Below are 72,089 nucleotides of genomic sequence, written 5' to 3'. Positions count from 1 at the left end.
TTTTATTTTTGATATTTTGGTTTATTATTTTATGTAATGTTAGAAAATTTTTTGTAATCTTAGATTATTATTTTTATTATTATTATTTTTTTAAGTAATGTTAGCTTTTTTATTTTAATTGTTTGGAACTTAGTATTTTTTAATTTAGGTAATTGGGGTTAATTTAGGGGGTGTTAGGTTAGAGGGTGTTAAGTTAGGCGGTTTAGTAATTTAATTAGTTATTTTCGTTGCGGGGGTTGGCAGATTAGGGGTTAATAGTTTTAATAGGTATTTTGCGATATGGGTGAATGACGGATAAGGGGTTAATAGTTTATAATAGGTAAGGTATATTGCGTTGTTGGGTGATGGCGGTTTAGGGTTTAATCACTTTATTAGGTATAAAGCATTGTGGGGGGTTGGCGGATTATGGGTTAATAGGTTAATTAGATGTTTTGCGATGTGGAGGTTGGCGGATTAGTGGTTAATATAGTTTATTAGTTAATGCGGCGGGGGTTGGTGGTTGACATCGATAGATATTGCGCATGCGTACGTTGTTAGTTATTTTCAGTAGGTAGATAGATATTGCGCATGCATTAGGTGTTAGTTACTATTTTCAGGGGGTTACGGTGCTCACATACTCAGCACAAGTCTTGCTGCGTCTGCCACATATGTAATCTTGCCCTATGTTGGATAAACTTTACTTTAACCTTGTCTAATTTTTTAAACTGAAAAATAACTGTAGATTTAAATGAATATAGGATAAATTGTTAGGAATTGTTCTTTTGTCTGCATTTATTTTTGTGTACCCCAAGAGAAGAACTGTGATTCATACATCTTCATTAGGTGTATAACAAAAGTGGGTCTCTCTTGCTTTTGAGAGTAATGGCTATAAAGAGTATTTGATCACTAAGTGTAGTTTGATAAATTACTAAATTCTTTGGATCAAGTTTTTGGAGGCTAACTGGCTTTAAAAAATAGGTAAAGCAAAAGGCTGGAGATAGAGAAAGACAGAGACAGAGAGAGAGAGACAGAGAGAAAGATAGACATAGACAGAGAGAGAGAGAGACAGAGAGAGAGAGAGACAGAGAGAGAAAGACACACAGAGAGAGAGAGAGAGAGAGAGAGAGAGAGACAGATAGAGACAGACACAGAGAGAGACAGAGAGAGACAGAGAAAGAGAGAGAGAGACAGAGAGAAAGAGAGACAGAGACAGAGAGACAAACAGAGAGAGAGAGGAGAGAGACAGAGAGAGAGACAGAGAGAGAGAGAGAAAGAGTGAGAGATACACAGAGAGAGAGAGAGAGAGACAGAGAGAAAGAGAGAGAGACACAGAGAGAGAGAGAGAGAGACAACGAGAGAGACAGAGAGAAAGAGAGAGACAGAGAGAGAGAGAGAGAGAGAGAGAAAGAGAGAGACACACAGAGAGAGAGAGACAGACAGAATTTGTTTGGATGTGCAGATGGGCAACACAATAATCTATCATGTAACCCAAGATAGTATTTATACAAAAATCAGGAGATCCTAGAACATCACTGTCTCTCTTTCTCTTTCTCCTTTTCTCTCTCTCTCTCTTTCTCTCTTTCTCTCTCTCTCTCTCTCTCTCTCTCTCTCTCTCTCTTTCTCTCTCTGTCTCTCTCTCTTTTCTCTCTCTCTATTCATCCCTTTCTCTGTGTCTGTCTCTCTCATTTTCTCTTTCTCTCTCTCTTTCCCTCTCTGTCTCCTTCTGTTTCTCCATGTCTCTCTGTCTCTCTGTCTCTCTCTGTTTTTCTCTCTCTCTGTGTCTCTCTCTGTCTCTTAAGATGATTTTCTTCCCCTGAGAGAACCTCTTTAAACTGGGCTGGAGCCGTAGATTGTGGGTGATTGATATTCATATGAGGTTTTCAATGCCTCATAATTTTGCTTCTAAAATCCTTTGGAAATACAGACACCCTCATGCAGGCTCAATTCTGCTCAAGGTAGCTTTAAAGTATATTAGGGACTTTAGTATGCAGCAACAGGGAGCCACAGCCTTTCATTCTTTTTAGAACTCCTCAGCACAATATGTTTCACTTGTTTAAAATAGCTGCAAATTCTGTAGCAGTGCACAAAGGCACAACACATGATTAATGTGATGCTGTGAATTAATACGTAGCTGTAACATAAATTATAGCATCTAAACATATTAAAATGTATTTTTTTAACAAGACTTTCTTTCACATTGAACCTTGTGCACAATTAGTATAGCCACAATGGTTTCATATAGCGGAAAACAAAGATGGAGGCAAAATAATATAGGTACCTCTTGAGGAACATTATGTAGTCAACATTTAGTTGCTATATATTCTTTATAGCTTTGCCCAGTCTTCATATAGAGAAATTTCTAACAGCGTTGCATTCTTTGCTTACTTGTATATACTCCCCTTGATTTACACCAACTCTTAAAGGTGCTGTAAACAATATATTTTCCTGCAATGTTTTTACTGCTCCATCCCAACCTTGTGTATTTTTCTGAAAGTTATATTTCTGAAACTTTGGGTGCTTTTGTACAGATTGCACCAACCAGCCACCTTTTTAGAGTGTTTTTACTTCTTGAAATGTGAAATAGGATGCTCTATCACCTGCTTCATAGACTATAATGCAAGAGATTGATGGCACTAGAACACCACAGTCCTAAGGAGGTGCGCTCGTGTAGATGGACGGTGGATCGAAAATGAGGCAGGCCGCACTCTTGACAAAAAGATAAGGTAGTCAGATAAATCCTAATGGGGAAACATAAAGAGGCGCCAAATAGGGTAATATTGTCTTGGTTAACCACTGCCTTTGTGATTGGTCTGCCCCGCCACGTGATTTGGAGTACAACGCTCCAGCCGCTTGTGCGAGTCTTACGGGCGACTCTGTTGGTCCCATATTGCCCGGCTAGGCACTCGCGTTGTGCCGCAACATTTTGTGAGTAGCCACCCTGAAGGGTTCTTCTATACGCCTTCTACTGTTTGGTTAACCAAGACAATATTACCCTATGTGGCGCCTTTTTATGTTTCCCCATTAGGATTTATCTGGATAATGGAAGTGTGCTTCTGGATGCAGAGGTTTGCAAGCACAGTTGGGAGCACACTTCCATTATAATCTTTGTGGCAGGTGGTATTATATCTGACTGTCCCACCCACCGTTTTTTCAAGAAGAAAAAAAGATTCTGGAACGGGGGCTGGGTGAGGCCTCTAATAAAGTACCCTCAAGGGTGCAAAAATATCACTTTAAGAACAATTCATGAGGTAAGATGAAGACATGGATGAAGAAAATCCTCGGTGCTAGATGAAAGATGAGATAGAAGGGAAGCTTAAAGGGACAGTAAACACTTTGAGAATATAAAGTCATTGATTATCCATAGTATACTTTCACTGTTTAGTTTGCCCCCTTTTTCTGTAAATTAAACCTGAACATTGATTGAATTTTCAAGGCCTGAAAAATGGGGTAGCACATGGCAGGCTCAACAGGCCTAATTTTGCCACATATTTGTCCCTATTTTGTAACGTGTTATCTTATCTTTTATGCTGAAGTCAAACAATGGAGATTTTTTATTGTTAAGGAAGTGGCTCCTCCAAATACGGAAAGTAGTGAGTGGATTTTGACCACTTGATTGAAAAAAATGTTTTATTTGCTAATAATTTTAAGATTCTGCTGATATGTGAATCTATTGGCACACTGAAGAAAAAAAATGTAATTGCATGGTGTTTACTGTCCATTTAAAGAACTGTCATTGTTACTGAGTACATCTTTATTGGAGGTAGTTGTTTAAGATCATGAGTGTCACGTTTGTGCTGGGTTCAGTTGTTTGAAACTTGTTTTGTGAGGTTATCTGTCTTTGAGTTCTGTTTAGATTTTAGCATGTCTACTGCTTAGGTTTTTTAACAGAAATAAAGATTGACTAGAACGGAACGCCTTCCTGGAAATGGGAATTATTAATGGTACACACTTAACAGGAACGGGACACAGAAGACACTGTATAGTGACAGCACTCGGCTGGGACTTGGTAGGCTTTTTCTCTGTGACAGGATACCAGACAGGTCATAGTGCTGTGACAGGATACTAGGCAGGCTCTGTGGCAGTGACAGGATATGTTGGCTAGGTTCTGTGGCAGGGTACCAGGCAGGATCTGTGGCTGTGACAGGATACCAGAATAGTACTTTAGTTGTGACAGGATACCAGGCTGGTACTTTAGATGTGACAGGATTCAAGCAGGAACGTTAGCTGAGGCAGGATACAGGCTATTAATTGACTGTGACAGGGTACATACAAACACTAAACAGGAAACAGTTTTTGCACCCAACAGTCTGTGAACTCCAGCTGGGTTGGACAAAGGCCCATGCTGGGCTAGAGGATGGCCCACGCCATGGGTTAAACTGTGGTCCCAAGCTGGGTATAGGAAAAGGTGCACAGCAGCGAGGTCAGACAGGCCAAGGTCAGTAACTTCCAGCTGAACCAGTACAGAAACAGGCAGACATTAGGCAAGTTAAACTCCAGACAAAAGTTCAAAATACCGGGGAGGAAAAAGCACCAAGGAACACAACAAAAGGGAGGTTCAAAAGCAGAAAAGTTTGGGAAATCAAGGTCAAAAGCCAGAAGATCAGTCAGCAAGCAGGTTTAGAAGACTTCAGAGGCAAAAACAGGAATTGGCTCTATATTAGAGAAATTAATACACATCTCAGCAGCTTTAAATAGTACTGGCTGATTAGAGAACTGTCTGCAGGTGGATCAGAGAGCCAGTCAGTGCAGACAGCAGGAGCCTGAAAATATTGGACTCAGTCTAAGCCCTTCAGTGGCTCAGAGGAACACCACATACCCAGGATCCTAGAGACCTGAGTTCAATACTGGGCATGGGCATGACAATGAGAAAACTCAATATTCTCTTCAGTATTTAAACCTCAAAGTCTGCACTGCATGATAATGTCCTCTGGTGGAAACTATTTTACAGTCTTTGGGTATAAAGTGGAGAAGATCCCATACTATAAGAGTAAATATTCATAAATATTTTTGAGTGTTTTGATTTTTACTGTTTAACATTATAGAAGCATTTCAGATCAAGAGATGCAGACTAAAGCTTTCAAATGATTTATTTGGTCAAAAGGACTATAATATGCAATATTTTGGGAAGAACTAGTAGAAAAATAACTACATTCATGAAAAAATACCATTGTAAATATTTACAGGTTTCAGCTGGATCATGGGCTAGACTAAAGTGAATGACAGCTAATTATATTGTATCCTGTTTTGACCTTTCCTTGCCTCCTAGATGCTACCTTGATACCTTTTTAGTATGACAAACGCACATGCTCAGATTATATACTGTAACATGATTTTTAAACAGACGACAGTTGATTCACCTGTAGATTGCCATGATTAGATGGTGCACTAAACACTCAAGACTCTAACCGAGTACACATGGGCTTTAGCCCCTATCTCCCTTTTTAACAAAGTCCCAGATGCAATTGTTGTTTATCATATGTGCTTACACAATGTGCTGAACACTTTTGAAATATGCATTGTTACACAATTATATGCATTAACAATCATTTCAAATACTTATAATTAGTGAGTCAATAGCTAATGTAAGTCAGTACTGAATTATTGTAGACAATTTCTTTTACATTTCTTAATGTTTATTTTTCCTTGTTGCCTCTTCAAAAACCTATTAAATACAGTACAATTTCATAATCAACAAATGCATAATTGCAAGACAATGCAATGACACCATCAAAGTTTCTAAAAGTAGAAGAGGGCCTCTGTGAGAATGTCCACGTTATATCAGACGCTCCAAATTACAGTCCGATGCCAACATTGATCAAAGGTAGCGTGATAATTATTTACGTCAATTCGGACGTTATAAGCTGCGGTGATTGATAAATTAGAAGCAAGTCTAGGCATGGATAATTGAATTTATTAAGCTGCGTAGTTGAAGGTGTTATTTTTTTGCTCACATGATAGTGAATGAGACATTCAGCGTGACATGTATAAAAGTAAGCACAAGTACATTGCATTTTATATTTTGTTTGTGTTATAACGCTTATCTGTAGGCAAATTATGGCAGTTTCTGGACGCAATTCAAAGCTACTTCCATTTTCCCTACTTCTATCATGTGACAGCCATCAGCATATACTGCAAACTCTTGCACATGCTCAGTAGGAGCTGGTGCTTCAGAAAGACTGCATATAAAAATATTGTGAACATTTTTATTCTGGAAGTAAATTTGATTTTTTTTTCTAAATTGCATGCTTTTTCTAAATCATGGAAACTAAATTTTAACTTTAGTATCCTTTTAAATAAACATATATTTCATTAAATAGAATACTGGTATTTCATTATTATTAACTGTGTTCTGGTGTCCCCATTTCTTATTTCATTACATAATTTTACATTTATGCTGCAGATTTTTTTTTTGCCTTGAATTGGAAACACAGCCTTAAAATCCAATCATTGTCTTGAAATGAAAGAATACGTATCAAGCAGCTCTCTACTTTATTCTTAAATGAAGATAAATTCTATAGCTAACAATTTTATATTTCACATTTTATTATAAATCATTCATAAGAAGAAATCATTTTGGTCTTGGAAGCTTAAAAGGTCATTGGCATCAGCAGCAAATCATATTAATGTGCTTTTAAATGTACAAGCGTTTTCTAGGAGATTTAAAATCGGCTAGATTTTTTTCAGCTCCTGATGGCTGTGGTCTTCAATATACAAGATGGCTTGTAAAAAGGACTGAATACGGAAATACTGCCATGAAATTTATAATACAACAACAAGAAAAATTTGCTGACCAACAACATTTTTTTTTTAATTAAAGGTACCTTTAGTTAAAAAGTTTATCGTAAATTAAAAAGAGCACTAAATATGTTAAAAAAAATGTGTATGATAAAAAATTAAGCTAAAGCTAATGAAAATGATCACTAAACTACCAGAAAGTGCATGACTTTATAAAATGCATCCCTAAGGACATATTATCAGTTGGCTAATAGAAACAACTGAATGGCTATGATTACATCTGATGCCGAAATGCGTAAGCCAGCCAACGTGGTATGCGCTGTAAATTTTGTGAGCCCTCCATTGTTTTTTTCTGGTTTATTTGAATGATTTTTATTACATTTTTATTTTTTTGTTTCCTGTAATGTAAACTCCTATAGCTAATTCCAGCCTAACCCATTCTGTATAAATTTATAAAAATTTGCATGCATCTTTTTCTAAAAAAGTAATGCATCCCTATCTTTATTTTATTAAGGAAAATAACCATATACTGTTTTTTTTTTATTCATTGAAATACATTTTTTTTTGAGATGTAAAATTTAGGAGCCTACATGGATAGAGAGACAGACAGACTGACCATGCAAGATTATGTGCTCTATTTATCATTTCACAAATGCGCAATATTCCCAGCTAGAGAACCTGTCTAGCCCTGTTTGCAGCTTTTTTTTGTCCAACCCCCAGCCCGTCTCTTGCCTGCCACAACAATGAGAGAATTTAAGGTAAAGAAGCAGTGAGTCTGCATCTCAAGGGCTGAATCTGCTGCCTAATAGATGGAGATGTGGATATGTATCAGCTTAATTATGTATATATAGGTCCCTGAAAAGTTGTTTTTTATTTTAGCAGTAATAAAAACCTTGTTAAAATAGTGAATGTATGACTTTGTTTAATTGTTTAAACAGAAACAAATCTCTGATGAGGAAATTGCATGCAAAGAACTTATTAACATATACTCCTAGCATCCATCATGGACCTCTCTATAAAATGTTTTTATAAAAGTGCAATAAGAATTGCTAAGCATTCAAACAGTGCACGGGACAGAGTGTCCTCCTGCTGAACTCAGCTTCAAGTCTCCCTAAAAGTTTTTTTTTTCTTTTAAAAGTAATGTAACATAATATGCTACATTTAAAGAGTTTAAGCAAAAGCAGTTCTCTTTTGAAAATACCATTGCTAGGAAGATAGTTTATTTACTAATATCTCCTACATCTATGATGCATCAAATAACCTATGACATGGAGATCTGATTTATTTTTATTTATATATTTTTTTACTTGAAATAGATTTAGTGCTATAAAGAATATATTTTCATTGCTATGATACCACTGACCTGGACAAACAAACATTACTAACTGGAAAAAAAGTATTGCTTCTCACAAATAAAGGGTCTTGTACCCTTCCATGTGTTGAGGGTAGATGAAAGAAGGGTTACCCAACCACTACATGGTGCTTTACCACATGCATATTGTTCTACCAAGAAATCATTGTTGTCATGGTTGTCACCTAATAGTCGCCTGGTCATAAAGAGGTATCTACTCTTTCAAAGGTGACATTAATTGACCAATTTTAGAGCTCATTTAGGGGATTCTATGATCAATTTTAGAGCCCAGAACACCCTAAAACACACCTAGTAAACAGCTTACAGCAATCACTTGTTCACTAGATGAGCATGAGGCACCTCAATTGAGAAAGTTTTTTCTAATTTTCATGTAGGGCAGGGGTGTCCAAACTTTGCTCTCCAGAGGTTTTGGAACTACATTTCCGATGATGCTCAGCCAGCATTTTATCTAGCTGAGCATCATGGGAAATGTAGTTCCAAAACCTATGGAGAGCAAAGTTTGGACACCCCTGATGTAGGGGTATTTGTTGTGTATGCCTAGATCCTATGAAAGTCACTATTGATAACAACATAAACAGATAGTAGCTATCAATAGTGCAGGTCAGCTTCTACTTCTCATGTAAAATAGTAACATAGTAGATGAGGTTGAAAAATAAAAAGAAGTCCATTGAGTTGAACCTATACAATCTTAATATACTTACAATGAAAGCTCCAGTTGAGCTTAAATTAAAAAGCAGCCCATTTAACATAGTCAATCATACCCCTGTATTCTGTTTCTTGCCAGAAATGTATCTAAACAATTTTTACATTTATCTATGGTATTGGAATAAACTACCTCCTTAGGTAATGAGTTCCTCAATTTGATTGTTCTTACAGTGAAATTTTTTTTACATTGCTGGAGATTAAATCTCCATTCCTCCACCATTAAATTGTGACCTCTTGTCACAAACGATTTTCTTGGAATAAACAGAACTTCCACCATCTCTGCATATGGGCCTTGGATATATTTATATAAAGTAATCATATAACCTCTCAAGCGTCTTTTTTCTAGGGGAAACAGATCCAGTTTAGCTAGCCTCTCCTCATAGTTTAAATTCTCCATTACCCTTATTAGTTTTGTGTCCCTTCTCATAACTCTGCAATGTCTTTTTTCAAGATTGGTCCCCAGAACGGCACTCCATACTTAAGGTGAGATCTTACCAGTGATTTATATAGTGGTAGTCGTATTATGTTTTCCTCCCTTGCATCAATGCCTCTTTTAATATATGCTAGTATCTTATTAGCCATAGAAGCCACTGCCTTGAATTGTGCACCCATATTTAGCTTGTTATCTATTACTACTCCCAAATCCCTTTTCTCCTCTGTTTTGTTAAATCTAATCCCATTTAAATAATAGGTTGCCTACTTATTTTTACTTCCAAAATGTAGAACTTTGCATTTTCCTGTATTAAATCTTAATTTCCATTTACCTGGCAATTCTTCTAATTTTTGTAGATCCCCTTGTAAAGCAATTTCACCCAGCACTGACCCAATGGACTTACACAACTTTGTATCATCAGCAAAAATAGAGATGTTGCTATTTAATCCATGCTCCAAGTCATTAATAAAAATATTAAAAAGAAGAGGCCCAGTACCGATCCCTGGGGGACTCCACTGATTACCTTTGTCCAATCTAAGTATGATCCATTTACTACTACTTGTTGCTAACTGTCTTTTATCCAGTTATTTATCCATGAGCTAACATTTTTAGATAGTCCAAGTCCCTTAATTTTGTACATTAATCTCCCATGTGGCACTGTTTCAAACGCCTTTGCAAAATCTAAGTATATCACATCAACTGATTCACCTTTATCTATATTTTACTTACTTCCTCATATAATCTAATTAGAGTAGTTTGACATGATATATTTCTCATAAAACCATGCTAATTGGAACTCATAATCTTGTTTATACGAATATACTCATCAATATAATTTATTATAAACCATTTCAGTAGAGGTTTGGCTGTAACAGTGCTTAATTCCAATAAAACCCTTGGGTGTATTCCATCTGGGCCTGGAGTTTTATTTACCTTAATATTATCCAGTTTATTACTAATGTTCAAAGTATCTCCCATTGGTTCCTCTGTTGTGTATACTGAAGAAAATAACTGTTTTAGTACCTCAGCCTTCTCCCTGTCACTGTTAATCATGCTAATCTTCACACATTTTAAGGTACTTAAAAAAAAAAACTTTTAGGGTTTAATTTATAATCCTTTGCAATTAATCTTTCATTTCAATTTTTTCTTAAATTTATATTTTTTATGGGTATCTTACATTTTATTAACAGGGAAGTGTTTTTCTAAAACATGTTTGAAACTTTACCTGATGAAGATGAAAAGCTTGGAAAAGAGTAGTCCTTCTTTCAAGTGGTCAGCATTCGGAAATAGCAAAATCCAAAGTGCTTTGGAATATGTACTTACATTTTGTCTCCATGCAAAGCATTAGAGTAGTTAATGGTGTTTGAGACTACTGGAAAACTACACATTAACTTATCATAACAAAGTTTACAAAATGAGTGTGGTTGCTTCAATATTAACCATTTAACTGCTGAGCCATTTCCACACCTATGCTGAGCTGTTTTGAAGTTTTTAGATGCTGCTCAAATTTAACCCCACTGTAAGTCATTTTTCTGTGAGAAACCAAAACATATTATATATTGTTTTATTGAACATACTCAGCATATTCAAACTATACCATTATATATATATATATATATATATATATATATATAAATATATATAATGAAACGTAAAAACTCTACAGCAAAAGGTGTTTGAAAAATTTGTATTATAAATATGAATTTCAAAAGATGTATATTAATAAAGAAGGATGATAAAAATAGTGTGCATGTGTGTGTTTTCATAAACTATATAGGCCGGCATTGGCTCAGGCGAAACTGCCCGGGCAGCATATCGCAGTAATATGCTGCCTGTATTTAACATTGCACAAGCGTTTGCTTATGCAATGCCACCCCCTGCTCATGCTAACCCAGTTGAGGGTTTTTAATTACACTGGGGCGAACATACCTGGGGTGATATAATCTGCCAGCTAATACCTGGCATACTGGTTAGAAGGCTGCAGCCTGATGACCGCTAATTCCTAACTTTTGGCTGCAGGCTTGCTTATGTGAGCCTGCAGCAATGGGTCCCCAAATAAATGATAAATGGGTCCATAGTCTCTATAGTTTATATACTTTTGGGTATATGTATATACTGCACATAGGGGCTCTGCCACCACACCGAGACTGCGTCTCCTCTCCTTCTTCACAAGCCCCTTTCACTCCTGACATTAGTTGGTATCAGAGCAGCAACCCTTTCTTTACTGGACCTCCGCAAACACCCCTCCACTCTATTCTTAGAGCTCCACTGAGGTACACAGAAAAATCATATTCAAATCACTTATATTTCAGACTAGATTATTTTCATCTCCACTCAGTCCTGGCTACAGACACAAACTCAAATCAATGTGTTTCACCATACTATAAGGTTTTGTCAAGCTGGGGCTGTCGCTTCTTCTCTCATTTAAAGAAAAACTTTTGTTTCAGTTTACTGGTTAAAAGCAATAAGTAATTATCAATGCCTATTTTTTGCCAGTATGCAAAGTCAGTTAGGCTATTATAATACACATCAGTAAATCATAATCTATAAAAGCATTAAATGATATAATATAAAAATACTAAATTATATCAAATCTTTATCCCTAAAAGTATAGCACCTTCTTTTTTTTCAGACTACATAAAAAAAAATCTATTTAAGAGAGAAAGTACTAGGTTAGGGCTGTAAGTGCTAGGTATGTGCAAATGTTTTTATTCATTTGCTTGTATAAAAATAACACAAACATATTTAAATCCATCAGCACCTAAAAATGGTATTGCTTTAATTATAATTTTCATGTTTGCAAGACTCTTAGTTGCTCAAAGTTTTCCCATTTTGATTAATCATTTTTTATTCCATATCTGACCACTTGAAATTGCAGGTATAAGTAGAGAAAAAAATATAAATTTTCTAGGGGAAAATCATTATGGATTAAATTTAAATGCCCTATCATGCCAAATTGAGCTACCAGACAATAATTCCCTTTAATACCCGATCCACCCCCTTACTATAAAATAAACACGCAAAGACAGTGAATTGGGAAGAGACCATTTTCATTTATAAGGCAAAACAACAATAACAGCTGAACTTTTAAATTAATTGTGGTGGCAGCAAAATGAGTTCTAAATGAAAACCTTTACTCAGACAATCAGAAGCCCAGTTGCCCAGACTCATGGCTATCACACTTCAAGACATTCTTCTAGTGGTGGTTATTGTTTGTCGCTCACATGGGCGGAAGACCACAAGCCCATACCTGAGGATACCACTTCTCCTCTACATCAGACAGTCACTCCTTCCACTCTCTCCATACCTAGACTATGAGGCCTACTTATCAAGCTGTCAACTTACTTGCATTCGATGGCACCAATACGCTCGCCTGACATCGCCTAACATTGCGGCCGCGGACCTGAATACGCTCTCTATATTTATATAAAAAGCTGTCAAAAAGCCACGCACCAAGTACTGGGCGATGAGCAGCGGACTGTTGTTAACTAACAGTCATCGATCTCGCTGCTATTCAGCTTTTTCCCAGCTTTATTTATATACTGTCACTAAACACTGCCACTATACTAAAATGTTTAACCCCTATCCCGCCGCTCCCGGACCCCGCTGCAACTAAATAAAGTTATTAACCCCTTTCCCGCTGCTCCCCGACACCGCCTCAACTAACTAAATTAACCTATTAACCCCTAAACCTAACAACCTGCTAACTTTATATTAAATATTAACTCATCTCTATCTTATAATAAATTAAAACTTACCTTTAGATTTAAATTAAACTATATTAAACTAATAATTAACCTACCCTAACTGTTATACTAAAATTACATTAAACTACAAATTAAATTACATATATTATATACCTAACCCTACTCAAATAATTTAAATCTACTGTTAAATATTACAAAGTTACAAAAAACTAAAAACTAAGTTACACAAAATAACAAACACTAAGTTACAAAAAAAATAAAGAATGTTACACAAAATAAAAAATAAATTATCAAATATTTAAACTAATTACACCTAATCTAAGAGCTCTATGAAAAAGAAAAAGGCCCCCAAAATAAAAAAAAACCCTAGCCTACAATAAACTACCAATGGCCCTTAAAAGGGCCTTTTGCGGGGCATTGCCCCAAAGAAATCAACTCTTTTACCTGTAAAAGAAATACAAATACCCCCCTAACAGTAAAACCCACCACCCACACAACCAAACCCCCCAAATAAAAACGTAATCTAAAAAACCTAAACTCCCCATTGTCCTGAAAAGGGCATTTGTATGGGCATAGCCCTTAAAAGGGCATTTACCTCTTTTTCACCCCAAACCCTAAGGTAAAATTAAAACCCACCCAATAAACCCTTAAAAAACCTAACACTAACCCCCGAAGATCCACTTACAGTTCCTGAAGAGCCGACATTCATCCTCAACGAAGCGGCAGAAGTCTTCATCCAAGCGGGCTGAAGTCCTCATCGAAGCCAGCAGAAGTCTTCATCCAGACAGCATCTTCTAACTTCATCCATCCAGCGCGGAGCAACTCCATCTTCAAGACATCCGGCGCGGAGCATCCTCTTCTTCCAACGTCTTCTTCAACAATGAATGTTCCTTTAAATGACGTCATCCAAGATGGCGTCCCTTAGATTCCGATTGGCTGATAGATTTCTATCAGCCAATCAGAATTAAGGTTGAAAAAATCCTATTGGCTGTTGCAATCAGCCAATAGGATTGAGCTTTCATCCTATTGGCTGATTGGAATAGCCAATAGAATGCAAGCTCAATCCAATTGGCTGATTGCAACAGCCAATAGGATGAAAGCTCAATCCTATTGGCTGATTGCAACAGCCAATAGGATTTTTTCAACCATAATTCTGAACTGATGTCTAGAGCACATTAAATAAGTAAATGTACCTTGTAATGTGCTCTAGAGGTCAGTTTTTGTTTCAAGGAGCTAGGACCAGCCTGAGCTGAGATACTGAAGTTTCCGCAAACATTTGTATAACAAACATTTGTTGTTGGTTAAACCATGTAATATAAAATTTAAAGACTGGTAGTTTTGTAATACCAATTCATAGAGATAATCACTTTAAAAATATAAAAAATAAAAATGGTCAAGCTATGTTGGACAACTTGAGATGGATCAACACTCTACCTTACACTGCATTTAAGCTTTAATAGATACATTTTTTGAGGACCAAATATAAGTTTTTACATATATGGAATGCAAATCTTTAACAATAAGATATTTTTTTTTAAATGCCCTCTGGAAGCTTTGTAGAACAAAATACAAATATCCTGCATTTCAACTAAGTAGGCAAAACATCTCTCAGTATAAAAGTACAACAAATATGTAAACATGTAGTGGAAATAGAACTGGAAAAGAGGTATGAGGTTCTTATCTCATAATGCAGTGATGATGAATAGTGGAGTAGATAAATATTATGACAGTGTATCATAAATCCAGTATTTCGGAGGAGTCTGTTTCAGAATTATTACATATTTCAATCTCCAATTTCTCATTTCCTGTGAGATTCTAAGATGGCCTGATAGAATGAGAGCTAGTAAATCCAGCTTCAGAAAAGGTGCATTAGTGTTGATTTCTGATAGGATAAATTTGTGGTGATTCATCATTGCCTTAAAGACTTATTTAGTTTATCCACCACAGCTCACACTTATGCTTTTTACATTTTTTTTTTATCTCAGAGGTATATTCATTATTTAATCTACATAATATTATTTCTTTACTTTGCTAAGCATGGATATGTATTAGTCAGTTATATATTTTTATTGTAATGTTCTAGGGACGTGATTCTAAATTAAATATTGCCAGCAGAACTGATTTTTAAATCCACATCTTTTTAAAATCTATTCCAACACATGCATAACACATTTCAGTCTTTTTTCAATATTTATTTGTAATCACCTACATTGACTTGAATCTTGAAAGGACATTGAGCAGTAAAATGTTCTTTCAGTTAATGTGTTCCCATTTGAAATAACTGCCTTTGCCTCTTGAAATTGTCACTTATACAGAAAATATAATTGCAGCAGTATTTGACTGTAGAAAGTTTACGTAAACAAGAGGCACGTGCAGCAATCAACAATCAGTGGGGAGAAAGACCAGCCCAATTGAAAGGATGTTTCTGTATCTACTGGACTACAATAAACTTGTATCAGCTGCTTGCCTGAATACTTTGTTTCAAACAAAATACCAGCCATGCTGTAAAAAAATAAACTGTGTGGCAACCCTATTGTTCGCTGTGGTCTACTTGTGCCAAACCAAAATTAAGTGAATCCAAGTATACAGTGAATTCTGCATTGCACGTAAAGACAAAAAAGAAAGTGTTTTTTTTTTTTAATTGACACTAATGTTGTGGTGTATTATACACATGCAACACTCATTTACAGAACATGTATATAAAACTAAGGTAAAATTATTAAAAGGCATACCAATCTAATGGTCAGCTCTTAAAAGGATATAGAATTTCATTTCATTCAAATGAAACAATGTTGCATTATATAAACATGATTTGTTTCTGTAAATATTGTGCATGTTCTACACTGAGACAGGAAGTCAAAATCTATCCTAAGTAAGCTGCATATTTACTGAATCTGAATCTGCTACATACTACACTGTAAATGCTTAAATCAGCACACAAACTCATTTAAAGGGACACTAAACCCAAATTTTAAGCAACTTTCTAATTTACTCCTATTACCAATTTTTCTTCATTCTCTTGCTATCTTTATTTAAAAAGCAGGAATGTGGTGCATAGAAGCCAGTCCATATTTGGTTGAGAACCTGGGTTATGCTTGCTTATTTGTGGGTAAATGTAAGCCTCTAATAAGCAAGCACTATCCATGGTGCTGAACCTAAAATGGGCTGGCTGCTAACATTTACATTCTTGCTTTTAAAATAAAGTTAGCAAGATAACGAAGAAAAAATGATAAGAATAAATTAGAAAGTTGCTTAAAATGTCCTGCTCTATCTGAATCATAAAAGAAAAAAATTGGGTTTAGTATCCCTTTAAGTCACTCTATATTGTGGTTAGCAAATTTTAAACTTTTATGTTTCAAGGATTTCTATGCATTCTGAGTAGTTTTTTTTCCCTTATATTTACATTTTTTTTATTATTATACGCTTTCATGATTTGAATAAAACATAATTTTTTTTTATATCTTTATGTAGTATCCAACAGTATAATTAGTTAAAGCAAATTCAAACAATATGTCAGAAACATTATGGCCCCTAGTTATCAAGCCGTCAACCTCAAATACGCTGGAATTCTGCAGCGTATTTGAGGCGAGAGTGATTCGCCTTAGTTATCAAGGCCTACACACCGGCAAAAGTAGAATCTGGTGACGTAATCATCGATCCGCCGGACTAAGTCCGACACAGATCGATTCTTACATCACTCCAGTTGTTCTGAACGCAAGTTCGGCACAATCTGACTACTTTTGGGAGTTATCAAAATCCCAGCAGGTACGCTCGGCACTTTTCCGGCCCAGCGTACCTGGTTTTCAAACTGCCGCCCTGGAGGTGGCGGATCCCATAGGAATCAATGGGAGTCAGACCATAGCGAAAGTTCAAGTTCGCTGCTGCCTGACATCCCATTCATTCCTATGGGAAGTGTGTACACCTAACACCCTAACATGTACCCCGAGTCTAAGCACCCCTAATCTGCCCCCCTACACCCCCGCCACCTATATTAAACATTTTAACCCTTAAACCGCCGCTCCCGGACCCCGCCGCAACTCTAAGAAATCTGTTAACCCCTAAACCGCCGCTCCCAGCCCCCGCCGCCACCTACATAATACCTATATTAAACTTATTAACCCCTAATCTGCCCCCCTACACTGTCGCCACCTATAATATTTTTATTAACCCCTATCCTGCTCCCCCTATACCACTGCAACCTATAATAAAATTATTAACCCCTAAAGCTAAGTCTAACCCTAACACTAACACCCCCCTAAATTAAATCTAATTTAAATCTAACGAAATAAATTAACTCTTATTAACTAAATTATTCCTATTTAAAGCTAAATACTTACCTGTAAAATAAACCCTAAACTAGCTACAATATAACTAATAGTTACATTGTAGCTATTTTAGGATTTAATTTTATTTTACAGGCAACATTCAATTTATTTTAACTAGGTAGAATAGCTATTAAATAGTTATTAACTATTTAATAGCTACCTAGCTAAAATAAAGAGAAATTTACCTGTAAAATAAAAACTAACCTAAGTTACAATTACACATAACACTACACTATCATTAACTAAATTATTCCTATTTAAAACTAAATACTTACCTGTAAAATAAGCCCTAAGATAGCTACAATGTAATTAATAATTACATTGTAGCTATTTTAGGGTTTATATTTATTTTACAGGTAACTTTGTATTTATTTTAACTAGGTACAATAGCTATTAAATAGTTAAAAACTATTTAATAACTACCTAGCTAAAAGAAATACAAAATTACCATTAAAATAAATCCTAACCTAAGTTACAATTAAACCTAACACTACACTATCATTAAATAAATTAAATACAAATACCTACAAATACATACAAATAAATACACTAACTAAAGTACAAAAAATAAAAATAGAACTAAGTTACAAAAAATAAAAAAAATATTTACAAACATTATAAAAATATTACAAGAATTTTAAGCTAATTACACCTACTCTAAGCCCCCTAATAAAATAACAAAGCCCCCCAAAATAAAAAAAATTCCCTACCCTATTCTACATTTAAAAGATACCAGCTCTATTACCTTACCAGCCCTTAAAAGGGCCTTTTGCGGGGCATGCCCCAAAGAAAACAGCTCTTTTGCCTGTAAAATAAAAATACAACCCCCCAACATTAAAACCCACCACCCACACACCCCTAATCTAACCCAAACCCCCCTTAAATAAACCTAACACTAAGCCCATGAAGATCTTCCTACCTTATCTTCACCATGACAGGTTCACTGATCGCTCCAGGCTCCGAAATCTTCATCCAAGCCCAAGAGGGGGCTGGCGATCCATAATCCGGCTGAAATCTTCTATCAAGCGTCGGCTGAAGAGGTCCAGAAGAGGCTCCAAAGTCTTCATCCTATCCGGGAAGAAGAGGAGATCCGGACCGGCAACCATCTTGATCCAAGCGGCATCTTCTATCTTCATCCGATGAGGAATGGCTCCATCTTGAAGACCTCCAGCGCGGATCAATCTTCTTCTTCAGACGTCCAACTGAAGAATGAAGGTTCCTTTAAGGGACGTCATCCAAGATGGCGTCCCTCGAATTCCGATTGGCTGATAGGATTCTATCAGCCAATCGGAATTAAGGTAGGAAAATTCTGATTGGCTGATGGAATCAGCCAATGAGAATCAAGTTCAATCCGATTGGCTGATCCAATCAGCCAATCAGATTGAGCTTGCATTCTATTGGCTGATCGGAACAGCCAATAGAATGTGAGCTCAATCTGATTGGCTGATCGGATCAGCCAATCGGATTGAACTTGATTCTGATTGGCTGATTCCATCAGCCAATCAGAATTTTCCTACCTTAATTCCGATTGGCTGATAGAATCCTATCAGCCAATCGGAATTCGACGGACGCCATCTTGGATGACGTCATTTAAAGGAACCGTCATTCGGCGAGTAGGCGTCGGTAGAAGAGGTTGGATCCGCGTCGGCTGGAAGATGATGGCTCCGGAAGAAAGAAGATTACAATTAAACCTAACACTACACTATCATTAAATAAATTAAATACAAATACCTACAAATACATACAAATAAATACACTAACTAAAGTACAAAAAATAAAAATAGAACTAAGTTACAAAAAATAAAAAAATAATTTACAAACATTATAAAAATATTACAACAATTTTAAGCTAATTACACCTACTCTAAGCCCCCTAATAAAATAACAAAGCCCCCCAAAATAAAAAAAAATCCCTACCCTATTCTACATTTAAAAGATACCTCTATTACCTTACCAGCCCTTAAAAGGGCCTTTTGCGGGGCATGCCCCAAAGAAAACAGCTCTTTTGCCTGTAAAATAAAAATACAACCCCCCAACATTAAAACCCACCACCCACACACCCCTAATCTAACCCAAACCCCCCTTAAATAAACCTAACACTACCCCCATGAAGATCTTCCTACCTTGAGTCATCTTCACTCAGCCGAGCCGAATTCTTCATCCAATCCGGGCGATGTCTTCATCCAAGTGGGGGCTGAAGAGGTCCATCATCCGGCTGAAGTCTTCATCCAAGCTGGGGCTGAAGAGGTCTTCCATCCGGCTGAAGTCTTCTATCAAGCAGCATCTTCAATCTTCTTTCTTCCGGCTCCATCTTTATCCCGCCGACGCGGAACATCCTTCCTCCATGACGAACTCCCAACGAATGAAGGTTCCTTTAAATGACGTCATCCAAGATGGCGTCCCTCGAATTCCGATTGGCTGATAGGATTCTATCAGCCCATCGGAATTAAGGTAGGAATAATCTGATTGACTGATGGAATCAGCCAATCAGATTCAAGTTCAATCCGATTGGCTGATCCAATCAGCCAATCAGATTGAGCTCGCATTCTATTGGCTGTTCCGATCAGATTGAACTTGAATCTGATTGGCTGATTCCATCAGCCAATCAGATTATTCCTACCTTAATTCCGATTGGCTGATAGAATACTATCAGCCAATCGGAATTCAAGGGACACCATCTTGGATGACGTAATTTAAAGGAGCCTTCATTCATCGGGAGTTCATCGTGGAGGAAGGATGTTCCGCGTCGGCGGGATGAAGATGGAGCCGGAAGAAAGAAGATTGAAGATGCCGCTTGATAGAAGACTTCAGCCGGATGGAAGACCTCTTCAGCCCCCGCTTAGATGAAGACTTCAGCCGGATGATGGACCTCTTCAGCCCCTGCTTGGACGAAGACTTCAGCCGGATGATGGACCTCTTCAACCCCTGCTTGGATGAAGACATCGCCCGGATTGGATGAAGAATTCGGCTCGGCTGAGTGAAGACGACTCAAGGTAGGAAGATCTTCAGGGGGTAGTGTTAGGTTTTTTTAAGGGGGGTTTGGGTTAGATTAGGGGTGTGTGGGTGGTGGGTTTTAATGTTGGGGGGGTTGTATTTTTATTTTACAGGCAAAAGAACTGTTTTCTTTGGGGCATGCCCCGCAAAAGGCCCTTTTAAGGGCTGGTAAGGTAATAGAGCTGGTATCTTTTAAATGTAGAATAGGGTAGGGAATTTTTTTTATTTTGGGGGCTTTGTTATTTTATTAGGGGGCTTACAGTAGGTGTAATTAGCTTAAAATTGTAATATTTTTATAATGTTTGTAAATTATTTTTTTAATTTTTGTAACTTAGTTCATTTTTATTTTTTGTACTTTAGTTAGTGTATTTATTTGTATTTATTTGTAGGTATTTGTATTTAATTTATTTAATTTATTTAATGATAGTGTAGTGTTAGGTTTAATTGTAACTTAGGTTAGGATTTATTTTAATGGTAATTTTGTATTTCTTTTAGCTAGGTAGTTATTCAATAGTTAATAACTATTTAATAGCTATTGTACCTAGTTAAAATAAATACAAAGTTACCTGTAAAATAAATATAAACCCTAAAATAGCTACAATGTAATTATTAATTACATTGTAGCTATCTTAGGGCTTATTTTACAGGTAAGTATTTAGTTTTAAATAGGAATAATTTAGTTAATGATAGTGTAGTGTTATGTGTAATTGTAACTTAGGTTAGTTTTTATTTTACAGGTACATTTCTCTTTATTTTAAATAGGTAGCTATTAAATAATTATTAACTATTTAATAGCTATTGTACCTAGTTAAAATAAATTGAAAGTGGCCTGTTAAATAAAAATGAATCCTAAGATAGCTACAATATAATTATTATTTATATTGTAGCTATATTAGGGTTTATTTTAAAGGTAAGTATTTAGTTTTAAATAGGATTATTTAGTTAATAAGAGAAATATTATTTAGATTTATTTAATTAATATTTAAGTTAGGGGGGTGTTAGGGTTAGTGTTAGACTTAGGTTTAGGGGTTAATAATTTTATTACAGTGGCGGCGGTGTAGGGGGGGCAGGATAGGGGTTATAAATTTATTAAAGGTGTATTAAATAAATTAAATACAAATACCTACAAATACATACAAATAAATACACTAACTAAAGTACAAAAAATAAAAATAGAACTAAGTTACAAAAAATAAAAAAATAATTTACAAACATTATAAAAATATTACAACAATTTTAAGCTAATTACACCTACTCTAAGCCCCCTAATAAAATAACAAAGCCCCCCAAAATAAAAAAAAATCCCTACCCTATTCTACATTTAAAAGATACCTCTATTACCTTACCAGCCCTTAAAAGGGCCTTTTGCGGGGCATGCCCCAAAGAAAACAGCTCTTTTGCCTGTAAAATAAAAATACAACCCCCCAACATTAAAACCCACCACCCACACACCCCTAATCTAACCCAAACCCCCCTTAAATAAACCTAACACTACCCCCATGAAGATCTTCCTACCTTGAGTCATCTTCACTCAGCCGAGCCGAATTCTTCATCCAATCCGGGCGATGTCTTCATCCAAGTGGGGGCTGAAGAGGTCCATCATCCGCCTGAAGTCTTCATCCAAGCTGGGGCTGAAGAGGTCTTCCATCCGGCTGAAGTCTTCTATCAAGCAGCATCTTCAATCTTCTTTCTTCCGGCTCCATCTTTATCCCGCCGACGCGGAACATCCTTCCTCCATGACGAACTCCCAACGAATGAAGGTTCCTTTAAATGACGTCATCCAAGATGGCGTCCCTCGAATTCCGATTGGCTGATAGGATTCTATCAGCCCATCGGAATTAAGGTAGGAATAATCTGATTGACTGATGGAATCAGCCAATCAGATTCAAGTTCAATCCGATTGGCTGATCCAATCAGCCAATCAGATTGAGCTCGCATTCTATTGGCTGTTCCGATCAGATTGAACTTGAATCTGATTGGCTGATTCCATCAGCCAATCAGATTATTCCTACCTTAATTCCGATTGGCTGATAGAATACTATCAGCCAATCGGAATTCAAGGGACACCATCTTGGATGACGTAATTTAAAGGAGCCTTCATTCGTCGGGAGTTCATCGTGGAGGAAGGATGTTCCGCGTCGGCGGGATGAAGATGGAGCCGGAAGAAAGAAGATTGAAGATGCCGCTTGATAGAAGACTTCAGCCGGATGGAAGACCTCTTCAGCCCCCGCTTAGATGAAGACTTCAGCCGGATGATGGACCTCTTCAGCCCCTGCTTGGACGAAGACTTCAGCCGGATGATGGACCTCTTCAACCCCTGCTTGGATGAAGACATCGCCCGGATTGGATGAAGAATTCGGCTCGGCTGAGTGAAGACGACTCAAGGTAGGAAGATCTTCAGGGGGTAGTGTTAGGTTTTTTTAAGGGGGGTTTGGGTTAGATTAGGGGTGTGTGGGTGGTGGGTTTTAATGTTGGGGGGGTTGTATTTTTATTTTACAGGCAAAAGAACTGTTTTCTTTGGGGCATGCCCCGCAAAAGGCCCTTTTAAGGGCTGGTAAGGTAATAGAGCTGGTATCTTTTAAATGTAGAATAGGGTAGGGAATTTTTTTTATTTTGGGGGCTTTGTTATTTTATTAGGGGGCTTACAGTAGGTGTAATTAGCTTAAAATTGTAATATTTTTATAATGTTTGCAAATTATTTTTTTAATTTTTGTAACTTAGTTCATTTTTATTTTTTGTACTTTAGTTAGTGTATTTATTTGTATTTATTTGTAGGTATTTGTATTTAATTTATTTAATTTATTTAATGATAGTGTAGTGTTAGGTTTAATTGTAACTTAGGTTAGGATTTATTTTAATGGTAATTTTGTATTTCTTTTAGCTAGGTAGTTATTCAATAGTTAATAACTATTTAATAGCTATTGTACCTAGTTAAAATAAATACAAAGTTACCTGTAAAATAAATATAAACCCTAAAATAGCTACAATGTAATTATTAATTACATTGTAGCTATCTTAGGGCTTATTTTACAGGTAAGTATTTAGTTTTAAATAGGAATAATTTAGTTAATGATAGTGTAGTGTTATGTGTAATTGTAACTTAGGTTAGTTTTTATTTTACAGGTACATTTCTCTTTATTTTAAATAGGTAGCTATTAAATAATTATTAACTATTTAATAGCTATTGTACCTAGTTAAAATAAATTGAAAGTTGCCTGTTAAATAAAAATGAATCCTAAGATAGCTACAATATAATTATTATTTATATTGTAGCTATATTAGGGTTTATTTTAAAGGTAAGTATTTAGTTTTAAATAGGATTATTTAGTTAATAAGAGAAATATTATTTAGATTTATTTAATTAATATTTAAGTTAGGGGGGTGTTAGGGTTAGTGTTAGACTTAGGTTTAGGGGTTAATAATTTTATTACAGTGGCGGCGGTGTAGGGGGGGCAGGATAGGGGTTATAAATTTATTAAAGGTGGTGACGGTGTAGGGGGGGCAGATTAGGGGTTAATAAGTTTAATATAGGTTGCGGCGGGGTCCGGGAGCGGCGGTTTAGGGGTTAAACTATTTATTTAGTTGCGGCGAGGTCCGGGAGCGGCAGGATAGGGGTTAATAACTTTATTATAGGTGGCGGCGGTATAGGGGGGGCATGATAGGGGTTACTAGGTATAATGTAGGTGGCGGCCGTGTCTGGGAGCGGCGTTTTAGGGGTTAATACATTTATAAGAGTTGCGGCGGGGTCTAGGAGCAGTGGTTTAGGGGTTTATAACTTTATTTAGTTGCGGGGGGCTCCGGGGGCGCCGGTATAGGGGGTAGAACAGTGTAGTTAGTGTGGGTGCTTAGTGACAGGCTAGCAATAAAGCTGTCAAAAAGCCGAAGAGCAGCGAGATCGGATGAGTGATAACTCTCACAGTCCGCTGCTCATCGCCCCGTACTTGGTGCGTGGCTTTTTGACAGATTTATTGATAACTTAGGCGAAATTTTTCAGGTCCGCGGCGGCGATGGTAGGTGAGCTTAGGCGGGCGTATTGGGCCGGCGATGGCAGGTAAGTAGACGGCTTGATAACTAGGCCTCTATATATCATCCTTGTCTTTCTTGAACTATTATTCAGGTCATCAGGTATAATCAAAGAAAAGAAAAGAGAAAAAGAAAAAAGTGCCATCAGACTTCTTATTGCACTGTTGGAGTTTTTCGATTTATTTGAACGGTCGGGGTGACCAAGACCATAACTCAAAACAAAGCGGACGAGGCCACAAAAAAAAAAAGGGGAAGTGAAAAGAAGGGGATAAGGATAAGAAAGAAGAGGAAGGGAGTAAAGGAATGAACACCATGATAACAGATTTTATATAGGGAGATAATGAATTACCATGCTCCTAGAAGGACTCATTCAGATAAATGGATATATTAAATAATCAATTTCATTAATTGGAAAAGTTTTAATAAATAATGACTTCAGGAAAAAAGTTACTTACATCTCGGACATCATGTATTTTTGTATCCAACTGTTCCAGTATGCATTGTTTTTTCATGCAGTTCTTGATCTCCGGGATACTGGGGGGTCGAAGTTTCTTTCCATTTTTTTAAAATTAAATATCTAGCAGCTAAAATGGCCATATTAATAATTTTTTCCTTGCAAGGAAAGTTTTTTCCCTCTGTCCCAAGGAATACTATATGCGCAAGTGAAAGAACTAGAGGGGAGATCCCCAATACTTTATTCAACCAATACTCTAATTGAAACCAGAAACATCTGATTTTTGGGCAATCCCATATCATGGGCCCGATCCGATATGCAGCGTCGCCCGCAAAAGCCGGCGCCGCCAGACTTTGCGCAATTTTGGTATTACATATACGGCGTAGCATACAAGTTACGCGCGTATATTTCACCCTTCGGCCGTATTTTTTTTACCCATAGACTAACATAGAACTACACGCAATTTGGTATCCAATATACAGCGTAAGGACTTATGAGCGCAGATTTCAGAAAATCTACTCCATTCTCATCTCGCCACAAATTGCAGGCGCAGGAACCCTTGCACTGACTAAAAAACCAACGTAACTCACTGGAAGCCTTAACAAACACATACATTTAAGCAGCATCTCAAGGTTAAAGGGACAGTATACTATGATATTGCTTTTTTAAAGTTTATTTGTGTATTTGAAATAGTTTGAAGCCACAACATAATCAAATGGATTGAGCTTGTAGGTACTTTATCACATTGTGGACATATACTTGCTTATTTAATTTCAATTGTATTACCTTCATCTCTTTAGAACCCACTGGAGTGTAATTTATTCTAATGCTAACACAGCTTGGCACTGATGCCAAAAAATATAAAGGGACAGTCAAGTCCAAAGAAAACCTTCTTATTTTAAATAGGGCATGTTATTTCAAACTACTTTCAGATTTAATTCTAACACTTGCTTTGTTCTCTTGGTATTCTTAGTTGAAAGCAAAACCTAGGATGGCTCATATGATCATTTCTAACACCTTCTTGAAGGCTGCCTCTTTGCAATTGTGTCAAACCAATCACAGACACCACAACCTCTCACCTGCAGACTTAAAACACCTGATAATGCCCACCCTATACTATATATACCAATGTGTCAATTTATATTGGATGTGAGATACACTGATTTACATCTTAGAAGTGAATATTACTATATGTACCCTTCAGAAACAACTATTGTGGATGTGAGTTATAGTACAAGAATATGTCATAAACAGGATAATATTACCTTTTTTGGGCCATTTCCACACAGGCCTTATTATATGTTTGAATAATATTAGTGTACTAAAACACACCTCACGTGGATGTGGATGACAATTATATGGTAAATAACAGAGGACAAGATTTATGGTGAACTATAAGAATATTTATTTATTTTTTGCCTTTTTTTTGAGCTGAGGTGGCTGTAGTGGATTGCCTTGTTCTCCTGGTTTGAGAAGATTCTTCTGTTTCTGCTGGTGTGCTGGCCACAGATGATAGGCTGGAGGCAGTGTCCTGCTTGTGTGTAAAGTGCTCAACCAACACATCCAAGAGTTGATTTTGTTCTCTCCATCTATTGTCCATTTGCATCTGCATATCAGACAGAATTCGCATCATCTGGGATTGGTTATGAACACTTGCACTTAATGATGCTGCTATGTCCCTCTGTAGCTCTATGCTACGTTGTTGTCTCCTTTGTTGGCTCCTGAAGAACCTCTCTTGGCCTCTTTATATATTCTCCGTGCTTGTTATGAGCCTCCTCTGGAGTGCAATGTATTCCTCACCCAGGGGTGAATACAATGCATCCACAGGCTCTTGAGCAGCAGGGCTTCTAGGTGCTTGAGGTGCAGGTTCAGCTGCATCTGCTGCTGCTTGAGGTGCAGATTCAGCTACTTCTGCTGCTTGAGGTGCAGGTTCAGCTACATCTGCTGCTGCTTGAGGTGCAGGTTCAGCTACATCTGGTGGTGCTTGAGGTGCAGGTTCAGCTGCATCTGCTGCTGCTTGAGTACTTTCAGCTATATGTTCTTCTGCAGATGGTGGAGCTCTTCCAAGTGAAGAGGATGGTGGTGCTCTCCCAAGTGAAGAGTATGGTGGAGCTCTCAGGGTGGATTGATAGTCCCACTGATAACCAGTGTGTGACCACTAAGCCTGTCCAGTTGGCACTTCATGTCAATGATGGAGAAAATGTGTTCTTTAAGTGACACTATGGTTACACAATTTACTTTAGCCTGATGTAGTCACTGAACCTGCTTTCTTGAGCTAAAAGTATTGTGATGGCTATAGTGTCCATTTACTGAAAACTCTACATGTGGCTTGTGGCCTGTGTTACTCTGAGACATGTTAGTATTGCACTATTCCACCTCATATCATGAATTGCATTGTGTTAAGTAGCATTAATATCAAATATAATTGTAGATGTATTTGTTAGTAGGCCAAATACCATGCTCCTCATTGTGTACATGAATTTGTGATATTAAAGGATGTTATATCTCAAAAACATATAATTCTGGTGTGTGGGATGTTACTCACCAGCATGATGTGCTGTGGTTGCAGCCCCTGAATCACGAGCCCATGGAAGTCCACAGACTGCTGTGATACTCAGGGACCTGCGTATCATCTCCTGCCAGGTGTTGTATTCTGTGTCCAGGGGTGGACCACCACCTTTTCCCCTCTGGTGCATGGCTTCCTGCCCCATCTTTTCTTTCACCCGCCTCTTAGAGTCATTCCACTGCTTTTTAAGGCCCTCAACAGTCCTCCTCTGCGGGGCCACACTGTTGACGGCATCCTCTACCACCAACCATGCCGTTTTATGCCTTTTGGCAACACCTTTGCCCTTCTCCTGGCCAAAGAGGGCACTGGGATTGTCCATGATGGCCTGGACTAGGGCAACATTCTCATCGAATGAGAAGTTTGGAAATCTCATCCTCCCATCCTCTGTGGACACCTGGCTTGCTCCCTGCGATGTCCCTGGTGTGGCTTCCTCCCTATCCTCTCCCTCCTCCCCCCTTCTGTCCCCATGTGCACCCTCTGTCCCTCTTCTGGATGTACCTGGTCTCTGGGGCTCTCAGGCATCTCCCCTCACATCATCCCTTCTAGCTCTCCCTCTCCCCACTCCACTTACTCCCTGACGGGGACCCCACTGCTCCTCCTGTCCTCTACAATACTCCTCTCCCTGCCACTCCTCTCCCCTACTCCCCTCCGCCCTACCTCTCCCTGCCATCCTCACACTACACACACTAACACACTCACACTCATTCCCAGTTCAATCACACACAATCACAACCAATCACTCAGCCTATCACACTGTAAAATTGAAATAAAATGTGTGAGGTGTTAGAAAAAAAAAGTGTTGTGTATTTTGTAAGTCACTTGCGATGACAAAAATGTGTATTTGCTCACTTTTCGGAAGATCGCCAGTTTGTCCTACTTACGCCAGTTTAGCATCTAACTGCGCAGTATATGTAATACCCCGATGTGCGAGGTGAAATTACAGGTGGCGTGGGTTCCCTCGCTTGCGCCGAAAACTACGCCGTATATCGGATCGCGCCCCATGTGTTTAAGATTGGCAGATGTCAGTAAGCATTTTGGGCACTTGTTAAAATGAGGGTTCCCACACTTAAGCACCTTATCGGGCGTGTAGTATGTCATATAGAGCAGATTAGTATGGGATTCTCTCCATGTAGTGGAAAGAGTCATTCGTGCATCTTCCATAATGGATGATTGTATACAGCTATCTTCTACTAGCCCTGGTGCTATGACTGATGTCCATTTAGACAAAAAATTTCTTAGAATAGTGGGACCTTTACAAGAGATAAGACGTTGGTAACAATTAGAAATAGACATGCCAATTTCTAACTAAAACCAGACAATTCTCCAGGACCCCCCATGCCCAATTATATCCAGAAGCATTTATTAACTTACTGCCATAGTATCTGGCCTGTAGGTAAGCATAGAAATCTTTCTGAGGGAGTTTGAATTCCCTTCTAAGGGAGGCAGAGGTTTTAATACATTTTCCTTCGATGTCTATTAAGTGGGTGACCTTGTCTAGGCCTAAATTATGCCACCTTTGGAATAGCGCTGATTGTACCCCTGCATGAAATTGGGGGTTCCCCTTCAGCTTTAGATATTTGGAGACCCTTCCATCAAGTTCCAAAAGTTTGCAAATCTTCCTCCAAGCCTGAATTGGATTGACAATAGACCTGCATTTTTTTTAATTTCATCTGGAATTTCCCTATTGTCAGTGTGTATTAACGCTGTAATAAGAAATGGGAAAATTATGTTGTTCTCCAATTCATTATAATTATTCATTATAATCTCTTGAAAATATCCAGTCAGTTACTATTCGTGCCAGAAAAACATAATTGTATAGCTGAAGATCAGGCAAAGCGCAGCCTCCAAATTTTCTGGGTAAAGACAATTTTGCCAGTGATATTCTAGCATTTTCTATCCTGCCAGATACATTTTCTCAAAGGTATATTTTTCCAAGACTCTTTTGTCTGCTTTATCCATAATAATTCAGACTTGGAAGTATTTACCTTGTATCCTGAGAATGAACCGAATTGGTCAATGATTGATAACAGCCTTGGTATATTAGTCTGGGTGTTCCTAGTATTGATAAGAATATCATCAGCATATAAAGCTATCTTAAGCTCTTTCCTACCTATTATGATACCTTCCATTTGTTGCCTAACTAAGATAGCCAACGGTTCGATGGCAATATCAAAGAGGAGAGGAGAGAGGGGGCACCCCTGCCTGGTACCTCTGCCTAGACTTATATCTATAGATTCTCTGCCATCAACTACCAATCTCCTGTGGGCCTTACTGTATAAGTTTTCAATGAATTTAAGAAACTTACCTTTGAAGTCAAATTGAAAAAGAGTATAAAAAAGATGGTCATAATGAACTGAGTCGAATGCTTTTTCCTGATTGAGATAATTGCCATATCAGAAGTATCCTCCCTCTCGGCCATATTTTTCAATCGTTTTAAAATAGTCGATAATGAGAAAAAGTTCTCGTATTTTAGCTGAAGAATTTCTGTGAGTCAGAAATCCAGCTTGGTTTTTATGAATAATGGTAGGGAGAAGAGTTTGTAGTCTACGGGACAAAATCAAGGTCAATAATTTATAATCTGTGTTCAACAGAGCTATTGGTCTATAGGACTCTTTCTTAGCTGGATCTTTCCCAGGTTTTAAAATAAGGGTAGTGAAAGAGGCTGCGAAATTGGGAGAAGCTGGGTTACCAGCAATATACATATCATTAAAAAGGGTAACTAAGTGTGGAGCAATAGAAGAAGATAGTATTTTGTAAAATTCATTAGACAGGGCATTGGGTCCTGCAGCTTTATTTAGGGGCAAATCCTGCATGCTTTTAATAACTTCTGCTTCAGTGATGGGCGAGTTTAGGATTGCATTTGAATCAGATGTTAAATTCGGATAAGAAATCTTTTTCCAGAAGTCCCCTCGCTCTAACTTATTTGACGATTTTAAGGAATAAAGAGTTTGTAATCTGAAAAAATATTTAAGATGTCTTCTGACTTTGAAAAAGTCTTGCCCTCATTTTGAAGGGATTCTATTAGTGCTGGGCCTTTTTCTTGGTTAACTAAGTTGGCAAGAAGTTTTCCTGCTTTTCTACCGTACCTGAGAAGTTTAGCTTGAAATTTTAACTCTTGCTGAGTGGATCTATTAATGAGGAAAGTATCGCTTTCCTTTTTAGCTCGTGTATATCTAGCCTATTTTCTGGTATTTTCTTTAACAGATAAAAATTATATGCATTGGATAATGATTTCAAGATTTCTTTCTCCCTCATTTTATATTTCCTGGTTCTATTAACATTATATGACAGAATTCCCCTTCTCATTGCTGCCTTTGCGGCTTCCCAGAAAATTGAAGGATGATTTATGTATTCCTAGTTAAATTGAACATATTCCTAAAATTTCAGTTTCAAACAAGTTTTAAAATCAAAATCTGAAACTAGATATTTAGGAAAATAGAACAGAGATGGATCCCTTGATTGTATTTCAATGGTAATTGGAGCGTGATCAGAGATAGCAATCGGGAGTATACCCAATACAATATCTAATTTATATAATCTTTCATCCAAAAGAAATAAATCAATTCTGGAAAGGGTTTTATGAGCCTTGGAAAGACAAGTATATTCTCTGATATCTGGGTTTTGGGATCTCCATATATCTCTTACACTTAAGTTTCGAAATAGCTTGGCAAAGGTTTTTGGTTCTAAATTGTCTATTTTAGTTCTTAAAGAGAGGGGATTGTGCCTCAATCTATCTAGGGGGTACTGCAGTGCCACATTAAAGTCTCCTTCTATTATCAAAAAGCCCTCCATATTAGAAAGTGTTTTAGCCTGCAATGCTTCCCAAAAAACAGAATTAAGAACATTTGGCGTGTATATATTACACAGTGTATATAGTGTTTTGGCAAATTTATTTTTTAATATTAGAAATCTCCCCTCTGGGTCTGTATCTACATGCAAGATTTCATAAATTATCTTTTTCCCAATCAGTATTGCAACACCCCCTTTCCTTTCTACACAGGGAGAGAAAACAACTTCCTTGACCCAAAAGCATTTTAGTTTGGCTACTTTGTCTGCTTTCAGATGAGTTTCCTGGATAAAGGCGATATCTATGTTTATTTTCTTTAAGTGGGATATTATTGTCTTCCTTTTGATAGGGGATGTGATACCACCTATGTTCCAGGAGACCATTTTACAGCCCCTTACTGTATCCGTTTCTTAAAAGAAAAAAGATCATAGAGAAAGTAGGGGGAGTCCCCAAGATCCGAGAAATGCCATATGCTGTGTAAGAAGAGACCCACCACCTTGTAACCAGTAATAGGTAAATAAGATGAGACAAGGTAAAACAGGGGAAAAAACAACACAACAAAACGACAATAGAATAAAAAAATACATTCCCTCTCCCCCAAGCCGCACTCCCGAGTGCCCACCCCATTTCCCATACCCAGCCCCTGCTGTCCGTAGACCATCTAAGGCCTCAGGGACAACCCTTACAAGAACTGGCATATAGAAAGCCTTAGTAATGATATGCTGAATTAATAGGTACTAATTGCAGTCCCTATCTTATCCCGGGGAAAGCATATGAATAATACATTTTTCTGCATCCCTAGCTGACTCAAAAAAATGTGTGTGATTGTCAATTATTATTTTCAGTCTTGCTGGATAGATTAAGGTGGCTCAATGACCCTGATTAATTAGTTTGGTGCAAATTGGAGCCAGTTTCCTCCTCTTAGCTGATGTCTCAGCTGAGAAATCTTGAAAAAGCTTGTTTTAGCATCACCAAGAAATATAGGTTGATTTTTTTAAAAAAAATTGTAATAGTAAAAGTTTATCTTGGTAATTTAGTACTTTGGCGATGATTGGCCTAGGTCTGGGATTCTCTTTCTAGGTTGTTTGCCATCCTAGTCTGTGGGCTCTTTCTAAGACTCTTTGTGGTTGGGATTGTGGAATTTGTAAGAGCTGTGGTATTATAACTGTTTGTAGCTTGCTGAGATCTTTGTATTGTTTTTCTTCGGGGACCCCTATCACTCTAAATTATTCCGCCTAGCGCGGTTCTCTAAGTCTTCCAGCTTGTTAGAATTTATCATTTCTATCTTTGTATTATGGCCTCCCGTGATGTCTTCAAGGTCAGAAATTCTTTGTTCTGCCTCAGACAGTCTGTTAGAAAACTGGCGTATTTCAGTTGTTAGTGACAAAATGTCTTGCTTTATCTCGTTCTTGAGAACATCAAATTTAGGAGTCAAGGCTTTGGATATGCTTGTAACTAATGATTGTAAGTCTATTGGTTCATTCATCTGCGATGGGTTGGTACTGATGGAGTGTATGTCTGCCGAGGTTTCCAAGGTGACCTTTTTTGTCTCTTTGCCTAGCTTCCATAACTGAGGGAGACGTTTTGGCGTGTGCAGTAAAAGATTTGTCCATGTGTCAGTGATTATATGGTAAAGATGGGGAGTAGCAAGTACCCCAAGTGATGGAGTGGAAGCCCGGGGGAAAAAATGAGGGGGAGAGCCCCACTGGTGAATCGTGCAGGAGAAAAGTGGGGGAAGTGGGTGGCCAGGGAAAAACAAAAAGAAGGGAGGGGGGAGAAAGGAGTGAGTGAATTACGATACGTGCTAATTACGTGCTTAAAATTGTGTTAGAAACCGAAGCCGTGAAGAATATTCTTGGTGATAGCCGAAAATTCTGAACAGGGAGATTGGCAATTTATTCTATTTTGGTGACAATATGTCAGGAATGGTTTTTATTTATTAAATACCCCTGTCTCTTTCCTCTTATTCTGTACCTCCCTGGTTAGACTATCCTTAGCATAGTGTTATTATTGTATTGATGAACTTAATAGGGTTTTAGTAATTAATACATTTTTACCTAAAGGTTACTAGTTAAGTGGAATGATCTCTGTTTGGGCCTTTGTTTTATGCGTGACCCAGCTGTATTAGTAAGTTAAATAGTTCAATTTTAACTAAGCTAAGAGGACATACAAGAAATATGTAAAACAAGGTTAGCCCTACAGCACAACCACTTCTAGAATTAGCAGTAACCCCGCTATCGCTGACCCCTGCATATTATTATTAACCCCTAATCTGCCGCTCCATACACCGCCGCAACCTACATTATCCCTATGTACCCCTAATCTGCTGCCCATAACACCGCCGACCCCTATATTATATTTATTAACCCCTAATCTGCCCCCCACAACGTCGCCTCCACCTACCTACAATTATTAACCCCTAATCTGCCAAACGGACTTCACCGCTACTATAATAAATGTATTAACCCCTAATCCTCCTCACTAACCCTATAATAAATAGTATTAACCCCTAATCTGCCCTCCCTAACATCGCCGACATCTAACTTCAAGTATTAACCCCTAATCTGCCGACCGGACCTCACCGCTACTCTAATACATTTTTTAACCCCTAAAGCTAAGTCTAACCCTAACCCTAACACCCCCCTAAGTTAAATATAATTTAAATCTAACGAAATAAATTAACTCTTATTAAATAAATTATTCCTATTTAAAGCTAAATACTTACCTGTAAAATAAACCCTAATGTAGCTACAATATAAATTATAATTATATTGTAGCTATTTTAGGATTAATATTTATTTTACAGGCAACTTTGTATTTATTTTAACCAGGTACAATAGCTATTAAATAGTTAAGAACTATTTAATAGCTACCTAGTTAAAATAATTACAAAATTACCTGGAAAATAAATCCTAACCTAAGTTACAATTAAACCTAACACTACACTAGCAATAAATTAATTAAATTAAATACCTACAATTATCTACAATTAAACCTAACACTACACTATCAATAAATTAATTAAATACAATACCTACAAATAAATACAATTAAATAAACTAACTAAAGTACAAAAAATAAAAAAGAACTAAGTTACAGAAAATAAAAAAATATTTACAAACATTAGAAAAATATTACAACAATTTTAAACTAATTACACCTACTCTAAGCCCCCTAATAAAATAACAAAGCCCCCCAAAATAAAAAAATGCCCTACCCTATTCTAAAATTAAAATAGAAAAGCTATTTTACCTTACCAGCCCTTAAAAGGGCCATTTGCGGGGCATGCCCCAAAGAATTCAGCTCTTTTGCCTGGAGAAAAAAAACATACAATACCCCCCCCAACATTACAACCCACCACCCACATACCCCTAATCTAACCCAAACCCCCCTTAAATAAACCTAACACTAAGCCCCTGAAGATCTTCCTACCTTATCTTCACCACACCGGGTATCACACCGATCCGTCCTGGCTCCGATGTCTTGATCCAAGCCCAAGCGGGGGGCTGAAGACATCCATCTTCCGGCTGAAGTCTTGATCCAAGCGGGCAGAAGAGGACATCCGGACCGGCAAACATCTTCATCCAAGCCGCATCTTCTATGTTCTTCCACCCGATGATGACCGGCTCCATCTTGAAGACCTCCAGCGCGGATCCATCCTCTTCTTCCGACGACTAGACGACGAATGAAGGTTCCTTTAAGGGACGTCATCCAAGATGGCGTCCCTCGAATTCCGATTGGCTGATAGGATAGGATCAGCCAATCGGAATTAAGGTAGGAAAATTCTGATTGGCTGATGGAATCAGCCAATCAGATTCAAGTTCAATCCAATTGGCTGATCCGATCAGCCAATCAGATTGAGCTTGCATTCTATTGGCTGTTCCGATCAGCCAATAGAATGTGAGCTCAATCTGATTGGCTGATCCGGATGTCCTCTTCTGCCCGATTGGATCAAGACTTCAGCCGGAGGATGGATGTCTTCAGCCCCCCGCTTGGGCTTGGATCAAGACATTGGAGCCAGGACGGATCGGTGTGATACCCGGTGTGGTGAAGATAAGGTAGGAAGATCTTCAGGGGCTTAGTGTTAGGTTTATTTAAGGGGGGTTTGGGTTAGATTTGGGTTATGTGGGTTGTAATGTTGGGGGGGTATTGTATGTTTTTTTTCTCCAGGCAAAAGAGCTGAATTCTTTGGGGCATGCCCCGCAAATGGCCCTTTTAAGGGCTGGTAAGGTAAAAGAGCTTTTCTATTTTAATTTTAGAATAGGGTAGGGCATTTTTTTATTTTGGGGGGCTTTGTTATTTTATTAGGGGGCTTAGAGTAGGTGTAATTAGTTTAAAATTGTTGTAATATTTTTCTAATGTTTGTAAATATTTTTTTATTTTTTGTAACTTAGTTCTTTTTTATTTTTTGTACTTTAGTTAGTGTATTTATTTGTATTTATTTGTAGGTATTGTATTTAATTAATTTATTGATAGTGTAGTGTTAGGTTTAATTGTAGATAATTGTAGGTATTTTATTCAATTAATTTATTGCTAGTGTAGTGTTAGGTTTAATTGTAACTTAGGTTAGGATTTATTTTCCAGGTAATTTTGTAATTATTTTAACTAGGTAGCTATTAAATAGTTATTAACTATTTAATAGCTATTATACCTGGTTAAAATAATTACAAAGTTGCCTGTAAAATAAATATTAATCCTAAAATAGCTACAATATAATTATAATTTATATTGTAGCTATATTAGGGTTTATTTTACAGGTAAGTATTTAGCTTTAAATAGGAATAATTTATTTAATAAGAGTTAATTTATTTCGTTAGATTTAAATTATATTTAATTTAGGGGGGTGTTAGTGTTAGGGTTAGACTTAGCTTTAGGGGTTAATACATTTATTATAGTAGCGGTGAGGTCCGGTCGGCAGATTAGGGGTTAATAAGTGTAGGTAGGTGTCGGCGACGTTGAGGGGGGCAGATTAGGGGTTAATAAATATAATATAGGGGTCGGCGATGTTAGGGGCAGCAGATTAGGGGTACATAGGGATAACGTAGGTGGCGGCGGTGTGCGGTCGGCAGATTAGGGGTTAAAAAAATGTATTATAGTGGCGGCGATGTGGGGGGACCTCGGTTTAGGGGTACATAGGTAGTTTATGGGTTTTAGTGTACTTTAGAGCACAGTAGTTAAGAGCTTTATGAACTGGCGTTAGCCCAAAAAGCTCTTAACTCCTGTTTTTTTTCTGCGGCTGGAGTTTTGTCGTTAGATTTCTAACGCTCACTTCAGCCACGACTCTAAATACCGGCGTTAGAAATATCCCATTGAAAAGATAGGATACGCAATTGGCGTAGGGGGATCTGCGGTATGGAAAAGTCGCGGCTGCAAAGTGAGCGTTAGACCCTTTAATGACTGACTCCAAATACCAGCGGGCGGTAAAAACCAGCGTTAGGAGCCTCTAACGCTGGTTTTGACGGCTACCGCCAAACTCTAAATCTAGGCCTATAGTTGCAGAAGACAGAGCTTATTCTCTTGTAGGTTATAAACAGCAAACTAATTTTGACCAAAGCTAATATGCTAAGTGCAGCCTTGTTTTACTTGCTCATTTAACCAATTCTATTACATCTAAAGCTGAGACCCAAAAACTAGATATTTAAAACTCCTTTGTATGTCTTCATAGATTCTGAGATAATATTTATATATTCATGCTGTTACTTTTAATATGAAGATAATTTCTCCTCAGGTAATATAAACCTAAGATAACCTTATTCAAATAACAAAATAGTCTTTACCAAAGAATTAAATTGTGGCTATTTTTTCAGAGGGTTTAAATACTGTATCGAAGAATACCAAGAGAGTTAATATATCTTCTATGTATCCTAGAGAATACATTTTTGTTCTCATGTGTATATAAAGCATCAACACATTCTAACAATTCAAACTCTGGATGATTATAACTGTCGAACCACCACCACAATGTATCAGTTCATTGTTGAAGCGTTCCAGCCTCGTAAAAAAATGTCAAACTAAGGCCAGGATTAACGTGGAGCAAATTTCAAAGAAAAGAGACCCTCAAGGGATATAGCAGTACCTGACCCTGTCCGTACGACTTTGCGAGCACAGCAACTGATGCAGCCACGGAGGGATCTCTACCCCCGCTTGTAATCCGGGGCCCCCTCACGCAACATCCATGGGAGGGGGTGGTCCGGTAAAGTGAAGAAAGGGTTCCAACGTCGGAACAACTAGGTAACTCCACTTCAGCACCGGGAACCAGTTCAAGAAAACCACCCCTCAAGCAGTTTCCATAGGAGAAGGGGAGGGCACCGCTGCTCTTCAGCCGAGAGTTGGGTCTCCAGAGGATGACTGATCAAAGTCACTGAGTTACAGTATAGCAATACCAGAAGCTGCCAGGGTAGGCTCGGAACCAGCTCGTCCCCACCCGTGAAGGTATCCAGTAGGTCATTTGCAACAGTGATGAATTAGGTATGCTGATTGAAGAGATGTTGGTGTTGAAAAGTACAACTAAAGTCGTCCCCCTTCATGCAGCACTCGTGGGAGGAGGGCGGACTAAGTCATCGGATTCACGTAGGCTTGAGACATGCAGGATTGATAGACGATGTGTAGTATTAACTCCTACCCCCCTCGGGGGGCGGGGAGTGATTTTACAGTTCAGAGTAGTATTCCTTTTTCCTGGGAACAATAGGAGTACTGCGTATTTGACAACCCCTGTTCTTAGGTATAAAAGCATCCAGTCCTTTATTCTGCTGCAAGGTACAGCTCAATGCGATAGTGTAGCACTGTTGGAGTGTCGGTAGCAAGGTAGAATTGTTAAGCGAGCTGCCCAAGGTCCAGGGTATTTGTCACGAGTTTCCACTGCCAACAGCTCATGCTGGAAAACGCAGAGCAAGCGTTTGCGTAACTTTACGCTTAGGCTCCTCCCCCAGAACTCCCCACAGTTGATGTTTTTAATGAGCCAAAACATACATTTTTAAACAACTTTCCAATTTACTTCTATTATCACATTTGTTTCATTCTCTTGTTATGCTTTGCTGAAGGAACAATATTGCACTACTGACATAGTGCGTATTCTTTTTCAACATGGGATACCAAGAAGATGACGTAGCGCATTTGAAAATAGAAGTGAATTTAAAAGTGTCTTAAAATGATATGCTTTATCTGAATCATGCAGGTTTAATTTTGACTTTCCTATCCCTTTAAGGGTACCATTTGCTTTAGTCAGTATTGTGGTTTTATTTACTGAGCTAATAAATACTAGATATTTTATTGGTGTTATCCTTTTTTAGTAGATAATGATCTATATACTCATTAGTTAAAATAAAGCTGCAGTTTTTATTGCAAAATTTTCCTTATATACAGTTTATAAAGGTTGATAATTATATAGTTTACAATTTGTGTTGAATGTCCATTTAAGGAGATTAGGAGTTTGACCATTGATTATTCAAAATAATATTAAAGGGAAATGAGCCCCAATCTTTTTCTTTCATTATTTAGATAGATCATACCATTTTAAACAAGTTTCCAATGTATTTCTATTTTCCAATTTGCTTTGTAATCTTTGTATCCTTTGTTAAAAAGTATACCTAGGTAGGTTTCAAAGCTTGATTGATGTTTATTGGTGACTGCACATATATGCTTATATTTGGCTTTCAGCTACATCCCAGTAGTGCACTGCTGTGCCAAAAAAGAATACCAAAAGAATTAAGCAAATTAGATAATAGATGTACAGTAAATTAGAAAGTTGTTTAAAATGATATAACCTTTCTGAATAGAGAGAGAGAAAAATGTTGGGCTTCATGTCCCTTTAAGGTTCCAAACTTGACACAATGGCCCCGATTTAAGAAAGTCTGGCGGACTATATAATAAATCAGGCAGAGCATAATTTATTGAAAAATAGCTTGTCTTTTGACCCCCTCCCACAGAAACCTAAACCCTTTGTTTTATTCATAGATATTAACAAATTTACCAAGAAGATAACACTCCTGCAGCATTTATAGAAAGATAAACTACAAAAAGATAAACACATGCTTACTGATAAAGAGACCCTATAGGTCTCCTATACATGGAATGTGAATGGTCATGGATACTCATCCCTTTTAGGTAATAATGAGCTAGACCATTTAAAACATAGGGAAATGCATCTCACAGAATTATTGGAATAATAAGTTCAAACATAGTGGATTGGGACCAAAATCTATCTTTTTTTCTGGCACACTCTCAGGGTAGATTTATTTCACAATTTAAAAATTTGATCATCCAGGATTTAAGAAATATGTGCAGTGGATACAAGATAACACATCATAGCCTTAGTATAAAAGAAAAAAAGCTTTAAATAAATTAGTTGAGAATTATACAATTATCATCCGGGAAGCAGACAAGGGAGGTGAGATTATCATCCAGGATAGAGAGGAATATTTTAGCGAAGCCTATAGTCTCCTCTCAGATTCAGTTACTTATGACGGTGATCCCACTTCCCTTTCCTTGATGGAATATTTAAACCATATAAATATAGTTAAAGTGATCAGGTGCTAAATAAAAAAGAATGGTAAAATATTTTAAAGGAGGAACCCATGTTGCCCTCTTTTTTCAATTGCCTTAGGCCTAGATTTGGAGTTTGGCGGTAGCCGTGAAAACCAGAGTTAGAGGCTCCTAACGCTGGTTTTAGGCTACCGCCGGTATTTGGAGTCAGTCAAAAAAGGGTCTAACGCTCACTTTTCAGCCGCGACTTTTCCATACCGCAGATCCCCTTACGTCATTTGCGTATCCTATCTTATCAATGGGATTTTTCTAACTCCGGTATTTAGAGTCGTGTCTGAAGTGAGCGTTAGAAATCTAACGACAAAACTCCAGCCGCAGAAAAAAAGTCAGTAGTTAAGAGCTTTCTGGGCTAACGCCGGTTCATAAAGCTCTTAACTACTGTACTCTAAAGTACACTAACACCCATAAACTACCTATGTACCCCTAAACCGAGGTCCCCCCACATCGCCGCCACTCTATTAAATTTTTTTAACCCCTTATCTGCCGACCGCCACCTACGTTATACTTATGTACCCCTAATCTGCTGCCCCTAACACCGCCGACCCCTATATTATATTTATTAACCCCTAACCTGCCCCCCACAACGTCGCAGACAGCTACCTACAATAATTAACCCCTAATCTGCCGACCGCAAAGCGCCGCCACCTACATTATAGCTATGTACCCCTAATCTGCTGCCCCTAACACCGCCGACCCCTATATTATATTTATTAACCCCTAATCTGCCCCCCTCAACGTCGCCTCCACCTGCCTACACTTATTAACCCCTAATCTGCCGAGCTCACCGCTATTCTAATAAATGTATTAACCCCTAAAGCTAAGTCTAACCCTAACACTAACACCCCCCTAAATTAAATATAATTTTAATCTAACGAAATTAATTAACTCTTATTAAATAAATTATTCCTATTTAAAGCTAAATACTTACCTGTAAAATAAATCCTAATATAGCTACAATATAAATTATAATTATAGTATAGCTATTTTAGGATTAATATTTATTTTACAGGTAACTTTGTATTTATTTTAACCAGGTACAATAGCTATTAAATAGTTAAGAACTATTTAATAGCTAAAATAGTTAAAATAATTACAAATTTACCTGTAAAATAAATCCTAACCTAAGTTACAATTAAACCTAACACTACACTATCAATAAATAAATTAAATAAAATACCTATAATTATCTACAATTAAACCTAACACTACACTATCAATAAATAAATTAAATACAATTCCTACAAATAAATACAATGAAATAAACTAACTAAAGTACAAAAAATAAAAAAGAACTAAGTTACAAAAAATAAAAAAATATTTACAAACATTAGAAATATATTACAACAATTTTAAACTAATTACATCTACTCTAAGCCCCCTAATAAAATAACAAAGCCCCCCAAAATAAAAATATGCCCTACCCTATTCTAAATTACTAAAGTTCAAAGCTCTTTTACCTTACCAGCCCTGAACAGGGCCCTTTGCGGGGCATGCCCCAAGAAGTTCAGCTCTTTTGCCTGTAAAAAAAAACATACAATACCCCCCTCCCAACATTACAACCCACCACCCACATACCCCTAATCTAACCCAAACCCCCCTTAAATAAACCTAACACTAAGCCCCTGAAGATCTCCCTACCTTGAGTCGTCTTCACCCAGCCGAGCCAAATTCTTCATCCAAGCGGAGCAAGAAGAGGTCTTCCATCCGATTGAAGTCTTCATCCAAGAGGCATCTTCTATCGTCATCCATCCGGAGCGGAGCGGCAGCATCCTGAAGACCTCCGACGTGGAACATCCATCCTGGCCGACGACTGAACGACGAATGACGGTTCCTTTAAATGACGTCATCCAAGATGGCGTCCCTCGAATTCCGATTGGCTGATAGGATTCTATCAGCCAATCGGAATTAAGGTAGGATGGAATCAGCCAATCAGAATATTCCTACCTTAATTCCGATTGGCTGATAGAATCCTATCAGCCAATCGGAATTCGAGGGACGCCATCTTGGATGACGTCATTTAAAGGAACCATCATTCATAGTTCAGTCGCCGGCCAGGATGGATGTTCCGCGTCGGAGGTCTTCAGGATGCTGCCGCTCCGCTCCGGATGGATGACGATAGAAGATCCCGCTTGGATGAAGACTTCAATCGGATGGAAGACCTCTTCTGCCCCGCTTGGATGAAGACTTCAATCGGATGGAAGACCTCTTCTTGCTCCGCTTGGATGAAGAATTTGGCTCGGCTGGGTGAAGACGACTCAAGGTAGGGAGATCTTCAGGGGCTTAGTGTTAGGTTTATTTAAGGGGGTTTGGGTTAGATTAGGGGTATGTGAGTGGTGGGTTGTAATGTTGGGGGGGTATTGTATGTTTTTTTTTTACAGGCAAAAGAGCTGAACTTCTTGGGGCATGCCCCGCAAAGGGCCCTGTTCAGGGCTGGTAAGGTAAAAGAGCTTTGAACTTTAGTAATTTAGAATAGGGTAGGGCATTTTTTTATTTTGGGGGGCTTTGTTATTTTATTAGGGGGCTTAGAGTAGGTGTAATTAGTTTAAAATTGTTGTAATATATTTCTAATGTTTGTAAATATTTTTTTATTTTTTGTAACTTAGTTCTTTTTTATTTTTTGTACTTTAGTTAGTTTATTTCATTGTATTTATTTGTAGGAATTGTATTTAATTTATTTATTGATAGTGTAGTGTTAGGTTTAATTGTAGATAATTATAGGTATTTTATTTAATTAATTTATTGATAGTGTAGTGTTAGGTTTAATTTTAACTTAGGTTAGGATTTATTTTACAGGTAAATTTGTAATTATTTTAACTATTTTAGCTATTAAATAGTTCTTAACTATTTAATAGCTATTGTACCTGGTTAAAATAAATACAAAGTTACCTGTAAAATAAATATTAATCCTAAAATAGCTATAATATAATTATAATTTATATTGTAGCTATATTAGGATTTATTTTACAGGTAAGTATTTAGCTTTAAATAGGAATAATTTATTTAATAAGAGTTAATTAATTTTGTTAGATTAAAATTATATTTAATTTAGGGGGGTGTTGGTGTTAGGGTTATACATTTATTAGAATAGCGGTGAGCTCCAGTCGGCAGATTAGGGGTTAATAATTGAAGTTAGGTGTCGGCGATGTTAGGGAGGGCAGATTAGGGGTTAATACTATTTATTATAGGGTTAGTGAGGCGGATTAGGGGTTAATAACTTTATAATAATAGTGGTGCGGTCCGCTCGGCAGATTAGGGGTTAATAAGTGTAGGCAGGTGGAGGCGACGTTGTGGGGGGCAGATTAGGGGTTAATAAATATAATATAGGGGTTGGCGGTGTTAGGGGCAGCAGATTAGGGGTACATAGGGATAATGTAAGTAGCAGCGGTTTACGGAGCGGCAGATTAGGGGTTAAAAATAATATGCAGGGGTCAGCGATAGCGGGGGCGGCAGATTAGGGGTTAATAAGTGTAAGGTTAGGGGTGTTTAGACTCGGGGTACATGTTAGAGTGTTAGGTGCAGACGTAGGAAGTGTTTCCCCATAGCAAACAATGGGGCTGCGTTAGGAGCTAAAGGCGGCTTTTTTGCAGGTGTTAGGTTTTTTTTCAGCTCAAACAGGCCCATTGTTTCCTATGGGGGAATCGTGCACGAGCACGTTTTTGAGGCTGGCCGCGTCCGTAAGCAACTCTGGTATCGAGAGTTGCAGTTGCGTTAAATATGCTCTACGCTCCTTTTTTGGAGCCTAACGCAGCCTTTCTGTGGACTCTCAATACCAGAGTTATTTTAAAGGTGCGGCCAGAAAAAAGCCAGCGTTAGCTACGCGGGTCGTTACCGACAAAACTCTAAATCTAGCCGTAAGATCCATAAAGATCTCCATAATCTCCCTGGGAGACCGGTAACATCAGGCATATAGTCTCTAACATCAAGGTTATCAGAGTATGTTGACTTTTATTTGAAACCAATAGTTTTAGATTTGACCACCTTTCTTGGGAATACCCCACAACTCCTAAAAATTAAAAAAACAATAGAGTGAAAGGAAACATACAGATGGACTTCCCTTGATGTTTGAGCTTTGTATACATCCACTCTTCATCATAAAGGTATTGATTTTTTTTAGATAAAAATAATCGAATACATGAGGTACAGAAATATTTTATTTTGGAATCTATTCGTTTTGTTTTAGAAAATAATGATTTTCTGTTTGAAGATGTTTAATTTACAAAAGTACGGCACGGCCATGTGGAAGAAGTTTGTTCACAAATCTATATATGGGAGCATTTGAAGATGAGATGATTTTCATAAATGGAAAGTTTAAATATGACTTGAATTTTGGTGGAAATACATTGATGACATTTTGGTTATATGGGAAGGAGATGAATATGATGAATTTTAATTCATATAAAACAATGATACTGAACAGATTAATGTTCATTAATTAGATTTCTCTCTGTGCATGTGAGAGTAAATAGTAAGTTGCATAGAAAAGAAACAGATACTAATGTCACGTCCGTGCCCAGGATGGAACATTGGACCTGGTTCTGTTTCAACCTGCTGCTCTGTCTCTGTGCCACTGGAGGGCTCTGGCTCAGACTATTTAAGGCAGCCTTGCAGACCACTTCCTGCCCTGACATTGTGGTTTGCTAGCTGTATTTGTGCCTCTGTCCTGAACCTGAATTCTTGTTGTTGGGTGTTTCTCCGGGTTACTTAATCTGGTTTGTCTCCTGGCCACTCTTTTGGATGTCGGTAGTGTATAATGAAGGATTGGACTGCTTATCTTGAACTTAGCTTGATTTCTGACTACTCTTCGGGAATCAATGTTTGATGCTGAACTTCCTGACCCTCGGCTGACTTCTGACTATTTTCTCTCATTACCTGCCTGTCTCTGCTCCTGTTATCCTGGGGCACCATGTTGATTCTGCTTCTGCATTCTTTTTCAGCACCAAGTCCCGCAGAGGGTGCCTGCAAGCACCAGTTTCCAGGTTCAGAACCCAAACTCTGCAGAGGGCATCTGTCAAGTACCAGTATCCAGCTATGGTACCCAAGCTCTGCAGAGGATATCTACCAAGTACCAGTATACAATTAGTATTACCAAGCTTTAAATAGGAAAGGGTTCTCCAGCCTTTGCAGTTTAAATTAAAATGACCTTTATTGTGCCATGGTCCACAAAACAAACAACATTTCAGACCTACATTAGGTCCTTAGTCATGTCAGACATGACTAAGGACCTAATCTAGGTCTGAAAGATTGTTTGTTTTGTGGACCATAGAACAATAAAGGTCATTTTACTTTAAACTGCAAAGGCTGGAGCACCCTTTATTTTGGAGTTTCATTTGATGTGGATGAGGTGGCTGCTTCCTGGCTCCTGTGCCTAATTGTTTTGGATGCTGTTTCCTACCTTTTGCTTACCTAAGCTTTTCAGAGGACTTCTGGCCAGCTTCTGTATCCTGCTCCTGTCTTGATCTCAAGTGAGCATTCCTGACTTGGCCTCAAGGGTGCTCTCCAGTCTTGGCATCAAAGTGGACACTCCCATCTTCAGCCTCAAGTGGGCAACTCAGTCTTGGCCTTAAGTGGGCACTCCTGTCTTTGGCCTCAAGTGGGCACTCCTGTCTTCGACATCAAGTGGGAACTCCTGTCTTCAGCCTCAAGTGGGCACTCTTGTCTTCAGCCTCAAGTGGACACTCTAGGCTTCAGCCTTAAGTGGACACTCTAGTCTTCGGCCTCAAGTGGGCACCCCTGTCCTTGGCCTCACGTAGGCACTCCGGCCCTAAAGTGGGAACTGTTTTTGGTCCTAGAGGGGGCACTTATTCTGATTCCAGTTCCTGTGTGGACCTTACTGCTGTCCAATCCTGCTTCCAGTATCCAGTTCCTGCACAATAAAACTTGCCTTGTCTGCTTGATCACTCAATCATGCCTAAAAGGGGTAGTTCTGCAAAAAGCCTGTTCTTGTGGCCCTTTATAGAGCACACGACAGCCTTATGTCTGACACCACCTCACATGAGCTCCAAACCCCTGAACCACTCTCCCATGAGTATGAAAACTAATGGGTTTCTGGAGGCAAGGAGTGCCCATCATCCAAGATGGGTAGAACTTTTTTGATTAAAGCTATTGAACAGGTAAAAACAGGAAAGTGAAGTTGTAGCAGGCTGATGGAATTAAGAAGGAGAGGGATCTATTCGATCTATACATTAAATACTTTAGAGCCCTATGATCTCAATAAAGATATAGATTTAGGTGGGGGGTTTTATGAACTCATATTTGTTTTACACCTGTGTAGGTTTTATCTTATTTTATATATCATTTACCTATACAAAAGATTTTCTTTGTATGGAATTGTAACCTAAAATAATAGTGCTTGCTGCAAGTTTTTGGTTCCTATTTATACTTTATTTATGTACAATTTATGGAAACAAATCCTTATATATATATATATATATATATATATATTTATTTAATAAGAATAATTTTAAGTATTTTACTGAATCAAAAGTATATTTATCAAAATGAAAATTTCTTAGCAGTGCATGCACTGATTTATTAAATTGACAATGTATCTAGTGTCTCTGGGGGTGTGCCAGTAATAAACATGGCAAATGAGTAATGAGAACGGAATTCTCTGGCATATATAAATAGGAGGCTAGAAGGGGTGGACCCTACTGATGAAGAAGCGACCAATAGAAATGCAAAATAACCCTGCCAGATCCTGCCCTTCAGTGAAATAGGGAGGTAGTGTTGTGGGAAAGTTGGATTGAGAGATGTTTTTTTGAGGATAGGTGTGACCAGTGCATGTTTAAGAGATGAGGTAGAAAATGTGTGTAAAGATGGGGGTAAGGGAGGGAAATAGCTGTGAGGGGATGATATTGAGGGGGCAGGTAGTAAAGTGAGAGCACAGTATAAGGACAGAAGCGACTTCCTCAATAACAGGGGGAAAAGATCTGAATTTATTTCTTTGTGGGTTCTGGATGATTGTGAGCATAATATATACTTTTTTACACGTTAACAAAAACTTTTTCAGTCAATCGGAATTAAGGTAGAAAAAATCCTATTGGCTGATGCAATCAGCCAATAGGATTGAACTGGCATTCTATTGGCTGATTGGAACAGCCAATAGAATGCCAGCTCAATCCTTATGGCTGATTGGATCCGTCAATAGGATTGAACTTCAATCCTATTGGCTGATTGCATCAGCCAATAGGATTTTTTCAGCCTTAATTCCGATTGGCTGATAGAATTATATCAGCCAATCGGAATTAAGGTTGAAAAAATCCTATTGGCTGATGCAATCAGCCAATAGGATTGAAGTTCAATCCTATCAGCCAATCGGAATTGAAGGGACACCATCTTGGATGACGTCATTTAAAGGAACCTTCGTTCAGTCGTCAGCCGTGGAAAGAAGAGTATGCTCCGCGTCGGATGTCTTGAAGATGGACCCATTCTGCGCCGGATGGATGAAGATAGAAGATGCCGTCTGGATGAAAACTTCTGCCCATCTGGAGGACCACTTCTTCCAGGTTGGATGAAGACTTCTCCCGGCTTCGTTGAGGACTTTGGCCCGGTTGGGTGAAGACGTCTCCCGGTAAGTTGATCTTCAGGGGGTTAGTGGTTTTTTAAGGGGGTATTGGGTGGGTTTTAGAGTAGGGTTGGTTGTGTGGGTGGTGGGTTTTAATGTTAGGGGGGGGATTGTAATTTTTTTTTCAGGTAAAAGAGCTGATTACTTTGGGGCAATGCCCCGCAAAAGGCCCTTATAAGGGCTATTTGTAATTTAGTGTAGGGTAGGGCTTTTTTATTTTGGGGGGGCTTTTTTATTTTGTTAGGGGGATTAGATTAGGTGTAATTATCTTAAAAATCTTGTAATTTCTTTATTATTTTTTGTAATTTAGTGTTTGTTTTTTTTGTACTTTAGATAATTTTATTTAATTGTAATTAGTTGTATTTAATTTAGGTAATTAATTTAATTGTAGTGTAGTGTTAGGTGTAATTGTAACTTATTTTAGGTTTTATTTTACAGGTAAATTTGTCTTTATTTTAACTAGGTAGTTATTAAACAGTTAATAACTATTTAATAACTATTGTACCTAGTTAAAATAAATACAAAGTTGCCGGTAAAATAAAAAATAAACCCTAAGATAGCTACAATGTAACTATTAGTTATATTGTAGCTAGCTTAGGGTTTATTTTATAGGTAAGTATTTAGTTTTAAATAGGAATAATTTAGTTAATTATAGTAATTTTATTTAGATTTATTTAAATTATATTTAAGTTAGGGGTTGTTAGGGTTAGACTTAGGTTTAGGGATTAATAACTTTATTATAGTGGCGGCGACATTGGGGGCGGCAGATTAGGGGTTAAAGGATTACTTTCGTTTACTATTAACATACAAAATAATACAATATTCTATTTAATAATAATATCTGAAAACTTACTGTATTTTATTTTCCTAAAAACGAAGCATCCATACCTTTTATTTTCTTTAATTATCTTGCAGCAATGACATAAGCATATCCAGCCCACCGTTTTGGCCATTATCTACATAAAAGCAGTAACCAATGAGATAGCGTGCCTATGCATATAATTATTCTCATAATCGTCACTAATGCACTTGCGCATAAATTAGAGTCGATCGCGCATGCGCATTTCTGCTCACTGAAGCCCAAATTACCCACATGTAGAGACATCTCACGCTTGCGCATTAGAATATAAAATCATTGAGATCGGTTATCAAACCTTTATGCGTGCTAAAGAAAGTATAGGGTTTTTCAGTCTACCCTACGTTTTATATGCTTACAACTACTTATCGTTTCCTCTGATGCAAACGATCTAAAGCAGTATCATTATACGTTCATTTGAAATCTAATTTGGCTAATTTCTATATTACATTTCAAATGAACGTATAATGATACTGCTTTAGATCGTTAAATTAGAGTATAAAGTTAAAATAAATATTTGATAAATTCTATTTATGTAATATAAAAAAAAGTTTGTTTAAAGGTGTAAATAGAATTAAAAAAATATATATATAAATACTATAGATAACGTTTTTAAATAAATTATGAAGATCAATAGTATTGAATATATATATTTCATATCTTGTTAGAAATAGAAGAATAATAGTTTATATTATTGTTTTTGCAAGTATTCTGTTGTTTATTAAAATTAAAAATTATATACAACATTATATGAATTTATCTTTATTTATCCTACAGAATTGCCATCCGTTTAAAAATATTTATATTTAGCACGTTTGTTTCAAGGGAGATTCTCTAAGTAGCTTAAATTACAATATAGCAGAAACTATGTATTGAAGATTGTTTCTAAATTATCCTTTGCTCGTTTATTCTAGGGCGATTCTGAAAGCGTAGTCAAGAACATTACTTACGTTAGTTGCGCAGCTCAATCGACTGCTGCTCTATAGATTCTCCTCCCTTATGTATGTGCAGATGGTGACGTTTGCGGTGACGCTGCGCTAACTCGCGCATGCATAATACTCACCAAAGACGCCATGTTTCAACTGCAGTTGTCAGCACGGATTGGGAATCCGTAACTGCAGAGTTAGAAGTAGGTTTGGAAAAATTAAATATTTGAAACATCGATATTTTATAAAGGCAACATATTTGGTAAATAATGTACATTAGAAAAAGATATAGTTAGGTGTATATTACGATCTTAATCTGATTTCAATTCTGACTACAGTGTCCCTTTAATAAATGTAGGTAGGTGGCGGCGATGCTAGGGCCGGCAGATTAGGGGTTAATAATATTTAAAAAGTGTTTGCAATGCGGGAATGCGGTGGTTTAGGGGTTAATATATTTATTATAGTGGTGGCGATGTCCGGTTCGGGCAGATTAGGGGTTCAAATTTTTATTTTAGTGTTTGCGATGTGGGGGGGGCCTCGGTTTAGGGGTTAATAGGTAGTTTATGGGTGTTAGTGTACTTTTTAGCACTTTAGTTAAGAGTTTTATGCTACGGCGTTGCAGTGTAAAACTCTTAACTACTGACTTTTAAATGCGGTACCAGGCTTGACAGGAGAGGGTTTACCGCTCACTTTTGGTCAGACTCGTAATACCGGCGCTAGGCAAGTCCCATTGAAAATATAGGATACGCAATTGACGTAAGTGGATTTGCGGTATTTCCAAGTCTGGCCAAAAAAGTGAGCGGTACACCTGTACCTGTAAGACTCGTAATACCAGCGGACATTAAAAAAAGCAGCGTTAGGACCTCTTAACGCTGCTTTTTAAGGCTAACGCACAACTCGTAATCTAGGCCACAGTTTTTTATTTACTTTTTATGTCTATAACTAGATTTAGTTATTTTATTATTTTTTAATAAAAAAAAGTTTTCTAATGCAATCAAAGACTTTTCTTATTGATAGGAGTAATTTATATATTTAAAAAAAAAACCACTAACAGCTCCTATAATAGTGTTGGTTGTAAACACAAAAAGCTGCTTTACAAGTTGCTATATCTACTGCTTAACCATCTTTTATGGCGATTCTTGAACTTATTTTTACATGTACTCTTTCTAATCGGTCAGAGTGAGGAGCAGGCAGAAAAAGTACATTTTAGTCATGTGCACACAATTTTATTGGATCGTAGAATGTTTAGGTGTAATTCATCTTTTTTTTTTTTTTTTTTTTAAAAACACAAAATCCAGATTTTTTTTCTTTCATGACTTAGTAAGAGCATGCAATTTCAAACAACTTTCCATTTTACTTCTATTATCTAATTTGCTTCATTCTCTTAATATGTTTTGTTGAAAAGCATATCTAAATAGGCTTAGTAGTTGCTGATTCGTGGCTGCATATATATGCCTCGTGTGATTGGCTCACTCATGTGCATTGCTATTTCTTCAACAAAGGATGGCTTACCCAGGTGCATTGCTATTTCTTCAGTAAAGGATACCTGAAGAATTAAGCAAATTACTTAATAGAAGAAAATTGGAATATTGTTTAAAATTGTATTGTCTATCTGAATCATTAATTAAATATTTTGGGTTTCATGGCCCTTTAACATTTTATGCAAACCCTACAATGTTTGCCAACTTAATATATATATTTTATATGAACTAATAAAGGAATATTTTACAATCAGAGATAAATATTCGCAGACTGCAGTCAAAATCTATGTTTCTAATGTTCTCTGTAATCCAATGTTGTTTGCTATATCATAGAAAATCAAATAAATAATGTGGAATCACTACTTCACTTGTAGCTATCAGAAGAAACAGGTTCCAATTTGTTCATCTTTCAATGATCATATTTGTCTTGTGCTCTGCAGTTGCTGGTTTACTCAATGTACGAAAACAAATTAAATTTCTTTCATTTAAGAGACATGTTCACTCAACAAATTCTGTAAATATTACCGTAAGGAAACAAGATAACAATAAATGTGTGTTCATAGAGACAGTAGATAAAACATTTCCAGAAATCCATTTTAAGGACAGTTCTTTGCAGAAGAAAAAAGCAGATATTTGTATTAGTATAATCCATATATATATATAAGATAGATTCAAATAGTATTTTACTTTACAAAAAAAAAAAATCATTTTGTGCAATAACATTAAAGAGACAATGTAGGCAAAAAAAATTCTATCATGCATTGCAAAGATAAAGGTATATGTAAAAATATTTTTTTATTTTGCATGTAAAAATGTTAAGGGAAAGGTCTTTAAACTTATATTGAAATTAGCAGGAAATCCATGTTTGTTTACTAACGATACAACTGTATTAATAAACTATCACTGTGCTTTATTTATATGTACAAAAGGGCAAAATAAATTAAGTTTCAGGTTTTTAGAGGAAATTGTATGTTAATAACATAATTTATGGCATCAGATGTAAAAAAAAAAAATGACATCATCAGTGACACAAATTGATCCCATGAGATATGGAATACGTGGTGATATACTGAGTTACATTGTAAGTCATGCTAAGTAGCATTCAAATAATTAACTTTAATGCAGTATAGGGTTGTTGCTGTAGAAAGCTACAATGGATGACCCATTAGTTGGAATGACCTTATTAATGACATATTAAGCTATGTTATATGCATACAATTTTCATTTGTGTACTATGTTTAGAACATTGTTTCAATGTTATGTTTCATCTTGATGAGAAATGGTTGCCTTGGACTGTGCAGTTCTTGAAGTTAGAAGTTGATGAGCTCAGTTTGAGTATAATGTTAGTGAAATAATTGAAATATGAAGATAATTTTACTGTTATTTGGGGGAGATAGTGAAGGGGGAAAGAGAGAAAGAGAAAGAGCAGGAGAGAAAAGTTGGAGTGTAAAAATGAAATAATTCATTTTGATAAGCTACATATGTTTTCACTAACCATAACAATATTTTACTTGGTACAAACCAGAAAGAATACCCTTTTTTTCTAAAATAGTTTACAAGAGTTAAAATGTTCTTTTTACTATGCTGTTTTTTTTTCTCATGAACCGGTAATCACAGTCTGCTTTGCTGCAACACAAATATGTTCATTAGAAGAATAGAAAATGTATTGACTTTTTTTCCCAAGATTAATTCAGAACCAATACTCTGCTTAAAGAGTTTGTGTCAATTTTAAATTAGGAAGTGTCCAGCATTCTGAATATTGCTCCTTTTTTTTTCACTTTAATTTTGAACTATTTGTTCAACCTGTGCTAGACATGTAGGATCGATATTATGCAGCTACTATTGAAGAACTTAATTAAATTGATTTGCATGACCCAGAGCAATTGAGAGTGTTAATATTAATGAAGCAATATTTTCTAACTTGAGGTCAGAAAACAGACATTTAATGAAATAAAAGGGTATATAAGTGGCTCTTATGAGGTTAAATCGTTCCATATATGTGAGTTTATTAGAGTCTTAATTTAATGTCAGTTATATTAATAAACATTTTAAATAAGTGTGATAGTGCGTGTGTGTGTTGGTGGGAGTGTGTGTGAGTGAGAGTATGTGTGTGTGAGAGTGTGTGTGTCTATGTGAGAGTGTTTGTGTGTGAGAGAGAGAGTGTGTGAGAGAGTGTGTGTGTGCGTGTGAGAGAGAGTGTGTGTGAGAAAGTGTGTGTATGCATGTGTGTGTGAGAGAGTGTGTGACAGAGTGTGTGAGAGAGTGTGTGTGAGAAAGTGTGTGTATGAATGTGTGTGTGAGAGTGTGTGGTGTGTGTGTGTGTGTGTGTGAATATGTGTGTGTGTGAGAGTGTGTGTATGCAAGTGTGTGTGAGAGTGTGTATATGTGTGTGAGAGAGAGAGTGTCTGTGTGTGTGAGAGAGTGTGTGTATGCGTGTGTGTGTAAGAGTGTGTGTGTGTGTGTGAGTGTGTGTGTGTGTGTTAGAGAGAGTGTGTGTTGTGTGTGTGTGTGTGAGAGAGAGAGTGTGTGTGTGTGTGTGTGTGAGAGAGTGTGTGTGTGTGTGTGTGTTAGAGAGAGTGTGTGTGTGTGTGGTGCGAGAGAGTGTGTGTGTGTGTGAGAGTGTGTGTGTGAGAGTGTGTGTGTGTGTGTGTGAGTGCTTGTGTGTAAGAGTGTGTGTGTGTGTGTGTGTTTGTGAGAGTGTGTGTGTGTGAGAGAGTGAGTGTGAGTGTAGAAAGTAGAATTGTACATTCAACAAATAAAAAGACCATACAAACACACAGAGGGCTCGCTTTTATTGAGTCGTAAAAAATGTAGCAGTAAGCTACCGAAGTGGCCATCAGCTAAAAGTAATTTACGGCTCCATTTTAGTATCAGGTTTCCATTGAGCATTGCGTGCAGTCGCTCTTTTCGTGTAAGTGTAATTTAGAGTTGTGTTAACGTTTCCATCCAACGTCGGATTTCTTGAAAATCAATTCATTGCTATAAAATTTATGTTTAACGTTTGCACTCCTTACCTGTGATCACCTCGAAAGGGATATAAAACAAAGGTACACATTTATAATGCATTATTTTAACTATAAGCAAACACTATTTTTTATTATATTTTCAACTTTATTAATATATGTAATATGTATTGCTGCCCTAGGCATATGTCTATTTTGAATTTTGTATATATGTGCTTGCAAATATTTTTATGTGTAAATGCATACTGATATTTCCATAAGAACATAAGTTCAACTATTCCTATACATGGGACAACAATAAATATTACATATTTCAGTTTTTTTCTACATTGAAACACAGTTTTAAGATTTCAATGGGAAATAGGTCTCATAAAGCTCCTTTTTCCTTTAACACCTAGTTGAGTTGGGTGTTATTTTTTATTATGTATCAACAGCTTCTAATACTTTCTATGGGACGCAAAAATATTTTCGGCAGTTGGACCCCAGCTGCTGATATTGAGGTATAACGCGCCATAAATTAAATTGCTTCCAATACCTTATATATCAGTTTGCGATCTCACGCAAACCTAATTACAGCTCAATGAAAATGAGCCCTTAGTCTGATTTTCAAATGAGAAGTAGCCTTTTTTTCGGACAAATTTCAAAGTAATTGTCCTTGCCTCTGCATAATGTGACAGCCATCAGCCAATCATAAAATGCATTTACGTATATAATGTGAATTAATGCACATGCTCAGAAAGTGCATATAACAAGATTGTGCACATTTTGATAATACAAATGAATAAAAATGAATTCATAAATTGTTTACAATTGCATTCTCTATCTGAATACTGAAAGTTTAATTTTGATTAGTATTTCTTTAACCCTTTAAGGACACAGCTTTCAGTTTGCTCAATTGTTTTATGAAGGAAAAATTCCGTCATATGTCCTTAAGAGGTTAAACACACTCTTTGAGCCCGATCCTTGCTGATCATCAGGTGTTGTTAACAGAGATCCAATGAGCTCAGCTGGTTTTAACAATCTGAGTAATCTCAACAAAATAAATCATTTAGACGTCTATAACAAAAAAGTTATTGTGCCTTAAAAAAAATATCATTTTCTTTTGTATTTCTTCCTGTGTTATCCAATTGAGCATAGTAAGTTATTTTTATAATTTAGTGAGCAGATTTCCTGATAGTTTCAAATTCAATTCAATTTTTTTTATTATTGTAATATGTTTAACAGCAAGGGAGAAAACTGAATTTAATTTCCCTTTAACATTTATTTCTTCTGTTATTTTAGGACAACCTTTAATACAAGAGCTTACAGTTAAATAATGTAAATGAAATATTATAAAATAATGTAAAATGTGGAAACCTTTTTTAGACTCTTTTTTTCACTCCATTAAATTAATAACATTGATTCAAAGAAAGATTATTTCGTTATTATTCCTTGAAAGAAACCAATTGATTCCATTTGAACACTTTTGTTTTATTAATTTCTGCTTTACCCTTTTCATCTTTAAAGTAATTTATTTTAGTATAAACCTATAGCTAATTATGTATTAAAGTGACATGCAAGTCAAATTAAACTACCATGTTTCAGATACAGCATTGCATTTAAATAGACATTTCAATTTATTTAAATGATCAAATTAACCTTGATCTTTTGGTATCTTTTGTTGAACAGCATACATAGTTAGACTCATGAGGAGCAATGCACTTCTAGGAACTAGCATACATCAGCCTCTTGTGATTGGCTCACCAGATATATTCATCTAGGTCCTAGTAGTGCATTGCTGCTCTCAAGCTGATTTTAACTATGAAAAAATTTCAAAGGACTTAGACCACCCAGTCTGCAGGTCTCCTTGTCTTCTTTTGGCTTCTTAGACCTAAACCACACACTGCTGCAGCAAGTATAAGGCAATTGTACCATACGGTGAAGCTCATATGTCTTACCAAGCACAGCATAATGCTGAACCTCCCCTTCCCTTTGATTCACATAGTGGAAATATATGGCCCATAAGTCAGGAGTTGTGACTAATCACATTATTTTGGCTTTAACTATGGCCTTAATTACAATCTATTGGCTGTGGCCTTTTTGGCTTTATCTGGCTGAAAACCTGTGCTTTTAGCTCTTTCCTATGCAAATTTCCCAATCAGTGTTACCACTCTGGGATCCTAGGATACAGTTCTGTCCTATGCCCACCTCTTATTTTAGGAACACACCAAAATGAAAACAATCTTAACAAACAATCGGCTTGATTACAAGTGTTGTGATACGGCTTTTAATGCTGAAAAAATGGAAATTCCAGCGTAACGGCCAGGAACGCATATTACGAGTCGTGTCGGTATAGCTGTAATACAAGCATTTTAGCCTGTAACGCAACGTCTATTCCGCACTCAAACAAAATGAAGTTTTTGTGTGAGATTTTCATAGCGCCGGTATTACAGGTTGTGGGTTTGGGCTAAAATGCTTGCGTTACAGCCTATACAGACATGATCCATACCACCATCTGAGACCAGTAGTCATGTATTTTGCAAAACAAAAATGTTTCACAAAATTCATAACTAAACTGTTACAAAATACACTAACACCCATAAACGACCTATTAACCCCTAAACCGCCACTCTCCCACTTCGCAAACACTATAATAAAGCTATTAACCCCTAATCCACCGCTCCCCGACATCGCTGACACTATAATAAAGCTATTAACCCCTAAACCTCCAGCCTCCCACATCACCACTACTAAATAAACCTATAACCCCTAAACCTCTGGCCCCCCACATTGCCTCTACTAAACCTGCCAGTCCCCCACATTGCAAAACACTAAATTAAACTTTTAACCCCTAAACCTAACAACCCCTAACTTAAAATTAAAATTACAATATAACTCTATTAAAATAAATAAAAACTTACCTGTGAAATAAAAAAACTAACACTAAACTATAAATTTACCTAACATAACCATTATAATAAAATAAAAAAATACTACCAATAAAAAAATCTAAATTACAAAAAATAAAAAACACTAAGCTTACAAAAAATCATAAACGAAATTATCAAAAATAAAAACAATTACACCTAATCTAAAAAACCTAACACTAACCGCCTTAAATCTACTCACGATTCCTGAAGTCCTGGACATCCATCTCAATCCAGGCGGCGAGAAGTCTTCATCCAGGCGGCGATATCTTCATCCATCCCGGGGGCGTCTTATATCTTCATTTCGGCAGCGAGGAGCGGAGCCATCCTGGAAGCCGATCCCATCCTGCGCGGAGCGTCCTCTTCATACGGTCACCACCGTACACTGAAGTTGAATGCAAGGTAGCCGTTTCAGAATGGCATACCTTGCATTCCTATTGGCTGATTTGATTCTTCAAATTCAAATCAGTCAATAGGATGAGAGCTTCTGAAATCCTATTAGCTGTTTAAAACAGCCAATAGGATGAGAGCTACTGAAATTCTATTGGCTGTTGAAATCAGCCAATAGGATTTCAGTAGCTCTCATCCTATTGGCTGTTTTGAGAAGCCAATAGGATTTCAGAAACTCTCATCCTATTGGCTGATTTGAAGAATCAAATCAGCCAAAAGGAATGCAAGGTACGCCATTTTGAAATGGCTACCTTGCATTCAGCTTCAGTGTACGGCGGTGACTGTATGAAGAGGACTTCTCACCGCCTGGATGGAGATGGATGTCTGGCCTTCAGGAACCGTAAGTAGATTTTATGGGGTTAGTGTTAGGTTTTTTTTTGTTTTTTTTGGGTGGGTTTTTTTTTTAGATTAGGGCTTTGGGCTTTTGGAAAATAGCTGAATGCCCTTTTAAGGGCAGTGCAAATGAGCTGAATGCCCTTTTAAGGGCAATGCCCATACACATTTGTAGCTTAGTTTTTTTAGAGTTAGGTTTTTATTTTAGGGGGTTGGTTGGGTGGTGGGTTTTACTGTTGGGGGGACTTTGTATTTTTTTTACAGGTAAAAGAGCTGTTTAACTTAGGTCAATGCCCTACAAAAGGCCCTTTCAATGGCTATTGGTAGTTAATTGTAGGCTAGGGGTGTTTTGATTTTGGAGGGGCTTTTTATTTTTATAGGACTATTAGATTAGGTGTAATTGTTTTTAATTTTGATAATTTCGTTTATTGTTTTTTGTAAGCTTAGTGTTTTTTATTTTTCGTAATTTAGTGTTTATTATTTTTTGTAATTTTAGATTTTTTATTTTATTTCGTAGTGTTAGGTTTTTTTTAAATTCTAATTTAGATTTTTTTATTGGTAGTATCTTTTATTTTATTAGAATAGTAATGTTAGGTTAATTTATAGTTTAATATTAGGTTTATTTTTATTTCACAGGTAAGTTTTTATTTATTTTTAAAAAATTATATTGTAATTTTAATTTTAAGTTAGGGGGTGTTAGGTTTAGAGGTTTAATTTAGTGTATTGCTATGTGGGTGGGCTGGGGTTAATAGCTTTATTTAGTAGCAGCAATGTGGGGGGCCAGAAGTTTAGGGGTTAATATGTTAATTTAGTGGTCGCAATGTCGAGGAGCGGCGCAATAGGGGTTAATAACTTTATTATAGTGACGACGATGTTGGGAGTGGCGGAATAGGGGTTAATAACAATTATTAGTGTCAGCGATGTCGGGGACAGCAGATTAGGAGTGTTTATGACTTGGGGTTTATGTTAGGGTGTTAGGTTTAAACTCCCCATAGACATCAATGGAGTTGTGTTACGGAGATCTCCATTCCGCACTTCAGGTGTTAGGTTTTTTTCTAACCCTCTCTCCCCATTGATGTCTATGGGGGAAAGCGTGCACGAGCATGTCAAATCAGCTCTTGGATTTTGTGCGGTATGGAGCTTAACGCCACCATATCGCACGCACAAGGAGGCTTTTCAGTAACTCGTAATGGCAGCACTATGGAGAGTGAAATAACACAACTTTTTTGGCTTAGTTTCGCACCCTGTTTAGCGCAAAACTTGTAATCTAGGTGATAATAAATAAAAATTGTAAAAAAAACAAAACAATAGTTGTCATAGTTTAAAAGTGACCATATAGCAAAATGGTGCTTAGCATTCTCATCATGCCAGCATACAAATGGTATCCAGATGGTTTAGCAGTGGTGTGGATGGAAACGGAGGGCAACAAGTTAATATGAAAGTCATGATTGCACAATCCAATTTAAAACCCAATTATAAAGATGCATATATTGTTAGTTACAAACACAACAGCGTGAGTGTGTCTTAGAGTCAAATATTAAAATTAAAAACAGCACGCCATTTGTAGATGTTAGTATCCTAAAGTGACTATTGAAGTATGCCCATCATGCCAAGATACATATGGCATTCATATGGTTAATCAGTGATGAGGATGATTTTGGATTACAATAGGTTAATGTCACACGTGTAAATGAGTATTTACCTTGCACAGTGAATAAAGGGGTTACTTGAATAGACCTACACTGTAACCTTAAGAGGTGTGAATGGGCTATTGTATCAGTCGGATTTGGCGACTGCCTAGGTTCTATCTCAAAAACAGGTAGTTTACACATGTAAAGGCCTTTTTGAGAGCTTTTTTGTTGAAAAGGCATTCATGGTTGCAAATAGATTTTGCATTGTGATCAACAACCAATTTGGGTGGAAAGCAAAAAAGCTATTTTGGGAGCTAATCATTGATAGACTGTGATCAACCTCTTAGTGTTTAACCAATTTGCAGGGTTAAAGACAGTTATTTGAAAGCAGCAAAATGTATTCAAGTAGTCTCATTTTGCATTTTTATGTATATTGAATTATATGTACAACAAGAAAACATGCTAAATTGTTTATATTAAGATGTATACTATAAGAAGACATTTAATCTTGATTCATATGGATGTTCAGCAGTCTGTAATAGCTTTTGATACTTCAGCTTGTAGTGAATGATACTGGATGCATTTGTTCTACCCCTACTTTATAGAAAACATAGGTCAGCCCGTGATCTACATGACTTACATTGCAATTTGTAACTACTCATCCTATAAATCACAAAACTGATTCTTCTGTGCTTTCATTTTTTTTAAGCTTCAGCTTCCTGTCTCCTGTAGAGCATTGAGAATAATATTTCTATGTTTAGGTGGAAAATGAAATTGTGCCAAGAATTGCTGTACAGCTGTACATCTATGAAGAACAAATTTATGACACTGTGGGATAAGTTTTATGTACAGAAATACAAAATTGAAGGTGATAAATTCATTTCCTGGTAGATATTAGTGTAATATTACACATGCATGATAAATGTGCAACTGTAACGTGCCTTAATTATTGTCTATCTTTAAAACTCAGATTTTGTTAAGCACAAAGAAAATAGAGTTATGAAAAATAAATCAATACGTCTGTTTTCACTCCTCAGTTTCAATGTGGATTCATATTTTGCCTGGAATGTCCCTTTAAATGCTGAGAGCGGACCCAGTCCGTTCTTCATTTAATAAAAGGGGCCATTGTTCCTTAACTGTAAAATCTTTTGTACCTGTCTCTAACTGTCTTCAGCAGATGTGAAAAGAAAAAAAGTATATTATTAAGGTAATGCAAAACAACGTAAATATTTATTTTGTTGCAAACATTTTGCAATATGCTATTTAAATATGGATATGTATACTATGCATACATAAATATATTAAAGAATGTGTGTCCCTTAAAACTTAAATTGATTGTTCTAAATTTATTTATTACAAATGATAATTTAAAATTGAGGAATGAAAACAAGTTTTGAATAGAAGCATGTTTTGTAATATACATGTATTAGCAAAAAATGCTTCTAATCAAAGCTATAGCAGTTTCAAAAGTATATTTAAGTATGCTCCGTGCACCAGCATTGTGAACATAGCACTTGCGCAGAGAGGCTAAGGTGCTTGTACCATCTGGTAATGACTCAATTTGTTAATTGCTGAAATCACTGGTACTCTGTGCAGCTGCAGTATTTAAAATGCTGGTGCACTGAGAATATCTAGCTATGCCTCACATGCATGTGCAGAGAAATATACTAACACTAAAACAGCAATAACTTTTACAAGGAGCATTTGTTGGTAACACATTCATATTGCAAATATGTTTCTATTGAAAGATGTAATTGATCTATGTGAATTTAAATTTCGACCAGAATGTCCCTTTAATTCCTTGGGCTATAACTCCCCCTGTTCTAGCTCAACCAATTGCGCTACAGCAAGACTTGTCAATCATCCCGGGCAGATTGGATCCGGGTGATTTAACTCCATGAGCCTTGAGGTGGTAAAGTAGCAGTTTTATAAATGGGGCCCAATAACTGTGTAGAATAGGGCAGGACTAGATTTGTGAAATATGAAGTTTGCATTTTCAATTCTCGAAGGAATTGGAAAGCCCACAATGTTCATAGTTAATTTACAAGATATAGGGGTCAAATAAATCATATACTGAAAAGATGGTTTTACTATGCATATTTAAACATTTTTATTACAATTTCGAAGTGCTCTATGTCCCTTTAATGGAATGTATAGAAATTTTAAAATAAATCCAAAGGACACCATAAATAAATAAAGCTCTAGTTAAATTATCTTGGTAGAATTTTCCATCTATATTTAAATATGATGTTTGTCAGTGATGTGAGTTCCCTTCTCTTCCATTATTTAGAATTACAGTTTGCAGTTTCTACATTTTTTATCAAGTTCCCTTATGGTTTGCGCTAAAATAACAATGGTTTTTGTCACTCCAGTCCTAACAAAATAGAGATTGGGAAATCTAGTAGGATGATGACATACTTGACAAGCATTTGCAGATTTATTAACGTCCTTTGCCTGGTGAATACATGGCTAGATGAAAACAATCAAACAAATAAGGGACATTATAGTTGTAAAGAATGTATGCTTGTCTGTTGTGGTTACAGATTTTTATTACAGAAACAGAAACAATAAAATGACATATCAATTCTACAAATATTAAAGAAAAAGGCTATTTTTTGGATGATTTTTTTTTCTAGTTTTAAAATGTTATTAATTTAAATGTTACCATATTTTAGAACTTCCTGTGTACCTTTTGGTGTTTATTCCGCCACAAGGCTACTTCCAATGTTGACATTACAAATAGTGTTATCATTAGTGCAAATAGATTTTAAAAACTATAGAAAACAAGTGGGTTTACAAAACATTTACAGAAAACATTTTCCAAGTATTTTGGCTGTGGCGGTATTTATTGTTTTTCAGTGTTGCTATCGGTTTTCATTTATGTAGTAAGCACTTAAAACAGTTATCTATGTTAAAGGACCAGTCAACACATTAGATTTGCATAATCAACAAATGCAAGATAACAAGACAATGCAATAGCACTTGGTCTGAACTTCAAATGAGTAGTAGATTTTTTTATAACAAATTTCAAAGTTATGTATATTTCCACACCCCTTGTACCATGTGATAGGAATCAGCCAATCACAAATGCATATACGTATAGTCTGTGAATTCTTGCACATGCTCAGTAGGATCTGGTGACTCAAAAATTGTAAATATAAAAGACTGTGCACATTTTTTTTAATGGAAGTAAATTGGAAAGTTGTTTAAAATGACATGCTGTATCTGAATCATGAAAATTTAATTAAACCTGAGTGTCCCTTTAATGAAAGGAACACACACTAACAAAATGCTGAAAAGATGAGAGCTGGAGTGATTCCCAATTAATTTTGAGAATGTTGTTCCCTTTATAAAGAGGTTCATCTGCACCCTCAAGTGCTTTTTTGAATATAAGCTATAAAACAAGATAAAAAATCTTAAGAATCATATATTGTTTTTATAAGTATTAAGAAAACAGTATTGGTTGAAATTAAGATATTTTTCCAGAATCATAAAAAAATATAAAAGTCATCATCTTAAAATGTAATAAGGTGATTGCATATAAATGATAGTTTTTTTATAATCAATTGCATTGTGAAGGGCAAATAGAATATGCTTGAATTGAATATACATTTGTATTCACTTTGCAAATAATTTCATTGCACTGTCTCTAGTTTTACCTCTCATAAAATGCAAAGACAGATGGGTTTTCCTTGTATTTTTGTATTATAAATGATTGTTTTTAAAGGTTAAATGCCTTACCATAAATTACTTTGACGTTATTGATACAAGTAGGCAAATATAAAATTTCATGTGTGGTAAACTGAGAAATTAAAACAGTAGAAGCCACATTACAGATAATAACAATTAAAGTTTGGGAACCGCTATTTGCATAAGACATTTGTGACAGTTTAACATGTTAAGTCATTTGCTTATTCTTATAAATTTTTACTCAGAGGAGCACATTTGTTTCAGGAGACAGTTGTATGTTCATATTGTGAGGGAGTGTTTACATTTTCAGAACATGCTTAGACCCATACTAATTAAATTTCACAATAAATAGCAATTTCTGTAAATGATGTTTAATTTAAATGCATTGCGTCACATTATTGTTTAAAACACAAAAGAACACACACAAAAGAAGAGATTAGCAAGGCAAAATTAAAAGTTTAACAATGCCTTTCCTCAAATGAAATTCTGACTTTTTTTGGCAATTTGGTTAAAGAGATATTATACTCTTTAAAGTGTTCTCAATGGGCAATTTTAACTGCTTAGTGTATTTAATTATTTGCAAACAGCTCTTCTACATTTATTTTGTTTTTTGAAGTAGCTGATTTTACACATAGAAACCACCACCTACACTGAAAATATAAATAAAAAATGTATTCTCTGTAGAAAATGTATGTAAACCGAAGACAACAGCAGTAATTAATCTCCCAGTTAAGGAAGAAGAGAGACAGAGATTTTTTAATCTGAAATTAGCTGGCTGTGTACACCCATAATTAACATTTCAATACCTAACTATCATCTAGATTACCAGTTTTGCGTTGCAGCTTTTAACACTGTAAAAATGGCAATTTCAGCGTAATGGCCAGGAACACATATTACGAGATGTGTCGGTAACGCAACGCCAATCCCGCACTAAAAAAAATGACGTTATTGCATGGGATTTCAATAGCGCCAGTATTACAGGTTGTGCGGTGGGGCTAAAATGCTTGCGTTACAGCCTATACTGACACAATAAACAAAGTGCGATTCAAGACATTTGTATATTAAGAATATATTCCACGATTAAGATGTTCTCTCTTTGGATTCCCACAAGGTTTAATTGGAGACTGGTGTCCTTGAAGAGAAAAGATTCAATAATAAGTCCTGCCAAAATCCAATGTGTTAAGAATTCAGAGCAATAAATACATAATAGAGAGCTATAACATAAAACATTAAACTATGGACCAACCAGTAAAATATGAATTAGAACAAGTTAAATGGACAATACTATCACTAGAGTAGAAAGATATTATGGGGTCTATTCATTAAGAGGTGGATGGCAGGTGAATTTAAACATTTCAATTCCTGTCATTAACTATTCATTATGAAGGGCCAAACCCAGTGGGTATCGCCTGCAAGAAAAGCTGAGTAAGCCCTGCACATTGCATAGTTAATGCTGTGTACAGTTCACCTAAAATAGGAGAATTGCAGATGAATTGTTTGCAGCATTAAAGGGTATAGTCAAAATTAAACTTTCATGATTCAGATAGGGCATGCAATTTTAAACAACTTTCCGATTGACTTTTATCATTAAATTTGCTTTGTTTCCTTGGTGGTATTTTTGAAAAGCTAAACCTAGGTAGACTCAAACTGATTTCTAAACCGTTGAAAACCACCTCTTAGCTCAGAGCATTTTGAAAGTTTTTCACAGTTAGACAGTACTAGTTCATGTGTGTCATATTAGATTACATTGTGCTCACTCCCGTGGGGTTATTTAGGAGTCTGCACTGATTGGCTAAACTGCATGTCCATCAAAGCACTGAGATAAGAGGGCAGTCTGCAGAGGCTTAGATACAAGGTAATCACAGAGGTAAAACATATATTAATATAACCGTGTTGGTTATGCAAAACTGGGGAATGGGTAATAATGGGAATATCTATCTTTTTAAACAATAAAAATTCTGGTGTAGACTGTCCTCAGCTTTTCTTGCAGGAGAAAACTGAGCTTGTCTTGCAGGAGATACTCACTAGGTTTGGTCCTTTATAAAGCATAGTTAATGATAGATTTCAAATCACCTACAATTCCCCTGCAATTAATCTCTTTGTGAATAAATCCCTATGTGTCAACAGATGTTACAGTTAAGTGCTAGAGAAACACCACTAAATACTTAAGCATTCCCTGCAAACTGTTTTGCAGCATGTTCGGATACCCTACTTATTTAAAAGGACAATAAAATCACTGGGTTACAGAGACTATGGGCTGATGATCTAAAGCTCTCCTTCAGGTAAGATGATCTAAGAAGTGTCATCAGTATGGCAAGGTCCAATAATAATTTTATAAAGTCAAAATTTAGCTTGAGAGATGTTTATCTTGCTATAAAGGGTTCTGGGTGTGCAGCAAATAATCCTACTTTACAATATAAGGCCTAAAATAAATCCCAAATATTTTTGCATGATTTATCTCCATGCCTGTGAGTTTTTAATCATCGGGCCCTAAGTGACAACAAATACTACAGGTAAGTGCTAGAGAAACAATGATTTCCTGCAAATGTTTTTGAAGCATGTACAGACACCTATGAAAGTCCTGCTCACTTGTGTTGTGAATGTCGGGTATATCCAACGTACACTTCCCCAAACCATGGCTTTTTTAAGGATGTCTTTCTATTCCATGTGAACCTTTTTATAATCTGGAATTTGTCCTGATTGGTTGCCTTGCTTTAAATCTTTCCATCCCAGTAACAGTCTCAGAAGTATTTCATATTGTTAAATATTACACTCCTTACTGTAACTTCATGTTGTCGAGTTAAATGTTTTAATAACAGTTTTTTATTAAATTACCACATTTATAAAATCATTTCATATCTTTATTTAACCAAGTATGTTTAAATCATCTTTTAGTAATTTATTATATCAACCACTTTTTACTTTGGGCTCTAAAATCTAAAATGATCATTCCTCCTTTATTATATTTTAAGACATTGTCTTTTTGTATTATTTCCTTTTTTCTTTAAATTTTAGAAGTTCTTTTTTTATCATATTGAGTTATTTTTTTATCACATTATCCAAATGTTCATCATTATAATCTTTTTTCCATAAATCTTTGTTTGAAAATCACGTCCTTATTAGTGATGGGCGAATGTGGTGAAAGCACAATTTGGTTGGTAGAACAAATAGTCCTGTGTACATTCGTTTTGGACAATCAAATGTTGATAAGAACGAAAATCTATTCAAAATTCAGTAATCAAATGTTATTTCCGTTTTTTTTATCTTACTTTTTTTTTCGAATGTTCATAATTAGATCAAATATCAACATTCAAAATTTTGAATGTAACATTCAATTTAACAAATTATATTCAGAAGTTCAATAGTTTATGTATTAGGGTATTTATTAAATTGATATATAATAGATACAAATATTTAAAATCAAAATTTTCAATTTCGAAAATTACATTTAATGAAAGCTTTAGCAAAACTATTACAAATATATTGTTTTGAATTTTCGGAAATACTAATTGATTACATTGAAAGATAGCATTAGAAATAATAGTACATTAATGTTAGAATGTTGTACAAATATTCGAAATTTTAAGCGAATGTGTTAAAATTAACTTCATTTTTCAAATGTAGCAAAACATTCACCCATCCCTAGTCCTTATCATTACAATTATGTCTCATTTTTGTATTTGTCACTTTGGGATATTTTTAAAGGGACAGTCTACACCAGAATTTTTATTGTTTAAAAAGATAGATTATCGTTTTATTACCCATTCCTCAGTTTTGGATAACCAACACAGTTATATTAATACACTTTTTATCTGTGATTGTCTTGTATCTAAGCCTCTGCAAACTGCCCCCTTATTTCCGTTCTTTTGACAGACATCCATTTTTGCCAATCAGAGCTGGCTCACTTGAACTCCACATGCATGAGCACAGTGTTATCTATATGACACACATAAACTAACACCCTCTAGTGGTGAAAAACTGTCAAAATGCCCTGGGAGAAGAGGCGGCCTTCAAGGGCTTAGCAATTAGCATATGAATCTCCAAGGTTTAGCTTTTAACTAAGAATACTAAGAGATAAAAGTAAATTGGAAAATTGTTTAAAATTATATTCTCTATCTGAATCGTGAAAGTTTATTTTGGACTAGACTGTCCCTTTAAGCCAACTTTTTAAATGACAGCTATCCAAAGAGATATAGTTAATCATATCAACAAATTTAAAAAATGATTTTCAATGTATATTTCCAAATCTAAAAAAGCAATTGATGTTTGACTATAATTCCAATTTAATTTAATTTACCAGCCATTTATATTTTAATATTGCTTACAAAAAAAAGTCAAATCTTCCTAGAACTTTTTCAAACTAAAAACACATTGTCAATGAATATATTGTATCACACTAGATCCCAGTCACAGCTACCATAAACATAGGAATCTTCCCAAGCTGCCATATAAATATTACAGTAGCTGGGTGAAAATTGTAAAAAAAATGATCAAACCAGAAAAAAGTATTTAGCTTTGATTCTCTTGCACTTACCTGTAACATGCTCTGCTATATATATAAAACATTGATGTATTGTTTCTCATAGCTACTAAAACAACAAAAAAGTGTGAGATTACAAAAAATGGGACTGTTTTTTAGACTACTTATTTGGTAGAAATGGTTTATTACCTTGAGATTGATATCCAACCACTGCAATCTAAAATGAAAGGTTTGAAGGTCTGACTTATGTATCACATCAGGCTGGTTATATACTCAAACTATATACTCAAACTATATATATATATATATTACACATTATAAAAGAAGAGAAGATTATACAAATTGTATAATCCAAAAAGAGAGGGAAATCAGCACTCTTTTAAATGCTAAGCTCACATTGCATGAGTGTAACACACACAGCATCAGAGAAACAACACTTAGGCATTGATTATGTACAGAGAAAAACATTTATTAGCCCAAACGGACCAGGATTATGCTTAGAATCAAATGTAAAAACATTCACATAATAATAACCATAACCTGTGGAAAAACATAAAACAAGTGTCACATAGAAATAACATATATCTCAAATGTAGAAACCTGTGTCTACGGTCATAAAAAATACCGGTAATGATGTCCTTATATTTGCATATATTTGTATATAACACATGGGCAATATATAGGATGTTATAGCCCAAAGAGCTCTTTCCAGAGGTAAAAACGTAAAAGTTCAAACAAAACAAGTTGCTGTAGTGTGTTGATACTGAGGGCTACAAGGTTAAGATGACCTCACAAGCCTTCATAGTATAATGAGTTTCAGAAAGGGAAGGAATATGCTCAGTCCAATCAAATAATTGTGTGAGTCCCCAGCAGTGAAAGTAATAAATGCACAAATCGTGGTGCAATGTTCAATAAAGCATAAGCAGTTTATGTCAGTCACAGTTCAGTAATGAGGTAAAGCAATTTGCCCCTTCTCTCTGTCCTCTATGTCAGTCAGGCAACAGGAGAGAAAACTAGACAAGAATGGTGTCAGGTTCACCTGTGGTTAGCGTCAGCTGTGAGTGAAGTAAGATGGTGACCGATGGTAATCAGGTATGCACCTGAGTTGGTGCGTGCAGTGGGTGCTGCGTTCAAGCTCCTCCTGGTAGTGACATCAGAGAGGGATGACCAAGTAAAAAGTAATACTCACAAACAACGAAGGGGGTACCTCTGTAAGCTGTGTGCTTAGCCAGGTTCCAATCCTCAGGGCTAGCTCAGCCAAGAACGCATAAGAGGAAAGAAAATGAGGACTCGCTGGAACAGGTAACCAAGTGGTTTTATTCAAGCATTCAATGTGGAGCACAAAACAGTGTACAAGGCTAGTGCTTACAGAACTGATGCGTTTCGCGCATGCTCAATGCACTTCATCAGAGATTTACAGGTGTTCTCTAAAGGTGCACTAATATGCTATGCTTCATCCAATAGGGGTGGATAAGTAAAAAAGTGGGCGTGAAAAAAACTAATGAATATGGAGACCTAATATAACTAAGAAAGCAAAGTGATATTGGATAAAGGTACATAATGACAAACTTACAAATATACAAATGCATAAGTATGATGAGCAAGACGTAGCTAAATGAACTCTAAAACCTCATAGGAATAATATGAACAAAGGATTTAAGTAAAAAGGTAAATAAAAAAGAAAAAGAGGTCATGATTCAAAAAACATTTGTATAAGAATATAGATAAAAATAAAGGAGAAAAAAGAGAACACTAAAATGAAAGGGAATAACACAGATATATCATATCTAATATGATATAATATAATAAAACGAAGGAGGAAACTAGAGCATTATGTTACGATGACAAGTAGTAGCTGTAAGGAGGAGATATATAAACAAGTATAAACTTAAATGTAAGCAGGTTAAGGGGGGCTGGAAGAGGGGACTAATCTATGAATAAGTCTAAGTCATGTCTCATGTTGATGATCCTGGGGTGTTTGGTTTTTAAGGTAAAAATCCAAAATGCTTCTTGTCTTAATATTTTACCTATTCTATCACCTCCCCTGATGTCTCTCCTTATATGATCTATACCCACAAAGTGAAAGAGATGTTTTGCAACATGGGTTTTTGGGATGTCCTCATCCAGAGACAGCAGATGCTCTCTAATGCGATCTTTGAGAGGGCGAGAGGTGAGACCTACATATTGGAGGGAGCACTGCTGGCACATGACAAGGTAAATCACAAAGGCGCTAGTACAATCAATCCTATTGTTAATGCAATAACTTATGCCTGTTTGAGAGGAAGTAAAGTGGTCAGTTTTGCTAGTATAAGTGCAGCTTTTACAGATTTGGCCACTTTTCTCTCAGCTCAAGAATTTGCCAACCACTTCACCTACAAAATAGACTCCATCATAAACAAAATCATCTCCAACACACAACCAGTCTCCATCCCCCTCAACCAATACCCGATGTTCAAACCCCACAAAACCACAGACACAGATTTTTGCTCCCACTACTGAGGAAGAAGTTTCTCTCTTATATCCTCCTCTCACCTAACTACCTGTCCCCTTGATCCCATCCCCTCACAATTACTGCCCTCCCTCCCTCTCTCCTACTCTTACTGATATCCTACACATATTTTTAATCTCTCCCTCAGCACTGGTATATGTTCCCCATCCCTTAAACATGCACTAAGTACATATATCCTCAAAAATCTTCTCTTGATATATCATCCCCACCCAACTACCGCCCTATTTCCCTACTCCCCCTCACTTCAAAACTTCTGAAAAGACTTGTATATACATGTTTATCACATTTCCTCACATTAAACTCCCTCCTTGATCCATTGCAATCTGGATTTTGCCCACAACACTCCACAGAACCTGCAATTATTAAGGTTACTGATGACCAAATTACAGCAAAATCTAAAGGCCACTTTTCTTTGTTAATCCTTCTTGATCTCTCTGCAGCCTTTGACACAGTGGAAAACACTCTCTTGCTCCAAACCCTCCAATCCTTCGGCATCTGTGACACAGCTCTCTTGTGACTCTCCTCTTACCTGTTTAACCGGACCTTTAGAGTTAACTTCTCTGGCACATCCTCTGACCCTTTACCACTCTCTGTTGGGGTATCACAAGGCTCTGTCCTTGGTCCCCTTCTCTTCTCAATTTATACATCATCTTTAGGTTCCTTAATACAGTCCCATGGGTTTCAATAACATTTGTATGCTGATGATACCCAAATCTACATCTCTGCACCAGACCTATCCCCTTTCTTACTAACTTGTGTCATTAACTGTCTTTCTAATATTACATCTTGGATGTCCTCTCACTACCTTAAGCTAAATTTCTCTAAAACTGAGCTACTTATTTCCCCCTTCTTCCAAAATCCCTAACCCCCAACTTTCTCTAACTGTTGATAATAACATCATTACCCCAACCCGCATGCCCGATGTCTTGGGGGTCACACTTGACTCAGATCTCTCTTTCACTCCTCACATTCACTCTTTGGCCAATTCTTGACACCTCCACCTTAAAAACATCTCTAAAATGTTCTACTTTCTCACACAAAACACAACTAAGACTTTAATCCACTCTAATCATTTCCCGCCTTGACAACTCCATCCTCTCCGACCTCCCTAGCTGACGTCAATTTCCCTTACAAACCATAATAAATGCTTTTGCCAGGCTGATCTTCCTTACACGTCGCTCCTCATCTGCTGCACCTCTCTGCCAATCCCTTTCTCTAACCTCCAGAATAAAACATAAAATCCTGACTATCACTTTAAAGCTCTCAATAACACTGCTCCACCCTATATCTCTGACCTAGTTTCCAGATACTCACCATCCCATTCCCTTTGCTCTGCTCATGACTTCCTTCTCTCCTCCTCTCTCTTGTTGCCTCTTCACATTCCCATCTACAAGACTTCTCCAGACTGGCCCCTATTTTGTGGAACTCTCTGCCTTGCTCTACACGACTCTCCCCTAGTTTTCAAACTTTCAAGTGCTCCTTAAAGACTCTACTGTTTAAGGATGCATATAATATACACTAACATTTTCCTTTTTTAGCTTCTCTCCTCCTTTAGTTATCCCCTTGAACCCCCTTAGCATGTAAGTTATGAGTCTAGCTGCTTTGTAGATCACTTTCAGAAGAGATGATTTACAATAGTGAAACTCTTGGCAGGGTCCTCTATCCCTTTGTCTCTCATAACTGTCACCTTGCATATTAGACCAATGTCTTTAGCACTGCGGAACCTGTTAGCGCTCTACAAATAACTGATAATAATAAAAAATAATATTACTTCCTTGGCTAATTCCTGCAGTTTCCACTTAAACATTGAATCCCTCAAACACAACTAATGTTGTAATCCACTCATGTTTCCCACTTTGACCACTGCAACTCTCTTCTTTCTGATCTCCCAACCTAACTCCTGTCCCTACTATAATGCTTAATTAACACCTTGGCAATAATTACATTGTGCATCATTCCACATATTCCAGTCTCTCCATTCACTTCCCTTAGTTTCAAGAATAGAGAACAAAATATTAACCCTAATATACAAAGGATTCACTAAAACTGAATACTCTTAAATATTTGTCCTTGTTTGCATCTACTCTACTACCTGTCCCTTTCACTCTCTATATCATATGTAAATATATGCAGTTTTTATTCATTTTTAAATCCATCTATTTTTATTTATGACTTTGTAAATCTCATCTACACTAGGGAACTAAATAATAATAGATGGACATATATAGATAGACATGCAGAGACAAAGACAGAAAGATAGATAGACAGACAGACAATCAACAGTGAGATAGATTAGATAGATAGAGAGACTGACAGACAGACAGACAGACAGACAGACAGACAGGCAGGCAGGCAGATAGATAGATAGATAGATAGATAGATAGATAGATGACAGGCAGACAGATAGATAGATAAATAGATAGATGATAGATAGAATATGCCTATTGCATCTTGGCATCATGTTGTTTTTGCTTAAGGTAGTGTCATGTCATTGTGCAATACCATGAGTTTCGATAAACATAATAAATTCAAAATACTGCAGTGGATAGGAAGGCTTCACATTAAATATTTTAGAAACATTACAATACATAATGTAATACACTCTTAATGTTTTAAACAATACCCTATAGATATAATTGTAAATAGCAACATTTAAAAAGTTGCAGAAAAGTAAAGTTT

Source organism: Bombina bombina, chromosome 6 (genome assembly GCF_027579735.1).
Source record: "Bombina bombina isolate aBomBom1 chromosome 6, aBomBom1.pri, whole genome shotgun sequence".
In the NCBI taxonomy this organism is placed as follows: Eukaryota; Metazoa; Chordata; class Amphibia; order Anura; family Bombinatoridae; genus Bombina; species Bombina bombina.
This window is presented reverse-complemented; position numbering follows the sequence as displayed.